At 53.6% G+C, this 70,662-nt stretch overlaps 3 protein-coding genes across 3 annotated transcripts; 1 reads left to right on the top strand and 2 right to left on the bottom strand.

Annotated features, from left to right (window-relative positions):
• Window positions 1-12,347: 12,347 nt before the first annotated feature.
• LOC119091345 (uncharacterized) lies at window positions 12,348-14,849 on the bottom strand. The gene is made up of 2 exons (XM_037214089.1): window positions 13,078-14,849; window positions 12,348-12,518 (listed from the first exon to the last, which is right to left on the bottom strand). The coding sequence occupies exon 1, from the start codon at window positions 14,845-14,847 to the stop codon at window positions 13,093-13,095; it is 1,755 nt and encodes a 584-aa protein (XP_037069984.1). The 5' UTR covers window positions 14,848-14,849; the 3' UTR covers window positions 12,348-12,518; window positions 13,078-13,092.
• Window positions 14,850-48,276: 33,427 nt separating this feature from the next.
• LOC119094882 (solute carrier family 17 member 9) lies at window positions 48,277-54,658 on the top strand. The gene is made up of 7 exons (XM_037217793.1): window positions 48,277-48,429; window positions 49,201-49,375; window positions 49,743-49,872; window positions 50,395-50,491; window positions 51,648-51,813; window positions 52,494-52,652; window positions 53,400-54,658. The coding sequence occupies exons 1-7, from the start codon at window positions 48,289-48,291 to the stop codon at window positions 53,540-53,542; spliced, it is 1,011 nt and encodes a 336-aa protein (XP_037073688.1). The 5' UTR covers window positions 48,277-48,288; the 3' UTR covers window positions 53,543-54,658.
• A 144-nt stretch (window positions 54,659-54,802) lies between these two features.
• Window positions 54,803-68,458, bottom strand: LOC119094893 (uncharacterized). The gene is made up of 7 exons (XM_037217804.1): window positions 68,377-68,458; window positions 63,521-63,667; window positions 62,883-62,943; window positions 61,959-62,030; window positions 57,266-57,399; window positions 56,231-56,345; window positions 54,803-55,291 (listed from the first exon to the last, which is right to left on the bottom strand). The coding sequence occupies exons 2-7, from the start codon at window positions 63,588-63,590 to the stop codon at window positions 55,219-55,221; spliced, it is 525 nt and encodes a 174-aa protein (XP_037073699.1). The 5' UTR covers window positions 63,591-63,667; window positions 68,377-68,458; the 3' UTR covers window positions 54,803-55,218.
• Between the last annotated feature and the right edge of the window lie 2,204 nt (window positions 68,459-70,662).

The raw sequence follows: 70,662 nt of genomic DNA, 5'->3' as shown, positions 1-70,662 counted from the left end.
TTTTGCATTTGACTAAGTGTCGTGGATCACGGTAGGTGATGCTCCTAGGACAAATGTTAGCCTGGGTCATATTAGGTCAATGGCCTGCTCTGACCTAAAAGAAGTCCGTGGAGGACGTCCAGTGTGGTTACCGATTCAAAAGAAAATAACTTCCAGTTGAGCACCAGAAACCAGCCCATACAACAGCCCGACCTTTACACTTGACGCTAGGTCAATAGATTTATGGTAATTCTTAAGTTGCTCTATTACCTGAGAAACTTTCTCAGATATGCATGGCTGCCCTCAACACTCCGTTGTCACATCAGATTGAACGATTCCCTGGACAATACCCTCGCGGACAACCACAGCCTAACTTTGACCTGCCACAGGTCAGCGACCTTACATGGCAAATCTAATTTTGTTAGCCAAAACATCCATTATTCAGTTCGTTACATCTATGCAAAAATGGCGCGGTCACAACGCGCCGTTCCAAAATTGCTTGCAAAATCTTCCGGGAGGTCAAATCTACCCGGGCGCGCGTTCGCTTAGACGAAGGATGCACCCTTATATAGTTCGCACGCTTTTCATAAAACCATAATGGCGGCGTAGACTCTGGCCGTCCAGAGGGGCCGTGCCCGTGCTAAAGCTGATCAAAATGAACGCCAGCTGATGTTAAGATAGCATAATTAGTAATATATATATATATATATATATATATATATATATATATATATATATATATATGTGTGTGTGTGTGTGTGTGTGTGTGTGTGTGTGTGTGTGTGTGTGTGTGTGTGTGTGTGTGTGTGTGTTGTGGTGTGTGTGTGTCCATGATAATAATGTGTGCGTGGTTTGTTCATTTAGCGGTTTTCTTGGCTGGTAAATACAGCTGTCCTTTTTTCAATATGGAACAAATTTTCCATCATGAGATGCCATTTGCCCTTCGCCCTATGTTTTATTTTTTTTATTCTCGCGGGCGATGTTCCGATTTAAGTCTGGTGACCGATTCATGGCTCCTTGTGACGTGTTCTCTGTTCCTGTTTGTCGTCTTTTGAAATGAAACCAAGTAGGCAATAATCGTCAAATGGTCCTCTGACGTAGCGGCCTCCCTCATATAGGTTCCAGTCCAGCACACATCAGCAAGTGTGATGCCAGCTGTTAATGTTCTTTGCATCACACTTACCAGCTTAACAATCGACGATGTGCGTTGTGCTTGGAGAAAAGGGAAACGACGACTCGCTGTTATATTCTGCGACCCGGAAGCACTAGCAATGTTTGAGGAGTCATCTGCCCTGTGCTAAATGTTTTACTTAGCAGTTGCAATACTGAGTGCTCCAGTGCTCCCCAAATTTAGGAATGCTATGCTCTTCACCGCCAAACTGCAGCGCATTGACGGCAGGGAACTGCTTTGCGCTTTTCCAGTGTCTACAAGCTGTGAAAGCGCACTACCAGATTCGCGAGGGGAGTTGCCAGATGGTGTGCTCACCAACATGACTGGGCTGGATCTGGCAACCATCAATGTCACCTGCTGGGACGGCACTCAGAGAACGGTGAGGTACATTTCTGTCATTCTGTCATTCATTCATGTCATTTCTGTCATTCTGTCAGCTGACATGCCGCGATGCGTCTACGTGTCCATTCGTATGCCCATATATACGATTGTCGTGAACCCTGAGCTGTTGTCTTCGGTTGACCGGGAAACGCTGTTGTTTGTTGCTTTGAGTACTATTTGCTTAATTATCTGAGGTCCTGGTCTCGTGTTTCTTGCCCTGGGTAGTTGTTCGCTTAATCATCTGAGTTCCCGGCCAGGGATCAATTCTCAGTGACCGCTACAGGTTTCCAATCGTCTCCTAGATCGAGAGAGACCAAATATCTGACGTTGGCGTTTGACGTCACTTTTCAGCCACGTCTCCGAGAGTGGGTTAACAAACCAGGAATGGGATATAAAACTGGAATCTGGGGGAACCTCACCTGAAAATTGATTTTGGGTGAAACAAACATGAAAAACGAGCATTTTGCGAGCAAAATTGGAGAGAACATCTCCACCAGCCCTAACCCACAGCCTTCCTCATCAATGACGACATACATGGCCTCAATGCCATAGATTCAGTGTAACCGTACGGCGGGACCGTTGTGCTGGCTTCAGATCGAGTGCCTGCGAGGGACGTGGAGTCTGCCGGAGGGACGGTGTCCGCCGTCGAACAACACCGCCGAAGGTACGGCGCCCTCGCCCGCGCCTCGCCACCCGCTCGGCGCCAGTCGTCTCAAGTGGGAAGCTGAGAGACGTAGCTCTGATAGCTCTCAGACATTGCTAGAACTAATGCTGATGCGCAGAGCGATACCTAAAGCTAACGAAAAGTTTCTGAGACCACTGCGTCATGTTAACCTTGCAGGTTCTATTCCGAATGCACTGATCGCTGCTCGCTGTGTTTCGTTCCAAGCCCGCCCACGTGCCCAGTCCGAGCCCCGATCGTACCCCTTCACTTCCTTCCTGAGTGTCAGGCTACCGTTGAATGCAAGGCATGATTGATTGATTCGGTATGATTGAATGCATGGTATGATTCGGCGTGCCGAGCGAGAATCCTGTTGTGGCTGATCGGGAGGCGCGTGACGAAGAGCGGTGGGAGGAGCGAGGAGCGGTGGGACAATGCGTGAGTGGAACTTAACGGACAGACATGGACGGCCGGAACGAGACGACAAACCAGTGGACTAGTCCCTGGGGCTGGCGGCGGGGGAGCCGGTGGACTAGTCCCTGGGGCTGACGGCGGGGGAGCCGGCGGACTGGACCCTGGGGCTGACGGCGGGGGAGCCGGCGGACTGGTCCCTGGGGCTGACGGCGGGGGAGCCGGCGGACTGGTCCCTGGGGCTGACGGTGGGGGAGCCGGCGGACTGGTCCTAGAGGTGACGGCGGGGGAGCCGGCGGACTGGTCCTAGAGCTGACGGCGGGGGAGCCGGCGGACTGGTCCCTGGGGCTGACGGCGGGGGAGCCGGCAGACTGGTCCCTGGGGTTAACGGCGGGGGAGCCGGCGGCGGTCTGACCGGGCCGGGAGGGGCGCCAGGCAGACATGTGTGGCCACAGCACTCAGGCGCGGAGACGCGACCACGATCATAGCCGCAACGGACACAATGGACACAGGGGCACAAGGACACAGCGGGCACAGTGAACACATGGGCATGAAAGACACACAGGCACAGCAGGCACACAGGGATGGAAGAAAGAAGACCTATCAGCACAGTGAACGCTGAGCAGTGTGGCCATGGAACTGAGGCCCTGTAAGTCCAGCTGTGTTTATAGCTGCAATCGTGGCAGGGACGCGAAGGCAAGAGCAGACCCCCACCGGCACACGGCACAGCCACAGACGCAGTGTTGACGCAGGGACAATCATGCACACCGTGAGGACCTGAGGATGGGCACAGAATGCCACAGAGCAGTAAAAACTGCAGCGTGGACCAAAAAATAGCCACAGGAACAGCAGGGTTACGGGGTCAGCCACAGAAACAGCAGGGTTATCAGGAGATCCACAGAAACAGCAGAGGCATGAGGACGGCCACATACACAGCAGAAGAACAGACACAGACATAGAAGTGACATGAGGATAACCACAGACACAGCAGGGACATGAGGACAGCTACAGGAACATCAGGAGTATGAAAGCAACCACAGACACGGCAGGGAAATCAGGACAGTTTCAGGCACAGCAGGGGTATGAGGGCAGCCACAGACACAGCAGGGGTATGATGACAGCCACAAGCACAGCAAGAATTAGGATAGTCACAGACACAGCACGGGCATAAGGACAGTCGCAGACACAGCAGGGGCATGAGGACAGTCGCAAACACAGCAGGGGCATGAGGAAAGTCACAAACACAGCAGGGACATGAGGACAGTCACAAACACAGCAGGGACATGAGGACAGTCACAAACACAGGAGGGGCATGAAGACAGTCGGAGACACAGCAGGGCCACGAGAACAGTCACAAAAACAGCAGGGGCATGAAGACAGTCACAAACACAGCAGGGGTATGAAGACAGCCCCACAGCAGGGGCATGTGGACGATCACAAACACAGCAGGGGCATGAGGACAGTCACAGACACAGCAGAGATACATCTGGCCGGCAATGAGCGCGGGCCTGTTCAAAACGAAGTCAGCTGAGAAGGACCCGGCTCAGAGCATCAATCCCGATATCAAGCGTGGTGGTGGCGCCGCCGCCGCTGCCGCCGCTGTGAGGACTCCACAAACGGGGCCTCCAACAGCAGATCAGCCCCTGCGATGATCTGCAAACACAGGAGAGCAGGGCAACAGGTCCAAGCGCTGAGAATGACGCTGCCTCCTCCCTGGAAGCTGCTTCAGGTACGGCATGGTTTTGTGACTTTAGTGGCTGTACTCTAGAGCACTCATTGCATTTCAGTGTCGCCAGCAGTTCACAGACAGGGGGATGGTGTGGTCAGAAGCAGTCGAAGGAGCCTCGGCGGTGATAACCAGGCTTCTTCGATTACTTCTCCTCACTATTCATCTATCTGCTAAGTGTTGGCGATTTTGTGGTCGATATCATTAGCAGACAAACATGATTGTTTTGTTAAGTTTATCTTAGACGACCTCAAGCTGGTCACTCGGCATCAGTTCTGCACATCAGTTGCGTGGGGTCAGCTCTGATGGCATAAGGTCAGCGTAAGGTCAGCGTGGGGCATGAGGTCGGGATGAGGTCAACACAAGGTCAGCTGCGTCTTGTGAGCTCAGATAGGATCGGCACACCCAGCTCTCGCCAGTTACTTTATGACCTCTGCATCCCAACGCGTACATTCAGCATCAGCCGCACCATGCACGTCCTGCTCTAACACGAAGTCGGACCCAGGTACGTCACGAGCGATCGAACCCTTAGGTCCAGTCATAGGAGGGGTTATGACGCACACCGGGTGTGGCTCGCTCTCTCACTGAGCTCTGCTGGCTCGCCACCTGGCCTGTTGCAGGTGGAGAGCCAGCTGACTGAGCCAGCTGACTGAAGCCGCCGTAACCTGAGCATAGCTTGCACGACAGTAGCGCTGCGGTGCGGTGAAAATCGGTACTGAATCTTGACGTCGGTGCACGATTTCGCCCGGACACGCGGCGTGCTCTGTGGCTGACTCTGAGTCAGACGCCCTGGGTCAGGGCCTCCGTGTGTGGAGACAAGCCTCTCGCCTGTGTTCACCACAGCGCAGCGTCACTGTCGCGCTGGCTTTGGTTGGCTGCTACGCCAGACATCATTAGCCAGCGCATTTCCAAAGTTCATTCTAAGTTATCTTGTGTTTGTGCTTAGTATATATCTAGTTTGCTCTTATGCTGTGAGTGATGCTTGGCGGCGAACAGGTAACATCTTCCTAGTTCGCTCTAATGCTGTGAGCGATGTTTGACGGTGAACAGATAGCATCTTCCTAGTTCGCTCTAATGCTGTGGGCGATGTTGAACGACGGTGACGGTGAACAGATAGCATCTTCCTAGTTCGTTCTAATGCTGTGAGCGTTGTTTGACGGCGAACAGACGCCCCAACTATGTCACGCTCCATGCTGCTCGGCCAGCGACGAACTTCAGTGCTCTGATCTGACCTTCACTTGACCTGCCATGAACGGCACGTTCACTCAGGCGCCGCCACCAGACAGGGCCCTAAGCTGCTATTGGTTTGCCAGTCGGGCAATATTCCTATTGGTTCTGACTCCTCTGCTGGACTCTTGAACTTCTAGACTTCCGGCTTCATATAGTGCCGGATCTCAGTGCCAGTATGAGTACCAAAATGGCACCTTTTGAAATTAACTTATTCATGGACGCGGCACGAATCTTAGCAGAATGCGTTGAAAACCGACCTTTTGGCTGTACTGACTCGCCAGTTCCCGCGTTCTTTCACGACGCATTCCGTTAAATCCGATAAAATTTACACCCGAAGTTCCTGCCGGTCTTTTTTAGTATAAACCAAAGTCCAAAAGTGTGTACGTAGATGCGGTTAGTGGTGGTCATTTTTCGTATTGTTACAGATACCAAGCGGACCCGGCCCGAGCAGGAGTCATCTCTGAGTCATCTCATCTGAGTCAATCATCTGAGTCAATCATCTGAGTCATCTCAACAGCCGCCTGCCGGAGGCTGAGAAGAGGCCGGACGTCCACGGCTCTCACCACCTGCGTGGCCACCTGTGGCCGCGTTACAGCGCTGCCAACTATGTGTCTGCGCACCAGGTTAACAAGCGCTGTTGGTCCCAGCAACTAAGCCTGAAGCGAACTGTCTCTGGCATATGACCTCCGGCCTGCGTCTGCGGGGGACCGTCGGCTGCCTCCTGGACCTCCGGCCTGCGTCTGCGGGGGACCGTCGGCTGCCTCCTGGACCTCCGGTCTGCGTCTGCGGTGGACCGTCGGCTGCCTCCTGAACCTCTGGCCTGCGTCTGCGGCGGACCGTCGGCTGCCTCCTGAACCTCTGGCCTGCGTCTGCGTCTGCGTCTGCGGCGGACCGTCGGCTGCCTCCTGGACCTCCGGCCTGCGTCTGCGGCGGACCGTCGGCTGCCTCCTGGACCTCTGACCTGCGTCTGCGGCGGACCGTCGGCTGCCTCCTGGACCTCCGGCCTGTGTCTGCGTCTACGTCTGCAGCGGACCGTCGGCTGCCTCCTGGACCTCTGACCTGCGTCTGCCTCCCGCGGCTGCGCTCATTGCCTCGTGCACCTTCGGCTCTGTGTCTGGCGTCTGTGACCCCGACCCGACTCGGCGTTTGTCTCCTGTGACGGCCACCTGGTCTCTGGTCCCATGGTCCGTCGGACCTGACCGGTCCGGCCGCCTGGACCACACCACCGCGGCGCTGCGGTGTGAAACATGATGGGCTCGGCCCATCACACCCTATCATTCCACCCTCACCCCCCCCCCCCCTCCCGAACTGCCCGCCTCCACCTCTTCCATCCCTCTATCCCTCTGACCCCAGCAGCTCTCCCGGCTTATCCTCCCCCGTGCCGCTAGTGACGCCGTCTGGCGCTCGGCACGCTGGTGGCGCCATCTCGGTAAACTCCACGGTGGAGGCTGACGCCGCCTGGCGGCGATTTTTGGCGTTACGCCCTGCCGGGGCATCTGCGCAGCGTCCGTCGCTACGGCGCTGGTAGCGGGTAAAATATTTTGCTTCAGTTGCGCGGCATTATATGACGGACGTCTTTCGTGAAATCCATAATCGTGTTAGTACGCACTTATCTTCACTTTCGCCGCGCATCCGCGTTTTCCCAAGTGGTTTCTGCCTCAGGGGAGATCGATGGCTGTGGGTCCCTCCTACTCCACCCCCTCCCCCCCCCCCCCCCACCATCGTTGCCGAAGCCGGTGATGACCTCGGGATGAGACTCAGCACCAAAACCTAACACGCTGTGTCATTCTGAAATAAGTCTCGGTCGGTTTTAACTGTCAGGGTATTGGTAAGGATTGTGGTCCTCTCTGTAGTTTTTCGCAATCATGTAATGACTCTGCCAGTTGAGCATAACCACATGCTGGTCTATAAATTACGTTATCGTAAAATCACGTGTTCTCCACACTTCCGTTTCACATAATCAATGTACGCTCTTTTGTAAAGCGTCAGATATGTTGCGTTGATCTGTTCTCTATCGAACGCGTTGCTGGACATAGCAGCAATGCGCACGCGGTGTGTGGATGCCTTGTGGGACATACCTGCGGAAAGCGTCGAAATAGCCGGTACTCTAAAGCATGAATAAAGTAAACTAATGGTCAAATCGCTTCTTGCGACATGGGCTCACGTAAGCGTGACAACGACAGTGTCGAGCCGCGCAAGATAGATGATTGAACCAACGCTTCAGTCGTCTTGGAGAAAGACGTAGCAAATGTGAGCCGAAAAAAGTTGAAATCAGACACAACACCATACAGGACTTTGTTATCGCATTTTTTTAGAATAAAGATCGCATATAGATAGTTGGTCTTCTCAACTATGGTTTTCAAGAAATTCGTCGGCGTTCACTGCAAATCTAAACAATGCGTACCATCTCGTATCTCGACCAACGCCGCACACTGCTTTGACTTTTTCTTCTCAGTACAGTGAGGTGGCCGATGATTGTAAAGGCGCGAGGCTTGCTGCCCTACCACGTGCGAAGGAGTAAGGACATATAAAAAGGACATTCCAGAAAGTTGTAGGGACCATTCAAAAAGTAAGGATATAGGAGACAGCCAAAACAGTAGTTTTCGCGTGCCGGCAGTTGATTCCCCACAGCTGCGCTTGTCTGCATACGTCTTTACCCAGCTCGCTCCATGGCAACTCAAGATATAACGCGCAAAGATGGCAAAAATTGATGCCCAAAACAGCGACCCCGCCGGACCACGCTCCAAAACAACAGCGCAGCTGACAGGCCGCCTGCACAAACGTCCCGCTCACCCCCTCTGGCGTCAGCTTGTGGGTCTAAGATGGGACGGTGCTCCACGGCATGGCGTTCAGGGGTCTCCTGGCGAGGTCATAGTGGCGTTCCAGCCCTCCTGATGAAGTCCTGGTGGCGATTGGGGCTCTCCTGACAAGGTGCTGGCGGCGTTCCGGACTATCCAGGTGAGGCGCAAGTAGCGTAAATAACGTTTGAACGGAAAAGAGTCCCGACTTTTTTCAGCAGGAAATCTAGAAGCAGCATGTCAAAAAGCAGGGATCTAGTTATAAATTTGAAGTAATCCACAAGGAACGCAGGACTTCTCGGAGCCATTTGTCCACGGCTATGGAAACGAGTTAGGCGACTAAGAATACAATGTGTAGTTGAGTTTTAGCTAGTTTTTCTGGGTTCTTGAGAGTTTCAGTTAGCACTTTCTGACGGCTGCTATTCGGTTCAAAATTACGTAAGCCGTCCAGCGCATTAGCGAAGACTTTTGCTATTGTTTCGATAAAGGCATGTTGCCAAAATATCAGCGCATCTATATCTCCATTCTCCTGGTTTTTCTCCGAGGGATAAGGCTATTACTAATGTCTTGTCTATGAGTTAGACGACCCTCAATCTCTTTTATGTCGGGCTCAGATGCACATTAAAACCAGCAGGACGAATGCACACAATAATGCCCGACATTGGGAAGAGAAACTTGCGTAAGTTTGCAAAGCACTTCGCTTGCAGCACACGGCACCGATTGCACTCTGATTATATGCTCTAAGATGAAACACAGGTCCAAAACTGCACCAATTGGAACACGTGAGATCGCGAGTCTGTAAAAAACATTTTAAATTTATCATAGTTCACTTCGGCAGCGAAAAACATTAAGGTGTAGTTGCAGTGTATCAAGAACGTTTTATTCTACATGGTTTGGTAGAGCCTTTGCCGGACTTGGTCGCAGTGCAACAAGTTTTCCGTTAGCATTTTTGTAATTGCCGTGACGATGACTGCACATGCAAAGACAATCAGTTTTCCTTTGTGCGTCCTACACGCTAACAATGAATCACGTAAATTTGCCTGTCCGTAGCATATAAAACACTTTTTTATCACTCGTGATCCGTCCCGGCCACTCTGAGTTACTTGTGTATAATCGAATCTGTTACGTCATTTCTGTTTCACCTCGACCGAATCGCGGAAAAGACGTTCTGCGCGTCTGGTAAAGTTTCTGCGTGACGTCACGTAAAATCGTTGTCCTACGTATCGCTGCAGTCACCAAAAAGCCAAGAATCCATCGAGTATGACGTCATAAGTGACTTCAGCAGCAAATATTATTTGTCGGTCACCCTGCTGCGAATGCAGCTTAGGTGCTCCTCAGCTGGCGCACGGCTCAGATAATCGGTGGAAATTAAGCATTACAGCAGGAAGTGCTGCACAAAACAGGGAGAAGCTGCTATTAAACAGATTTTGCGATGCGGTAGCAAAGCTCGAGCACCGCAGAGATCCCGGCGAGATACCGGCCTCCTGACGAGATCTTGGTGTCGTTCCGGCCCTGCTGACGAGGTCCTGGTGTCGTTTGAGGTTCTCCTGACCAGGCAGATTTGCTGTGTCATGATTTAAGGCTGCTTGTGTCGTTTTCTCCCGCTTCAGCTGATAATGACGTATTTTTTACTCCTACGAGGTTACCTGAGGTGGTCATCTCTCCGCTCGCCACAAGAATTGGAGACCGAGAACCTATCCGTCGTCTCCGGGAGGAGTTTGGCCTTTGTTCTCGTTCGCCACTTGTTTGTCGAGAACAGGCGTGCCGAAGGTTTCTGTAGTATATTTTTTGTTAAAACGTAGCAATAATAAATAGCTCAGCAGTCCCACCTTACGACATAGTTTACAGTTGGCACTCGATACACTCCCTGCGCGCACGCTAACAACGCACACGCGATACACCATCCACAGCATTCGTGGTGGGCAAAGGCGACGCATGCGCCAGAATTACATACTCCCACTGTATATCGCGGATAACGGTCTACTTGACGGGCACCCAGCACACTATGATACGCCGGGTGTGCGAAAATGCACCAGGCGCTCTGCGTGTTCGTTCCGAGAACACGCGCGGAGTGCATGTCCGAAATTTGCGTCGGAAGCACCAGCACGCCGGCGAGGTACACCCACGCATTCGCCTCCGATAAACGCCCGAGAATGCGCGCGAAGTACACGGTCGCGTAGACACGGCCCGGCCACGTGCGCGGACGGGAAGCCCCGAGTACGCGCCAAGTACACGCCGAGTACACGCCGAGCGCACGTCGACATAATACGCCCGGTGAACGGTGGTGACATGCCCCCTCCCCCTCCCCCTCGGACACGTTGCTCCGCGGACCACACACCACGCGCACCCGCCGCGAGCAAGCCCGCGAGAGAAACGCCGGGGGCGACGCGCAGGCGACAGATGACGCGCGGCGGCGGCAGAAGCGGCGCATCCACTCTCTCCGCGCAGCTGCAAGCCCGGCTGGGGCGGCGGGGCGGGGCGGGGAGGTGAAAACATCCTGATGACGGCCGGGTGTCGGGGCCGGCGGCCGGACGTGCTGACGGACGCGGGCGTGGCTAATTCGGAGGGTGGCAAGGTACGGGAGCAGCCCTGGAATTTAGCCCCTCGCGCAAACAGATTTCACAAAGGGAAAGATAATCGGTGCCATGTGTGACCATGAACTGAATATGGAGGCCAGCTGTTATATACTGATCGCGAGATCAGTGATTCGGACGTGGATTTGATCAATCCTGAGGAGGCCAGGAGTCAGCCAGATCTGCACCATGGCTGTCCGCGAACACAGCGGACTGGATCCAGCGCACACCAAACCCCATTTCCATCCGTTTCGCACCCCCGTCACGAACCTCGCCATCAGACGCCTGGAGACCGCCGGCGAGCGCGACGCGTGACCGCTGCCGCCGGTCCGATGCCCCCTCCCCCCCCCTCCCGGTGATTTAGACCCGGGGCGTGCCTGTGTCGCGGTGAAAAGCGGACTCGGCGTGCCGTGGCTAACTGTCACGAACGTCGTTTCGGCCGAGGGCGCGGAGTTGTGATAGATTGCCCGCACGACTTGGCGCGTTGAGACTTCCGTTCGGTTCGGTTCGGCTCGGTTCGGTTCGGCTCGGTTCGGTTCGGTTCAGTTCGGTTCGGTTCGGTTCGGCTCGGTTCGGTTCGGTTTGGTTCGGCTCGGTTCGGCTCGGTTGGGCTCGGCTCGGCTCGGTTCGGTTTGGTTCGGTTCGGTTCGGTTCGGTTCGGTTCGGTTCGGTTCGGTTCGGTTCGGTTCAGTTTCGTGCGGGGTGATGCTGGGTCCGGTCTCCGCAGCCACCCTTAACACCACTCGGCGGTCTATATTGGCCTGAATGGACTTCGACCACCATTAGGTGTTATTTGACCCCAGGGCGGCAGCAAGGATTGGACACAGACCTAAAGGAGCAGTCAAAATAGCCCGGAGACGCTGCAGCCAAAGAACACGGCGAGTCTTACGCCGTGGGAAACATGCGCAGACGGGTTGGTGACGGGGAAGTCAAGCCTTCACTCTGGCTCGAGGGCATCTCCGAGTCACCTGGCATGAAATAGTTCGGGGGTGTGCGTCCTTTCCGGCCAATCAGCGGCGCGCTAGCCCATCCGTCGCGCATTGCACAGTCTCCCTTGACGAATTGATCCACAGTTGATGGCAATGACCGCTCGCTACAATGGCGATCTTCTACACACACCACGCTTTATAACTAACAACGGATACTGAACTACATTGCCACCTCCCCCCCCCCCTCACCGCCCGTAACATCTTCGTCCAGATAAATCCCGGAAAAGGCGAGGGCGCAGCAGGAAGATTTCGCTGAGCGGTCGTCACCGTTACATGCACTGCGCCGGGAATTATTAGCACGTGGTAACGACAAAGAACAATAACAATAACAATAACAACAATGCTGGTCCTCGTAACAATAGCGGCGTTATCGCAATCGGAATGGTTTTCGTGCGCATTAGTTCCGTTGTAACCATTCAGTAGATGCAATCTCTCAGTCTCTCTCGATCTCTCACGGTCACCGACGATACTGAATCAGCTGTGCTGTCAGTCAGCTGTGCTGTCATTCAGCTGTGCTGTCTCTTGTGACGTCACGATTGTCAGTGCCGATCCTCCGGGTCTGCACAGACTACGGCCCGTCGCCAGAAGCTGTGCTGAGGCTGTAACAAGGACGCTTGGTCACGAAATGCTATCGCTGGCCATGCAGCCCGGGGACATTTTATCGTTCGCATGCGAACACGTTGATGACTGACAACAAGGTGGATGCGTAGAGGAATGCTGATCTCACATGGTAAAACCAAATCATTTGATTGTGTACGGTAGGAAATGACTAACAGGCTGACCTTCAGGCAAAAGTGAGCTATACATTAGCAGACAACGGCAGCGACTGAATGAGCGCCCTCAACAACCTTCCTGTTTATTAAGATATTTAGTTCATCCTGTTCTCAGTAAGAATTTCTGAATTGCTGTTGATCTAGGCTCCTTGCAGATACGAGCCGCTGAATGCGTCTCTCGTCTAGAGCTATTTGTATGATATTCCTTTCCTGGAACAAGGTTACGGCTGGGCCTCAGGCTACTTTCTCGATAGCTATTTAAGCTGAGCTTTAAACGCCTCACAATTACCCGGCTGGCACCTCTGGTTTTCTCGCGACAGGATACACGGCCTCGATGTCAGCACTGTGGCCGATGACAGACCGTTGGTCCTCGACCACCACTGACCTGTCAGGATGTTCCTCACGAGGACTGCTCGTCAGGCATGGCCGAGTGGGCGACGTCCTCGCCGTCCTCGTCATCGGCGGTGCCCTGCCGGGTCATCGGATCAGCCAGACTCTGGCCGTCCGAGGCACCGTCATCATCACCGCCATCAACATCATCGTCGCGGTGCGCTTCATCTGCGGCGACGCCGCTGTCCACGAAGCGGTCGACCACGTCGGCCTCCCCGGACAAGGCGAACGAGTGTTCCTCATCGACCGGGAATATTTCGGGCGATGGTTGAGGCTGGTCTTGGCGGAAGAGGGCGTCATCGTCCCCACGGAACCGTTGACCAAACTCCTCGCCGAGCATCATCTCGGGCACCACGTGCTCCGGGCTGGAGGACTCAGTGCTTCCAGCCGCCATCATCTCCTCTGACATCATCTCTGCCCGATCGTCCACGTGGCCAAGGCCCTGCTCTCCTTCAGCGGTCTCTCCCTCAGCTCGGATCGGCACGCTGGGACGGACGTCAAACATACCGTCGCCAGCATCGCTCGCCGACTCATCGGCGGCAGGAACGGGACGAGGCCGGGCGCTGAAAGCGTCGCTACCCGGCGCAGTCTGGCCAGCCGCTTCGTCTTCCAAAGCGTTCTCGACAGCGTCGTCGTCGTGGAAGTCATCATCGGGAGCGGTCAGTCGTGCCGAGGCGTCTTCGTCGTCCGCTGTTGCACCACCCTCCGGTCTGACGTCATCCAGTTCGCGCCGACCTGTTTCACCGCCGTCATCCACGAACCGCGCCTCCGGCTGTGCGCCGTGGGGCTCCGTCGAGTCGCCGCGTCGGCCGTCCTGCTCTCCGTCGACGGTGTCCTCGAAAGCTTCGTCGCTCTCGATCACGGAAGCCGTCTTCGGGGGTCCGAACCCCTCCGGAACGCCCTCCGAGGCCGCCATGGGCGTGGCATCTGACGAGGGGGGAGGAGCCTGCGCCACGCCACCCAACGGCATACCGGCATCCGGCATCGGCATACCCGCCATCATGTGTGGCGGCATGGTGCCCATCATCTCCGGCGCGTTTTCGTCTTCTCGTGTTGGCATGCCAGCCAGCGTCATATGCGGTGCCATCGCATTTAACATCTCGGATTTTCTCTCGCCGTCCTGCATTGGCATACCGGGCATATCCTGCATGGGCGTAGCAGACGTCATCATGTGCAGTGGCATGACGCCCATCATCTCTGATCCCTGGTCTTCGCCTTGTGGCATTGGCATGCCAGGAGCCGTGTGTGGGGGCGTACCACTCATCATTTTTGACTCCTCAGCATCTTGCATAGGCATGTCAGGCATCTCCTGCATCGGCATACCGGGCATCATCATGTGTGGCGGAAGGCTGAGCTCCTCTTGCTCTTCTTCATCATGGAACACTGGCATGCCAGACATCATCTGTGGCGAAATATCACTCGTCACTTTTGATTCTTCCGCATCTTGCATTGGCATGCCGGACATCATCATGTGGGGCGGCATGGCATCCCTCAGGTCTGGCTCGGGACCACTGCTTTGCATCGGCATACCTGGCGTCATCATATGAGACGTCATATCACCCATCATTTCGGGTTCGTCGCGAGCTTGAATCGGCATTTCTGATGCCACATCATGTGGCGCCAATACACCCATCATCCCTGATTCCTCACTCTCGCCATCTGGCATGGATGCATCGGACATGTGTGGTGGCTCGTTGTCCATGACCGGCGAGTCCTCGTCTCCGTCACGTGGCATCGGCATCGGCATCGGCATCATTTCAGGCATCATCATATGCGGCGGCATGACATTGCCGTTCACCATAACGGCCCCTTCGTTTCCGACTGACATGGGCATGCCGGGCATGTTGGGCTGTGGTGGCATGTCTTCCGTCATCATCGGTTCCTGGCCTTCCATTGCCGGCATTCGTCCGCCAGGCATGCTCGTCTGAGGAGGCATACGTTCAGTCAAGCTGGGATCCTGGGTCAGCACAGACTGTCCAAACTCCTCGGCGCCTTCATTTTGTGCGGCTGCACCTTCTACAGGTCCAAGAGACAGCTTTCCGACGACATCGTCTCCCTCGGCGACATCGTTGGTGCCCAGGAGCACCCCTCCCGGTGCGGTGCGGTCCTCCAGCTCAGCCCTGAGAACCGCCGTGACGTCGATGTCGTCTCCCACGCCGTCCTCCGGGAGTCCGACAGAGCTGGACACGCCGTTCTCTTCCGTGGGGAAGTCCATCGGTCCCGCCTCGTCGTCCGACGCCGCCGCCGGCTCGACGCCGGCAGCCCCCTCGTCCAGGGCGTTATCCACGAACACGACGCCGCCCTCCGCGCCCACCGACGCGACCTCGCTCCTCTCCGTCGTCGCCCCCTCCATCTGGTCGTTTATCAGAGGTGCCTCGGGGATGGCGCCGAAGGCCTCCTCGCTGCCCGCTCCCGTCGCCGTCCCGCTGCTGACCTCGGGGAACAGCGGCGACTGTTCGGCTTCGGCTCGGACCTCTGGCATCGCCGGAGGTCCTCCCGTCGCCTGCTCGGGCACCATCGCGCCCGGCGCTCCGTCCATCATCTGCGGCCGCTCGTCGAAGTCCATGGCAGGTGTTACCTCCGGCGAGGGAGCCATCCCAGCCTCCACAGCACCTTCCGCCATTGGCGGGTCCCGTGAGCCCTCCATGAATTCTTGCTGCTGTTCTGGGGACATTTGGGACTCTTCCGGCGATATCTGTTGTTCTTCTGGGGCTTCCCGTGCTTCCTCTATCTGCTCCTGTTGCATTTCTGGAGGTCCCTCCGCCCCTTCCAAAACCTCTGGCTGCTGCAAGTTTGCTCCCACCTCCAGCATCATCCCCGCCTGCTCCCTCGCGACACTCGTCTCTGAAATCTCCTGCAGGCCACCACTACCCTCCGGCTGTTCATCTGCCGGGCCCACTTCTTCTTGGAGCGCCTCCTCCACGTCCTCCGCCTGCTCGTCGGCCGTCACCTCATCGCCAAAAGCGTCCTCGACGACGACGTTCCCGAGGGGAATGGTCAGCGCCGCTGGCGCGTCCTCACGCAGCTCCCCGACTGCGATCGTCGGCTGGGGTCTCTCCTCCGCCAGGTAGCTGGGCTCGGTGCTGGGCCGGACGCTGGGCTGGGCGGTGGTCCTGCGCCTCCCCGCGAGCCTCCCGGCGGGCCTCCCGGAGGGCCTCCGCCTGGCGCCCGGCCGCCGGCGGCCGCTGTCGCCGCCCGTCGGCCGCTTGGCGGTGATCCGCGTGCCGAACTCGACAGCGCCCAGCTGGGCGGCCGTGCTCTCGTCGACGCGGTACGCCTGCGTCGGCCGACGGCGGAACGGCGGGAAGGAGAACGGCCGCCGCGAGGGGCGCGGTGAGGGCACCACAGGGTCCGGCACCGGCTCCGGGGACGTGGTCGAGGGCGCCGCGTCCGGAGACGAGGCCGGCGGGGTTGTCGGCGGGGGCGTGGGAGGAGCAGCCTCTGACTCCTGTGACGGGACGAAGGCGGCCGTGTCAGGCTCAGTGTAGCTGTACGGCCCGTCGGTGACATCACCGCTCGCCACCAGCGGGGTTGGCTGCGGCTGGGGCACCTCTGACATCATGGGCTCGTCTGACGTCACAGCCTCCTTTGACATCACGTCTTCATCTGACATCACGTCTTCATCTGACGTCACAGTGTGTTCTGACGTCACTCCGTACACTCCGAACACCTCCTCGGCGCTTGCATCCGGTTCTTCCGACGGCCTGGGCATCTCTGTTCCGTAGCCTCCGAACGCCTCCTCAGGACTCGGCTGCGGTTCTTCCGACGGTCCGGCTTCCTCTGATGTCATTCTGTAGCCTCCGAACGCCTCCTCAGGACTCGGCTGCGGTTCTTCCAACGGTCCTGCTTCCTCTGACGTCATTCCGTAGCCTCCGAATGCCTCCTCAGGAATCGGCTGCGGCTCTTCTGACGGCCTGGCCGCCTCTGTTCCGTAGCCTCCGAACGCCTCCTCAGGACTCGACTGCGGTTCTTCCGACGGTCCGGCTTCTTCTGACATCATCTCGTAGCCTCCGAACGCCTCGTCCGGGTTAGCCTGCGGCTCGTCAGACGCCACGGCCTCTTCCGACACCACGCCGTACCCTTCGACCGCCGCCTCTGGGCCCGAATGCGTCTGCCATGGCCTCGTCGGTCTCCGGATGTACCCCGGGATGCTGCCGCCGGCGTGCGGGAAGAAGGCCTGGCCGCTGGGCGGCGGCGTGGCCGGCTCGCCGACCGGCGCCGCCGCCGGACGCGTCGTCCCCGGCCCCTTGTTGACGAAGATGGCCGGGCGGAAGGTGGTCGTCGGGTGGCCGAACGGCGCCGGTTGCCGCGGCCGGTACGGGTACGGACGCGGCGGGCCGCGCGGGCGCTGCGGCCGACGCGTCGGTCGCGGCGCCGCCGCCGTCGTCGTCGTCGGCCGCGGCGTGGAAAGCCGCGCGAAGTCGTTGGTGAAGAAGGTGTTGGTGAACTCGCCGTCAGTCTTGGTGAAGTGGTTGTAGGTGGCCGGGCGGCGGTCGGTGTACTGCGCCGGGGTGCGGTACCGCACCGCACGCCGGTCGTTCATCTTCTCGTCGTCGTCAAAGACGGCGGTGTGGTCGGCGTGGTCGCGTTCCAGCGCCGCCAGTTCGCCAAAGCCTTGGAACGCACCGCCGTCGGCCTGCAGCAGCGGTCCGAGCTCGGGGAACCGCGGCGAGCGGTCGGCGTCGTCCGCCTGGAACGACAGATCGGGCGCCGTCGGCGGCTGGAAGGTGGGGTTGCTCTCCAGCCGGCCGTAGAACTCGTCGCCGGACGTCGGCGTCAGGTCCGCGGTGGGGAAGATGGACGGCGGGACGAACTGGCCGCCGGCGGCGCTCGTGCCGGGCTCGTCCGGCGGCGGGGCTCGCTCCGTGGTGCTCGGCGCCGGGCCGGGCGAGGCGCTCTCCTCACCGGCGGCCGGCTTCCCCTCCTGGCTCGTCAGGGCGCCGGAAGAGCCCGTCGGAATGTCGGGGAACGGCGGGAAGCTGCCGACGCTGACGCCGGCGGGGTAGCGACCATCCTCCGGGAAGTTGGCGAACCCGCCGCTGGCCCCGACGAACGGGGCCTCGCCGCTCTCTGGGCGGGGCTCTTCCGTCAGCGGAAGTCCCCCCGTGTGGGAGGGCGGGCCGCTCGCTGGCTTGCTCGTGTCGCCCTTCATCATCATCATCCCGTCGCCCTTCATCATCATCCCGTCGCCACCTGATGGCATCGAAAAGACAGAATCCGACTTCATCGCTTGCCAGAAGTCGTCGCTGGTCGTGTGCTGCCCGAGGCCCTCCGTGGTCGGGTCAGCGGCCGCTTCCATCGACTGCTCAGTGGCGGCGAACGCGGACGTTTCTCCCATCTCCGGGAAGAAGCCAGCGACATCGTGCTCGAAATCCGTGAATGGCGTCGGAGCCACGGGGTCGCTGGTCTCCGGCTCCGTGTATCGGCCAGCGTCTCCCTCGCCCGGGGACCCGGGGAAGCGCGTGGGTTGCGGATCGTTCTCCGCGCCGAACGCCGGGAGCTCGTCTCCTCCGTCGCCGGCCGGGAAAGTAAACTTGGGGAAGTTGGGGAAGTTGCTCGTGTCAAACATCAGTTGCTGGTCGGACTGCTGCGGGCCGTCCTCGCCGGCGTCGCCGCCGGCGGTCGGCGACATCTTCAGACTGTCGAACGGAAACTCGGGGAAGCCCGGCGGCGTCTCGGTCCCCGGCTCCGGCCGCGCCGCCGGAGTCTTGACAGCCCCAGCGCCGGTGCGCACGTCCTGCGCGAACGGCACGCGCTCCGTACCGGGGAACGACGACTGGCCACTGGCGATGTCGTGTGGTCGCGCCGCGCCCGCGGTCTCGCGGCCGGCGCCGGCCGAGCTCGGGCCGGCCTCGTCGCCGAACGCCTCGAACGTCGCGCCGTGCAGGCCCACGTCGCCGGCCGGCTGACTCGTCTCGGGGCGCCGCGGCGGCAACGGCTCGAGGCGGTTCGGCCTCGCCTCGATCTCCGGCGGCGCCGCCGCGGCGCCGGCGGGCCTGCTCGCGCCCGCGCCCGCGCTCGCGGCGCCGGTCGCCTCCAAGCGGTTTGCCTTCTGGCCGAAGTCGCCGGCGACGCCGGGCGCCAGCGCCGCGTCCAGCAGCGCCGCCTGGTGGCTCTGCACCATCGGCGGGCCGGCCATCGCGAGCACGGCGAACCGCGGGATGCGGTCCTCGCGCCCGGCGCGCGCGTGCAGCGGCGCGCTCCAGAGCACGTCGTGGGCGCGCGCCGCCATCTTCTCCGGCAGGATCGCCGACATCAAGCTGCGCGACTCCTGCACGAGCATATCCCAAGCACGGCCCTCCAGCCGCTCCGCATCCAGGCCACGGTGCTCGACTGGCAGCTGCGCACTGGCGCTGGCCGGGTGCTGGTGCTGGGCGCTGGCTGCCGGCGCTGGTCCGGCCGAGGCGAGCGAGGAGGCGGTCAGCAGTAGCCCTGCCAGGCCGTACTGGAACGGAGACCAGGCCGGCGGTTAGAGAGCGAGAAAAACTGGACGGGAGGCGGTGACAGATGGTGACGCAGGAGAAATCGGAAGCATGTGCTTCAATTAGTGTGATGATATTCCGGGGGAGTAAAAACCGTCAATGTCTAATTTGTGTTGACAAAAAGGTAGAGAGGAACATTTTAAGCACTGGACGTGTAGATAGGTGCTTAGAAGGCCCAACACACATAAAGAACAACCCAACAACATGCTGAAGGAAACAAGCAGATGGAGTACCCCTCGACGCATCTCAGTGCATGGAGGTGAGAAAGACAGGCGTACTGTTTGACTTCTTCCATGGGCGCAATGGTCGCTGGGCTTCATAACCCAGCAACTTTTTAGTGGATAACTAATGGGTTATTTATGCCCTGGTTTTGCTCGGCTGAATTAGCATAAGGCGAGTCAAACTGCAGTTTGCTTGGTTTCTAGGCCCATAATAATTCATAAGAAGTTGCGCTTCTGGGTATATCAGGTATCTATCGTTGGATTTAAACGTGCATACGTTTACAGATGCAGACAGCCTCCATAGTGGAAGTGGTAGGCATTCTGGATCGCAAATCCCTAGAGAAATGTGAGGGATGTCGACTACCTAAAATCGGAGCATGTCCCTTGAAATCGATTGACATACCACACCAAATCGTTAACTTCCTTTCTTGTTTAAATACGATCACAGGGGTGTTCGTTGGGAGGCAATGGATCGCTGGATCGATGGATTGCGATGGATCGCTGGTCCAAAGCGAGACTACCGACTACAGCTCTTTCATCGTACCAGACCGATGTGTGATCAGATATAGCTACAAATCCAACAGTTGACGAGGCCCATTCCCTTAGTCCTTTTGCGGCCTTGTGTAGCGGCCTTGCTCGGCGATGATGCGACAGTTAGCTATCGCAACAAAATGTGTGCCAAAGTGGTGCTTCGTATAAGACATGGTGCTGCGATGCATAAATATCTCCGCCGCCACCAGGGGGCCGTTGAGCAGCTGTCTCACCTATGCTATAAGCACACGTAGGTGGCGGAGAATCGTTTCTTATGACTCTACGAGAGTCTGTATACGATATCTTTTGAGGTGTTAAGTGATCAATTAATCATAATCTGGCTTTAAAAACCTGTGGTCACACTTGCGTGCGACCCATATGTTTTGGCATCGGCCATTTTTATAAAAAATATTAAAATGTACGTATCGTAATAGCCTACATAAATGCTTCAAGGCGCCTTTATGTATATGTGACGTCTACATTTAGGAGCGTGCCAATGTGCCAAAGAGTATACTTTTGTTGCACGTGCCAACCCGACGAGTGATGCTGCTGACATTATATCGGTGTTTTTGAATGTCGATTGAGACTCAGACTCCGATGTCTGGTTTCAAACTACGAATAACAATATGTTCCTATTAGTTCTTAACATCTCAGCGGAGATACGTAAGCTATTGAGTGCATTTGCGAGGAGCCATATGTACACACTACACTGATGTACGAATAGCAGCCTCATTCCTCGTAGAAAAGCCAGGATCGTATCTATACATCATCAAAAATTCGCATTGCGTCTACCTAATCAGGCCGAATGAAGTCTTGTAACTAGAGCTTTGGCGCGATAACACAGGCAAACTTCCCAAAAAGTTGCCGGCTTGCCGTCAACGGATATCATTATTATACTCGCGTTGGGAATTTGGCGCAAGTCCCCATGACCACGTTTATGGAGCACTAAGGATTAGCTTCACATCCCTGTATCACAAAGGGACCGTGGCGCAACTGGGCTCGAGCCTGATCTTTCGCGTGAGGTTCCAAAGCCCTGGTCACCAGATTATCGCATCCTGATCAATTCGTATTGGTGGGTGGTTCGATGTCCCCACGTGAAAATAAAATGCAAGCCGCGTTCGAAATGTCCCTCATTAAAAAAGAGCGGCTCGTCACCTTTCTAAATCAGCACCTACCGTCCTTTGAACGAAACCGACTGAGTTTGGTGAGGCGAAACTTCAGCTCATACATTTTTACATCGCTCTTTGCAGGCAAATGGCCCGGAAGCAGGCGAGTTTTCCCCGTGTTTTGATTGTTAAGTCCTTGATGAATAGGGAGGCGTGGTGAAAGTGAGATCTTGCCAACCTAAGCGAGCATCTCCGCAAGTTGTAGAAAGGGCGTGAGTTGTAGTTTAGCTTTGTGCAGCCTGTCGCTGAAAGCGAGGTTCGGCGTCCAGCCTCCAGCACCAGTCTCGCCTCTCCCTCCTCTCCCACTCCATTCTCCACTCCACTTCACTCTCCGTGGTGCTGACACGAGAAAAGCGGGCGAAACATTAGCACCCTCCGACGCGCCCGCTCCGCTCCACCGGCGCCGGGCACGGCCCGTGGGTCACGTGACCAGCTGTGCCCCGGCGGCCGCGGGGGCCGTGGTTTCTCCGAGCCAGGAAGCTGCCGATGACGTAAGAGTCAACGAGGGGTGGCGCGGCGCGCGTTAGTTCGGGTTGTCCACCCAACAGTGGCGACCGACGCCGAAAGGAAACGTGCCCCGGGGCGGTGACGGGAGCACGCTGCGAGCTCGACCTTTGACCGGTGGCGGGAGCACGCTGCGAGCTCGACCTTTGACCGGTGGCGGGAGCACGCTGCGAGCTCGACCTTTGACCGGTGGCGGGAGCGGGGAGACGGGATGGGTCCTTTGGACGCTGCACCGTACCCAAGGGAATGCTGCCGGCTGGGTGGGGCAGCGACGACGGTGAGCATCATTCGCTGGAAACGAAAAGAGATGAAAATGAAAGCGAAAGTGAGGGACCTGTTGACGAGAGGCAAATAAAATGACAAAGACCTTTTGGTCATATACAGAATGGGGCTGTTCAATTGCAAAAGTATATTCCCATAACCGGAGGGTTTAAACAGCACAACAAGCTCACACCCACGGAGAATTGCAACCATCTGTGGCAGTTCATTTCGACAGCGAAAAGGCAGTAAAGGCTGTCACTGTTGCCACCTTTTTTGCCAAACATGGTTCTTCATGGATTTAGGCCAGCTCATCGCTTACCCTGCTAGTCCAGCCCTACGAATTTAGCCCTTACGTATCTAGTCCAGCTCAATCTACCAAACCAATGCAATATGACCCAACAGAATGTACTGTCTTGTTTCACCAGCTCAATTGCTACATTCTGTCTGCAAGCCTTCTGCACAAGAGTCGTATCCTGTCTCATATTGTCTTTCGTCTCCAAAGAGCGCCGCGACCTTTCTTGATATTTCTTGACGGCGGCAAAATATGGACCGACGCGCGGCACTATGTGCTCGTGTGTCATTGGAGCTTTACCACACACTCAGCTGCTGAGGCTATATGGCATCGCCTGCCTCTCACGCGGGCAGAAAGGGCGGGCACCGCGGAGAATCGAACCCGGTACCCCTGGTTTCCCACACGTGTAGCTCAACCGCTACACCACCGCCTGCCGGTACCCGAGTGTTCTGTGCGTGGCCCATGGCAGTTGCCAGTTTACGAGTGGGACGCGCCGGCACATTCGAGGCTCGTGAAAGTCACATTGACCATGCCAGTCAGCTCCAATCAATTTGTGCTCATTCATTCCGGCCTGATCTGAGCCAGTTGGGCGTTCCCGGCCCAGTGCATGCTGTCGGTGGATCAACAGCAAATGCTTGGATTCTTGCAATGCGCGAAGAACTTAACGGCCCCATTGTTAACGTGCGTTAGGAAAAGTGAAATAGCAATACCGATGACATTTTGTGCATTTAAGGGCACATTTAACAGCACGTGTCGCTCCGTTTCGTGTAACTGTGTCGAGACAGGGGACAAGCCTGTAGGGGAAAGGGACAAGCCTAAATGGTTCACGGTGCTGAAGACTGCCCTAGACTGTGGACTCGTGCCCTAGAACGTGAACGAACTGCAGAAACTATCACAGGCTTACTTTGTCTGTGATAGCGAAGCGGCAACTAGCTTGCAACACTTGCAACGTTAGTTTGCAATTGGCAACGCTTGCACTCGTTGCATAGACGGTAATTCTGAGCGTTATTCTCTTCTTAGCGCAAGTGAGATACGCGAATGATGATGGTAATGGCCTGTGGCGGTCATCACGTAAATACGCGGCTCTGCACACTACCTATTCCCAATCTGCGCACGGCATCTCCCGGCACGCCGTACATGGAGACACGGAGCACGTGCCTGGGCAAGCATGCGCGCACTGCTGACCGCTACGCCGCCGTATATGCGCTTCTGTTCACTAACGCTGCTGTATGTAAAACCTTGTGCACTGATGTCACATATTCGTGCCTGCTGTCACCAAAGCGAGGTTTCAGTTTCTGCATTTCTTCCCCGACATTCTGCCAACATGGGTCTCATCTATGCCTCTATGAACTAATTGCCATTGATTCTTTGCTCCGGCGCAAGGAGTATCGTTTTGTGTATGTCTACGCGCACCGAAAGCCGCTGCGAATGCCTCTCTATGCACCAATACCCGACATGAGTGTGCCTTCACGCCCACTTTATCGCTGAATTTGTCCCCAGCGCACAAACCACCGCTGCGCTGCTGCCTCCGTGGCGTCACATCTGCCGCGCCTGTCACCTCCCGCTCCCGCGCCTCTATCACACCCTGTTCACCCAGCGTCGCAGCGCGGTCAGCCTTCCGCGGCCGCGCGGGCGTCGGCGACGCGCGGCGCGTGTAATTACCCGGCGATTAGGAGTGCCGACAGGTGGCAGCGAGATCGTTCCATAGCACACGGCCGTCGCACGCGCTGCCGGCCGGAGAAACCGGGCCTCTCGCCGCGGACGCGTCAGCTGGCGTCGCGGAGCCAAACTGACGCGCCGGAGACGAGGAGCGACGCGGCAACAGCGGCGAGGATGAGGGGAAATCGACGCAGCGGGAGGGAGGTTGTTGGACGAATTGTGCGCAGATTACAACGTCACGTGACAGACGGTTACCGTGTGGCTTCTGCGCAGAAGAACGCGCCTGGACATGGCAGAAGACAGGAGGACATAAGTCCATGATATGTACAAGATATGTACTTCGTACTGCTCTCGGCTTCATGAGTTTGGAGTTCTTATGAAGAAAATATTCGACCTTCAGTATATCGGGAGGTGCCCATTAAGTGACGTTATTGCGAAATCATTACCTGCATTGAGAAAGCAGGCATTTCCACGCTGTGACCATATTCACGGATGAAGGAGTTTAGTTAAGCAAAAGATTAACGTTCAAAACGTCGCTTAGCATCTTGATGACGTCGTTAAACTGAAACCTCCCGTTGATAAAACAGTATTCATGGCCTTATTCCTTGGAGAAAACCAGAAAAACGGAGATATACATGAGCCGATATTTCAGTAGCATGCCTTTATCGGAACAGTAGCAGACCTAAACAAAACAAAAGCAACAGCAAAGGGATGTTGCCGAAATATCAACCTATCCACATCTCCATTCTTCTGGTTTTTCCCCGAGGAATAAGGCTATAGCTACTTTCTTATCTATGTGAATAATACTCCTCGGAAATGCACTGAACAATTTACGAAACCTATTCTGAGATGACTTTGATATTTGTAATATACAAACTACCATCTCTTAAAGAGAAACATTAATGCCTTAATCCAGGAAGGGAACGAAAAAGAGGCAGACACGTATGGGCAGCATGCCTGACTCTGCATACGACACGCGGCTCTCAAGCAAACGACACGTGGCTCCCAAACGTATGATAGGTGGTTCCCAAACATACAACAGGTGGCTCCCAAACATACGACAGCTGGCTCCCAAGCATACGACAGGTGGCTCCCAAACATACGACAGGTGGTTCCCAAACAGCAGAGGCCATGTCAGTACGCTGGTTGGTTTCCCAGGGCTGCAAGCTGGGCTTCTCAAAGAAAGAAGTGAAAGCTATTGTTCGGAACACAACACATATCACAAAATAATATCACGTAATTGAAACAGGTGTGCATTGTATACGCGTGCGACAATGTGTGGGAAACGCTGTTTCGCATGTACGCTGGTGTAAAAACCTGTGAGGCAACACTTGCCATGCTTAAGGCACGTACTGTATAAACGACATTTATGGTCACTTTTTTAGGCAGACGTAGCACGGGCGATATCTGTACTTTTACTTTTATATACATATACATATTATATGTGTGCATGCATATATATATATATATATATATATATATATATACGGCAAAAAAACGCGTGCTGCTCTCTCATAGTTAACCTCATGGGCTGTCTTGCAATCGCATGCAGGAACAAACGCCAACGGAGACGGGCCACTACCAGTACCTTAGCCACTCTGCCATGTCCTCGACTGCACGGTGCAGGCCTACTGTCTGCTGATATATTGCGTGTGTTCGGTGTACACAATGCTGCAACAAGAGATAGCGTTGGGCAAATGTCTTCGTTTACTATGAGAAGAGAGCACTCTTCTGATGGTGTCATGAAAATGATCGCTTGTGGCATGATAATGAGCACCCATGACGTGAAAATGAGTACCTTTGACTTGAAAATGGGGACTTTCGAGTCACTTCCCAAGATCCACTTCCATGTTGCGACCCCTTCCAAAGGAAAACAAATGATTCGAAACATAAAAGCAAAAACTGTGTTCAGTGCTGAGGCTGCAGTTCTGAACAGCCGCGAACACCAAACGATGCCTAAGACAGTGCGCTGCTTTCGAAAGTCGCAGTCAGCCAGTGGCCATTTTCACTATCGCACTCTTCTTAGACCGGAAGCCCTGCCCGGAAGCGCTCTTGGACCGGAAGTACTGTGACCCACCGTCCGGTGGCAGGCAGTGCGGGGTAACGGACTGCCTGCCCGACACGACCCGGCGAAAGTGCACCGTAATCGCCATCAGCGGCGATATCGGCACGGGCCATGCGGCGCGTCTCTTTGTGCACGTCGGCAAGCACGGCCTGGGGCGGTGGAGACGAAGATCCTCGCCTTTGTGCGGTGCTGCTGTTGTGAATGGCGGTAGGTCAGCTGGGTGTTAATTTACGCCTTGTGCAATGAATGGTGCGCCCCGGGGTTCTTCGCGTTGCCGCGGCTCCAATGACGCCTCAGGCACCTCAAGTCTGATCATCGATTGGAGTTATAGTAGGTGGAGCGCGGTGATCAACCACCAGTGGATCATTATACTTTACTGATTTTCACTGGTATCTATATTATACTAATTTAATTAAATAAATAAACTAGGCTCGGTTCGCCCCAGCCACTCTTAGAGCCAGACGCCAACGCGGGTTAGGCAGGCCCAGGGGTGCCCAGACAAAATGTATAATGACAGGTGTGGGCTAGGCATTTTGAAAGGTATAGTCAACACTGCACATGCCGGGGGTTGAGATATTCGTAGTATATATGCGCTTGGTGAAATGCCGTGAAATGTTAGCATTTGTCAATGTCCAGTGTGAAAAGGGAACACCACATGGTAATTCCAGTTATCAAAGGTAATGCATTAGTATGCGAAGTAAGGTATGGAGCTCACTGAAAGGTGAACAAAAATAATGATCGCGGCTACAAAACGCGATAAAGAAACCTACCTCCTCCTCAATCAATAAAGAAACCTACCTCCTCCTCAACAAAGGCTGCACCAACTCTGGAAGCGACAGCTTCAGACATGCTCACGGGGCCGGTATCACCAGTCAGGACCAGGAGGAGATGGGGGATGACTTTGAACTCGCAGTGACACGAATAAATGTACCCATGAGGGTGGCTCCCCAGAAGTCCTCGCTGCAGAGCGAGGAGCAGCGCTCCACGAACCTGTCAGCGGCAGGGTCTGATGCCGCCGACCAGTCGGGCAATGACTGGTGTTCTAAGCGTAGTCGTCGACGCCTCCGGAAGCACCGAAGCGTGACAAACCACAGCTTGAGCGACAGCTGTAGAGGGTACCCCGCTCGGTGGGAAAACCCTCGGCAGCCTCAATGCTCCAGTGCCTTACATTTGGTGACTGCAGCCGAGAGTTGGCCACTAACACCACGCAGACTGCGCGCCTAAGGTTTTGGCGCTGGTGATGTAGACTGTGGCTTTTGGGTCGGCTTGCGCACTGGTGATGTAGACTGTGGCTTTTGGGTCGGCTTGCGCGCTGGTGATGTAGACTATGGCTTTTGGGCCGGCTTGGGCGCTGGTGATGTAGACTGTGGCTTTTGGGTCGGCTTGCGTGCTGGTGATGTAGACTGTGGCTTTTGGGTCGGCTTGCGCGCTGGTGATGTAGACTGTGGCTTTTGGGTCGGTTTGGGCGCTGATAATGTAGACTGTGACTTTTGGGTCAGTTTGTGCGCTGGTAATGTGGGCTGTGGCTTTTGGGTCGGCTTGGGCGCTGGTGTCTAACTGGAGACGTGCTTGCTGGATCGGCCACGTTTAGTGAGTCTAGAAGCAGCATCTGTGAGTCCACACACCACGCTGGCGTACCGGAAACACGCGACTCTGAAGATATTCGCGCATGGACTCTGACATAAAGCATGGCGGGAGACACCTTTCCAAGTTTTGTCACCAAAATCAAAACTTTCCAAGTTTTCTGAAAGGTCATAAGCGTGTTGCGTTGCACGGAATCAAACTCCTTGAACATCTTCTGTGCCTACCTAGCAGCCACGGCACTTCTGATTTGTCACGAGGGCGATATATTTGAATGCACACATCCGAATGATGCGGTAGTCCTGAAACAGGTCGTGGGTTTTGATCCATCAATATTGGGTCCCTGTGGTGCGCTGCTTGTAACCCAGTCTGTAGGTAGAGGTCTGAGCTGTGCCTGATGTACATGCGTCCGTATTGTTTATGATAACTTATCTGCGCCTATGAAACCGACTTCGTCAGAATCATCACGCAAAGCAATCATGCAAGTAACTAGGAATGCACGCATGGATTACGATCCGTGAATAATGTGTGATGTTTTTATCAAGCACGCAAGATTTAAATAGCTTGTGCCAATATCCAGGAGAGTGAATAAGTCCTCGCCTTGTGACATGGCTGATTGCATTGTTTTCACCACAGATCAAAGTGGGGGGAGGGTAACTGCGAAGCATTTATTGGGCCATCTTTTCATGCAGCACCACAGGGTTAATGTCGAGTTCCGGAAAGGTTGGGAATGCATATCTGCCTGTTCTTAATCTTTTCTTTGGTGGAGCCCATGACTGGCGGGTGGTATTGCTACTGGTCTTGATACCTAGAATTATGCATAGGAACTATGCATGTTTCTGAATGAGTGCATTGCTGAATTGTCCAGCCACATGCATCAGGTTTCCAAATGGCACCACCAGTGATGAATCTAGCACCTGCCTTTAGGCATAAGCGCTCTGACAAGCTCTGTGTAATTATAGATCACATTTACAGGAGTAAATGTGATTGATAGTTACGTGGAGTAAATGCGATTGATAGTTACGAGGAGGAAATGTGCTCTATTGTAAGTTTACCAAAAGCTGTAATCACGTGTGCGATATGGCGAAAAAATGTTTTGCTTCGCATTATCGGGCACATCCAAAACATGTCCAGCCAGCTTGCTGCCAGCTGCATATAACAACTGAAGTCGGGTTTTCCCCACCAGACCGTGAGCAGCCGTACTGACCACCTCTGCGGAGACTCACCGCGACTCGTCGCGCCGTTCGCGACATCCTGCGTCGGTCGCGCCGCGCCGGCTTCGCCGCTCTTGTTTCACGTGCGCCGCTCTTGTCTGGCGCGCGCCGCTCTCGTGTCACGTGCGCCGCTCTCGTGTCACGTGCGCGGCTCGAGGCGCTCGGTCGGACCGCTCGCACTGGACTGCCCCAGTGTGGAAGCCGGCGCCGCTCGTCGACTGCGGCGCTGGCAGCGCGGCGGCGACACCTGTGGCGCGGAGAAACCGGCGCAGCTGGCGCGACGGTTTTCCGCTCCGAGCGACGCCGGCTGAGGCTCCGCAGCGCTTCCTCGGCAGCTCTGTCAGAGACCACCAACTGCTCCTGAAACAACCGGCTCTTTCGGAAGGTTGCCTCTTTCTGAGAAGGCCAGGTTCTTTCCTGACAACTTACTCCTCCTTTAGTTCTATTCTCAGCTCATCCTTGTGCAGCCAATCCATTCAGCCGTTTACTTTCTTCCCGGACGAGTAACTGGTTACCCTCCCCTGGTAACCAGTCTCTCCTCACATCCAGCTCGCCGACTGACGGCCGCCAACTCCATAAAGGAATTGCTTCTTCCACGCCCTCTAGCTCCTTCTCAGACCACCAGGGTCTTCTCAGATGAGACTCGCCTCCATCTCCGATGGCTAATCCACTGCATCGATCCGAATCGATCAGAGCGCGGGTCCACGGCATCGGTCCGCGTCGGTCAGAGCGCAGGTCCACGGCATCGGTCCGCGTCGGTCAGAGCGCAGGTCCACGACATCGGTTCGCGTCGGTCAGAGCGCAGGTCTTCTGCGTCGGTCCGCGTCGGTCAGAGCGCAGGTCCGCGGCATCGGTCCGCGTCGGTCAGAGCGCAGGTCCGCGGCATCGGTCCGCGTCGGTCAGAGCGCAGGTCCGCGGCATCGGTCCGCGTCGTTCAGAGCGCAGGTCCGCGGCATCGGTCCGCCTCGGTCAGAGCGCAGGTTCACGGCATCGGTCCGCGTCGGTCAGAGCGCAGGTCCACTGCATCGGTCCGCGTCGGTCAGAGCGCAGGTTCACGGCATCGGTCAGCGTCGGTCAGAGCGCAGGTCCACTGCATCGGTCCGCGTCGGTCAGAGCGCAGGTCCGCGACATCGGTCCGCTCACGCTGTGGGCGTTGGGCAGCGGGGAGTGAAATGACCCGAGAACATTGCGGTCCAAATGGCGTGGTGTGGTGGGATATTTGGACGTCTGTTGACTGTTCTTTGGTCGTCTGCTGATCTTTGGTGCGATCTCTGGTCGTCTGATGATCTTTAGTGGGATCTTTGATCGTCTGCTGACAGCTCTGCCAGCGACGTTACTCAGTCAGACCGGTGGTGCCTCCAGCTGCGCCGGTAAGTGTGGCGTCGCTGTCATCGAATTTTTAAGGTAGCTGGCTCCCTACCTGTTGCGATTGTCCTTGCGTGCCAGGGTCAGCATTACCTCGCTGTCTTGGAGTAAGCGCTCCGAGAAAAGTAGCTCAGAGTTACTGACCCAAATATTCTTCGCTCAGGTGTCACCGTATTCCGGAATCAGTTTTACCATTTAGCCCATCTCGCGGTGCTGGAGGCGGGGCTGATTTATCCTTGTCTTGCCCTCAGAACTTGCGGAGCATTTTCGCCATTACTATACGCAGCCAATGGTCTTGAATTGTACGGTTCAGGGAACATACTTTAAGCAATCTTGGGGTCACATATGTGGTCACTAGTTTGGTAACCCTCAATGACAATAACAACATTGCAATAATTTGTTGTTTGTGAATCAAAGACCATTCCGAATCCAAGAAGCTATAAATATAAATATCTGATATCTGGCTGGGCTGCGTAAGTCAACTTCGCCCGAAAAACCCATGTCACGGTACGAGAGTTGTTTGCTGGTGAGAAGTCATACCGCTCTATGAGACAATGCGCGGTGTTTCGTGTGTTGGTGGTTGCAATCATACCATGATTGAAAACACCAGCAACCTTTCCAACCACCCAACAAACGTCATTGGTTGAGTCAGATCCAACATGTGATTTTAAATCGACGTAAAACTGCCTGGAGAAATAAAAATATACGTATCTGGAAACCTGAAAGCACCAAATTACATGCACGGATGATAGAAAACCAACCGGAACTCAAGATGCGTACTCATTTTCTTTAAGCAGTCGCCTCTGATGGCGTGACCGGTCACGACTCACGTGACGTCATGACGGCGTGCAGTTGACAAAGCCACGTAACCATGATTATCCCCGAGGAGGGGGTAGGGGGGGGGGCGGGTCTTCAGATCCTTCCCGAACTGCTACTATTTCTGCGAAATCACACAGCATCTAGTACAAGCTTCACCACTTAACGCGTCATATCCCTCGTAATCCTTCCTGGCTGCATCTGTAAGTGAACATTTGTAAGTTCCTTCTCCATGGATCATGGGAGGTGACAATAAAGCTGCTATTTCTTGCCTTTGTTGGCCGCCAGGCACACGTGGGTGGAGATTACCTCTCTTCCTACCCTCGCCCCCTCCCCCCTCCCCCCCCCCCCCAACCTCCGCGGCACATCTGGGTTGTTCTGCCGAATCGCCCGCTGAATCCTGAGCTTCAACTGAACGTGTGGCTTGGATTCTTGTCTACACTTACATACCCATTGCGTATGTAAAAGTTTCATCAGAATCAGACTTTCATTCATATCAGAAGATTTCGATAATGCAAAGCTAGGGAGTCCATGGTGGATTTATTTCATGTTCCAGAACAGGCACCCGCGCCACCCTCAAATGCTGCAGTATGCATGTCATAATGAATGCATGAGTCGTCGTTCCAAAATGATAACATTGGTAACACAGTGTAGACTTTGTGAAATTAAGGCATTCCGCAATGGGTTTGCGCTAATTGCAGTCTTTCGCCGACAGATGAAACTAGAAGAAAAATAAATTACGACGGATCCCGATCAAGGTACTGCTCGACGAACAGAATATAACATACAGTACAGAATAATATATGATATACAATACAATACAGAATTAAATATACAATACAGAATATAATATACAATACAGAATATAATATACAATACAGAATATAATATACAATACAGAATATAATATACAATACAGAATAAGAACGTTACGCAAACAACTCTTCAGGTAAATCTTTCAGCTCATTTGTTTTTTTTTCTTGCTAGGGACAACAGTAAAGTCAAAACGAGCCAAGTCAAAAGTTTTCGCATTGACCTGGATTCGAACCGAAACCAAAGGCCTATGAGTCAATGAGTCAACGCCAATGACTTGAGAAATCGTGTTTGATTTATTCGTTTTTGACGTGAGAGCCTTCATCAGCCGAGCCATACCATCTGGCAATGGAAGGCATCTGGCTCCAGCCTTATGCAAACTGGGATAATTCATCCATCAATACTTGGGTGTTGATGTTGACTTTGAGTGGACGGTGGTAATGACGGTGAAGCTGTTATTTTTACCATTTTCTGGATCGCAATTCGGGCGCCTTCACCTTTTTAACATTTCCTACCAGCCTCTTGTGGAATGAACTGGGCAGATGACCAGGGGATTCCAAATTGTTTGGCCACAAGCCTTCGGGAGACCCCCAGTTTGTCATGTGCAACAAGTATAATTTGCTTTCAGCGATTCGCAGGCATTTTCCTCGAAGATGAAGTGTATGCGGTCTGGCGACAATTTCTGCACACGGAGATCTAGATATCTCAAGATGCATGAAATGTCGTGCCACCGCGACATTACTAAACCTGTTATTTTGTCAACAACAAATATGTGATCGAGTCACGGAAGGCTTGCATACTCGGGGTGATATGCTGACCTCATCATCACGGATAATTCGCAGACCCATGATCATACATTATAAGCGGACCTTTGCAATTCCACCTACTTGTAGATAATGCGTGTGGGCGTTCACGTTAATCGCGTGGTCACAAATAGCTTGTCGTAAAACTCTGCAATTTCACCTACTTATAAAAGAATATGCGTGGGCCTTCATTGCGATCACATGATGAAAAAATCGTGAAGTTTTGTAATTTCACCGACTTATGGTAACTACGCGTCAACTTTCGCGTTGATCAGATGATTACAAGGATTTTGCAAGGCTTTGTAATTGCACACACTTATGAAAAAATGTAGGTGAATTTTCATGCTGATTCACTAATCACCGAAAGCTCATTAAGCCTTGCAGTTTTGCCTACTTATGAACAACGCATGTTGACTTTCACGCGCCAGAAATCTTTGGACTCGATAACTTTGTTTCTCCTTCACAATGTCGCAGACAGTTTCTCCATTCATGCACTTCACCAGTTGCTAGGACGCACTGGTTGACTTGTATGCAGCATTGTATCCGTACGTTGAATAAAAACGTAAACAAAGATTTCAAATAATCTATTTTCCAATTCCATGCCCGTTCTTCCCGCTAGAATGAGAGGTAGGCGACGACATATAGCCCCATGACTGCGTGCATCGCAACGCCCGAATAACAACAACTCGCTTATAACCTTCCGTTTCCCGAATCACCCCACGACCAAAACCTGCAACGCCCTTCAAAATGGCGTGCTAACACCACCAGTCACAAACCTGCGCAAGAGCATCATTCAAACGGGCGAAGCTGCGCGCTGATTGGCTGGGCGTTCTGTCCGAGGCTGGCTGTTGTAACGGCTCTGTGCCCGGCTTCTTCGGCTCTGGGAGGCATTCGCGTGGAAGAGTACCTTTTCCAAAACACCCTCTGCCCTACTGAGCTGGAACCCCTTCCCGTCCCTTGCCTGCTCTAAATCAGTTGTACCCATCCGTTAACCTGCCTACTTTTGCTAAGCACTATAGCTCTAAACGAGAGGTTTTGGCCTGCTTCACAGCGCGAAGCAGGCCAGGCGCTGTAAGCGTCGGTATTCCGCCACCAACGTCGTAATCGTGACTTGTGTCTGGGCAATATCAGGTAGGTGGATCCCAGTTAGCAGGACACGGAGCCATAATTTTCCTCGAGGAAGACGGGAGCACCATTGCCAGATTTCATCCGTACTCATGGCTTAGGGGGCCATCCTCTCCACCCCCTACCCCCCCCCCCCCCAGGCTACGTCCCGGAGTGAACATTTGTAAGCTGTTTATTCGTGAACCACACTGACACACTACTTCTGACTACTACTGCTGACACACTGCTACTGACAGAGTGCAACGCTACTTCGTGCACTCGGGACATTGAATAACTAGTATTTGGTTACGGCTCCGGCTTACGTACAGCGGCTTACGGCTTACGGGTTATGTACAGCGTGTCTTAAATTTATTTTCTAACCCTGCGTTGCCTGCGGCAGTTGTCGGTCGCCCGCGTGTGTCATTGTCACAGCCATCGCGGCTGGAGCCTCTCGGGGTGTTTTCGATGGTCTGGTCTGTGCGCACAGCGTCTTCCCAACGATGGCCTGGTCTGTGCGCACCTCGTTTTCCCAACGATGGCCTGGTCTGTGCGCACCTCGTCTTCCCAACGATGGCCTGGTTTGTGCGCACCTCGTCTTCCCAACGCACACCAAAAGTGTCTGCCTACGAAGCGCCGAAATCCGTCTGCCTCTCGCATGCACGCCACCAGCATCGGACGGGCGTGAATCTGTGTCACGACTCGTCACGAAGTTTGACATGGGCGTATGTGCAAGTGTCACGGCAATCTGCACAGAACTGAACTCTGACACAGAAAGAAACTTTTTGGACTCGTGTAATCAGAGTTATTTGGAAGCGACTGTGAATTTGGGAGTGAGTTTCAGCTTGAAGTTGGCTGCTGAGCATGGCTGCGTCATTGATCATGCTGCTCTTCGCGACCCGTCGCGAAGTCTGAATCACTCGCACGTGCAAGAGTCACGCCCATCTGCGCAGTCGTCCGAGCTTTGCGTCCGGCTAAAAATGCGGACGTACATGTAGGCGGAGAACCAGGTGTGCGCCCGGAGAAAAGTGAAGATGATGAAAAGTTTCGGGAAGTTTGGTCCGGCCTGACTGCTGTGCGGAGGTGATTGCAAAAATAGTGTAAATGCATCATGCGAATTGTGACAAAAGGAAGCGTAGGCAGTAATATGATGTAGTATTTCTTGAAGTAGCCACCCGAGAGTTCATAAACGTCTCACACACAGCGCACCCACACCTGCACTGCTCTACAAATCCGTATCAAACCCAGCCCTTTCCGATCCATCAGTCAACCCGGCCACCGGCCGCTACCGTGACGTCACCGCGCCACTCCACCGGCGCTGCCGCGTCACTTTCGCCGCCGATCCATCTCCGGCCCGTTTGGCGTCGTCTTCCGGCGATCAGACGACGTCGCGTCCGCCGCCGCCGTCGGGGGTCTTGTTATCCCCGCGTGGGACGACGGACCACGAGCGACGAGCGACGAGCGACGAGCGACGGCGGCCGCCCTGGGGCACGTGGCTGCGCGCGGGGAGGTTTCTCCGGACGTCAGACGCGGCGCGGGCGATGGATTGCCCGGGCGCTGATCCGCGCCAGGTCCTTTTGCCGCGGACGGGGAGGCAGTGACGGTGACCGTAGGCGGCGGTGGTGGGCTAAGTCTGCCCGAGGACACCACGAGCTCCTGGCCTCCCCCGCTCCGTGTCTGTGTTTGGGTTAAAAGATGGTCTTTGCTTTGGGTTAAAAGATGGTCGGTGCTTTGGGTTAAAAGATGGTCGGTGCTTTGGGTTAAAAGCTGGTCTGTGCTTTGGGTTAAAAGCTGGTCTATGCTTTGGGTTAAAAGCTGGTCCGTGCTTCGGATTAAAAGCGTCTAGCGATTGCTATAGGAGGGGACGGCGATTACAGGGCAGCATTGCTCGGACGTTTGACGTCATCGCTCGGACGTCTGATGCGTTCGCGCGATGATTCGAAACGCAAAGATGTGTGTCCGGCATTGGTATTTCGTTTTACGTTGTACGATATGTGGCGATAACAGCACAATAACTGTGGTCATCAACGGATATGCTTCCACGAACGGGCCGCAAGCGAAACAACGGCTTAGCTCCAGCCCTTCAGATCTGGATTGATGGAAGCTCCTTCTTACGAGCACATTTACTTACGAGCGTCTGTCCTCTTTCCTTCTTTTTTTTCTGTGGGATCCGATGTTTTTCTAAGCCGCCTTGAGATCCTCGCAAATGGCTGAGAAGCTATTCATCAATACCTCAGCTACTCTGCCGCTGGTGACCCCGCAAAAAATCGGCCGATGTTCGCCGGCGGCGTCACAGATGGAGCCACCGTCGCCGGGGAGGCAGCAGAGCATGAGGCGACAAACGCCTGATGGTGCGGCTCTGGCGGCCACATGCTCTGGCTTTGGCCGTGTCTTTCATATGCAGATTCGCCGTGACGTCTCCATCATGTGCCCGGCGAGGGACCGGCACGATCTGTGTCACGTGTGGAGTTTTGTCACCTGTGTCACCCGGCGAGGTACCGGCACGATCCGTCACTCACTGAGCTGTGTCACCTGTGTCACGCGGCGAGGGACCCGCACGAGCTGTGTCACCTGTGTCACCCGGCGACTGTGTCGGCAGCGCCTGCCACCGGCACAGAGCGAGCGTCGGCGGTTCTGGAATGGCATGTTCGCTGACATTCCAAAACCCGCCGTGCAATGTTTCGCTAGTTAGCTATTGAGTTTTACCTACTACGACGACAGCTACTAACTTCCTGCCGACAGCTTGCTGGCACACACACGCCCGAGCTGGTGCCGGTGCTAGAACCGGTCCCAGGTTTTCAGAGAGGCGCCGCCCCTCGAGCCGCCTCTCTCCTGCTGGTATTCCACTCGGAGGGATGTCCGCCATATGTCGATCTCGCGGTGTACTAGTGGCGGCCTGACTTGCGACATGGCCGACCTGATGTCGTCGAGGACTTGATAACCCCCTTAACTCGACGCGAGCCATATGACTGGACGCAGGGGATTTCTCTAGCAGATTGGGAACAGTTAGCAATGGGCCCGTTTAGCATGGTGTTCGGCGGAGCCCGCAGCCGCGTGAAGTGGGTGATGACACTGATGATGGAAACTGACTGACTCCAGTGACTGACGGTCACCGACTGACTCCAGCCACTGACGCACACTGATTGGTTTCAGTCACAGACAAACACCGACTGACTTCAGTCACTGACGGTCACTGACCGACACTAGTCACTGAAATCAATGCCACTGGAGATGAGTTCCTGTTCACTGCCGGACCTCCTTCACTGCAGTGTCCCGTTCACCGCCGGGACCCGGTCACCGCCGAACCCGGTCACTTGGACCCCGGTCAACGCCGGACCCCGGTCACTGACACCTCACAACTCAGCAGATCTGTCCGTCAGCTGCTGGTCATCAGCCGTCTGCTGCATTCATTATCATGACGGCCGTCAGCTGGCGTCAAAGGGTGGGGTGAAATCGACGCTGGCGCGGTGTCCACGGCGCCGCTTGGCACGGATTGCGGGCGATGACCGCGCCTGTCTGTCATGGTCACGGATCCCCAGCGGCAGCTCTCGGGGGGGGGGGGGGGGGAGGGAGGCGGGGCGGGGGGGAGAGTGCTGCTGCACCCCGGCGGCCCCAGGGACGCGTCGGCAGCGGCAGCGAGGTTACACGACGCTGGTGTGGTTCGAAGATGGCGTGCTTTGGCGTTCGTGGAAGGTTCTTGATGCTGTCATGCCGTGACTTGCACGCTTCAAAGGTAAGAATTGACGGACCGCCATCGGCGCTCGTAACCGCTAAGACCATTGTCGTCGTCACACGGCGGAGCGTCAGACACTTTGCACTTGGAAGGTGCCTCAGTAAGGTGGATTTGCACTTGGAAGGTGCCGCACCCAGTGTCGGCTGCAGACGGCCGACAACAGCTCGCGTGAAGAGCGAACAATTAACCGTTTTCTCGCAATTCTCTCCACTCTTTTGTCACATCATCCCACTACTGACAGATGGTTATCATACCGCTCGCCTCGCCCGCGCCGTCCACTGAACCAGAGAGCTTGCCCCGCTGCCTCCAGGAAGCGGTGGCCCGCGTTGGCCAGTTGGTGACCGTCTGGGTAGTCGCCTTGAATGGTTTGGTTGGAAAGCAGCGACGCACGTGGAGCATATGTGGTGCTTTCGGTGCGCGGACATGATAATCGCGCCGGCCGTGAGAGTGGTATTTGTGGCTCAGGCTATTACCGACGCTCCCACTTACCTCTATCGGTTGCGGCGAATATCGTCTACAAAGGCTGCAAAAATGTTTAGCACAAAAGAGGTGCACTGGCTGCTAACAACTGACCAGAAGCTGCACTGCTCTTATCTTGCGTTGTCTTGAACTGCTCGATTAACACCTTATTCAATTCATCTGAAGAAGGGACTACCGTTTCCTCGATGTGCGTTGTCCACGTTGTATTTGTACTCTTGCAAATCAAAGCAAGTGCAGCGCTGGTCTTTGGTAATGGAATTTGGGCGAGAGCTCTCTCAGCCTCTTCACAATTCGCGTTTTCGAGTTGTATCTAGCCGTTCGCGAGTGACCTGGCTTAGACAAGTTGGTGGCAAAATGGAGCTAGCAAAAGCGAAGCTGACCACGTCTTTAAAACCAATATTTATCACCAACGTAATTACATTCTTCCTTTCCCAACTTGTTGTGCAAACACCAATCACGTCTACTTCGGCCCTCGCCATGTGCTGTTTGAGATCGCCCACGGCTGCCGTAAATTAGTCTCTTCTCACGGCTCATGAGTTTATTACACAATGCAAGTTTCCACAAATTACAGCTCGCTTGATGTCATCAACCAGCTGTTAATGGGATATTCTTTTCGCCGCTGGTAGCTGTTTCTCCCTCCGCAATTTACCAACGCATGTGTTTAAGTTTGCAGTCGATGAATACAAACGATTGGCACAAAATGGCACAAAACAGGGCAAAATCCTTGCCCTCTTCGCTAAAATGTGTCGGCAAATATGTGAACGATGATCTTTATCAGCACGATTCACTAGTAATTCACCTTTAAAATTAATCTGATGCGACAACCTGTGATGCCAATGATGTTCCCTTTTTTCCCGGCCATTGCAATTTTCTTTTGTTTGTTTTGTTTGACAATGAACGCGCAGGCCCAAGCTAGCCTGACGAACATAAACAAGAGCATAGACGAGGTAGCTGCCCAGCTCGTCTGCTGCTCGGACATCAGCCCGCTTAAGTGTCACGCGGAACAGTGGGAACGGCGGATGGCAAGCGCCCGAGGCATAGCACCGAGTGAGTTTGAGTCACGACCGAGTGAGTTTGAGTCACGACCGAGTGAGTTTGAGTCACGACCGAGTGAGTTAGAGTCACGTTCGCGCATGAACCCCCCCCCCCCCCCCCCGTCACGGACGGCTTCAAGGCGGGTCGGAGCGACTTCTCAGAAACGCGTGAACTCTGACACAGAAAGAGACCTATTGGATTCGTGAAATCAGAGTTATTTAGAAGCGACTGTGAATTCGGGAGTGAGTTTCAGCTTGAAGTTGGCTGCCGGGCATGGCAGCGTCATTGGTCATGCTGTCAAATCCCAAAAAGGATGGTGTTGGACACTTGAAAGCTGTCCATTAATCGTCTGAATGTCATGCACCCTTTATATCACATCCAAGCCTGTAATTTTTCAGTTCAGCCCAGTTTAGCCCAATTTTGGTTGAATAATGGCCTCGTCATGCGCAAACATGTTAACGAAGTGTCAGTCCTTGCGGCACTTCTCCAATGTGAATCACCGGCGCTACTGACGTGTCAAGCTTTGCCACCGTTCTCAGATGCAAGTCCTTCGAATCCTTCGAGCCTTCCGACTGTCGTTTAGGTCGTTTTTTAGACGCGAATCCCAGTGTTTCTCAAATGGCAAAAATGTGTGAAACCTCGTGACATGCTCAAACGCTTGTCCTCAAGCATTCCGACTGCGATTACCCGTGGCAACTCACATACGCAAGTGCTCTCAAACCAAACAGCCCATGGATTCCCAGCTGCGAACTCTCACGCGAGGAGCGGATTTCAAATTCCGCAGCAAATTTGACAAGCGAGTCCTGGTGCCGTTTACCGAATGCCAATCCTGCCCGCGCCAGCAGCTGACTGCAGCAGGCGTCACTTTCATCAGGCAGATGCCGGAATCCGTGACCGACGACAGATCGCCGCTCCGGAGAAACTGTCGCCGACCGACCTTGAAAATCAGCTCTCACTGTGCGACAATTTTTGACCGGAAGGCCGACAGACTCCTTGCTCTGCGGAGGCGTAGGAGCAAGGAGCTCATACAGTTCGTGGGAAAGGAACAATTTGGGATGCAATTCGCACAGCAACATGATGTGGCATGTCAGTCGGGTTACGGATTGGTAAGTTGATTGATTGATTAATTTGAGGGTGAGCTTGGTTTTTCAACGGGTTCGTCCATCAACACAAATCCTCACAAGGCGCAGTATAGACAACTTTTCCTCCCACTCGCAATCTGTTCTTTTTTATCTCTTGGCATTTTTTTTGCTGCTGGTCAAATGCTAAGGAGGCCGAGACAAGGGGTATAGTGCCGTTACTGGAGTTGTGGGATTGGGTAGGAGGGAGGGCTGAACCGCAGAAATGGACTCATCTAGACCAAAAAGCTAACGGACGGCTTTTTACCGGATTTGGCTCATTCTGTTAACAAATTTGGGGGTGTGGATCCCGAAGTGGGGACAAGGTTGTTAGCCCTCTCCCCCAACTGAATAAGAAACTACACCCCTGGCCGAGCCAAACATCTGGAAGGATGGAAGGGGGATAAGCCCCTTAATAAGAGATCAAGCTCCGTCCATAGAATATATTGTAATTATATTCCAAGGGACGTATTCAGCGCCGACCCTGACCATGTTCTGACCATCGCCGAACCTGGTCAGGCAGAGACGGCGCAATGTGATCGGCCTACTGAACCACTTCGGAAACTGGAATGAGCTTCTCTTCAGGAGGAAAAAACATTTCACGCCAATTTCTAACAGTTGGACGACGGATCATTCGAGCGTTAAACCCTTTCATGGATACACTTACATCTGGCACCACTTGGATGGCAGGTGATGGCCAATTAAAATCTAGGCTAATGATTCTTAGGAGTACCGATCTGACGTGTTCTAACTGACACTGTTCGGCTGCTATTTAATTTCTGGGCATAGGCACTGCACACGCGGCAGTGAGAAGCCAGCAGCAAGTTACAATTCAGTAAGAATGAAACCCGGCTGAAGCAAACAAGGACTGAGCAATGCTGAAATGAATGTCATGTGCAACCCGATGAGAGGCCAGAAGAGCACTGATACAAAATGCTTAATTAAACTGAAGAAGCTCCGAATTTAGAGGCGCAGCTGTTTTCCATGATCCAGTACCCCCATTGCAGCTGCCCAGCCACAAATCTTGCAGCGAAGGTGCTGCAATTTCGCAGTTGCACCGCCCGTCGTCACACCTAGAACAGCAGGGACCTCACCCCAAGAAACGCTAAGAGGCCTCCATGCTGCCTTCAAAGGTGCGGTACCATTAAGGCTCCGCCTGTGGTCCAAGGTGGCGGCCCCATCCAGGTCTCAAAGAAGTGGCGGCTATGGACCGAGTGTTAACTGCACAAGATTTTGGTTTTTGTCCCCCGTAATCATAACCAACGGCATAACGCCAAATAAAGCTCATTCTCTAATGGTGAACAGTCGATGTTTGGCTTTGTGACTCGCCGAACATAAGCATCATCTGATTTTGCATCATCATTTCACATAAGCATCGTCCGATTCTGCTTATGTGAAACATCACAATCAGTCATAGTTCCGGGTATATAACTTCTGTATTGTAGTGGATTGGGTGTCGCAATTTTTTACGCTAAATGCAAAAAAGCTGAGGTATATTCTTCGGATTTATTTGGTATATTTCTGCGGCCAGGATTTTCCCTTTTACGCCGACATGCTTGCTTACTGTAGTCCTGAGCATTTATCAGTAGAAGACAAGCACCACAGGTGGTATTTTCATCTTGGAAGCGAGTTACTCTTAAGCGCTACGGGCGAAAACAGCGCAAAAGTAACAGCACTTCGTGTTTTTGTGTTAACCAAGCATCAATCAGCTGCTCTTTGGGCAATGAATTACCTGCTCGTTTGAGGAAAAATGAAGTAAGATATCCTCTCTTGGTGCGTCGAATACTCTATAACGGCGTTCAACCACCACAAAACCACGTTATCGGGGGCGAGGGCGGACCAGCAGTGCCTGCAGCAACAGACGCCGGCGAGCGCTGGGCGTTCCATCGTCTCGCCCGTCGGAGCCACTGCCGTCATCCAGCAACCAGCTGTGGTCCGTCCGTAATCGATGCGCACACACGCGACATTCCATAAATCATGGCGGCTTTTCGCCGCAGACGCCACCAGCCAAGCGAAAGTCCTTCCGTGCTGTCCGTCTCCAGACCAATTCTCTGGCCCCACCCACCTCACTGTCGTCCTGTCCGACCCAGCCGGTCCAGCGTCTGGCGCCGGGAAATGCGCGCATCAATTTAACGTCGAGCGTCTCCGGAACGGAGGAGCCTTCAGCAGACGGCACGTGCTAGCGCGTGCTCAAATCATTTCCCGGGGATCATCGTTTGCGCAGATGCTTGTGACAGTATTGTACTTGTGGTGGGCGAGCCGTGGGGTGAATGGCGCTGTTTGCTGCGCTGCGGATTTTCCGCAGGGTTTGTTTTTCATGTCACCGGAGAGCTAACGAGCTTTCGGATCGATGAGCATGGCCATCCTAGATCATGTGGACGACAGACGTGAGGTGAAATTTAAAGACAGTAGCACTCAGATTCGAGCGTAAGATAGTCGCAGGCCACGAGCAGGATAGGCAAACCCCACTTCAATAAAATTCAATCAAACAATAAATCCTTTCTTATTGACAGCAGTGCATTCCGACACAAATCCTCTTGTGAAAGGCAAACTGTAGTCCTGTGAGCAATAGCTTTTTAGTCGTGTTCTCAACGCTACGAACTCATCTGATGAGTACATCCAAATCATATCCAGAATACCCCGACGCGACGTCTGGTGGCTGTAAGACTTCAAGGCTCCATGCGTGCAATGACCCTTTGGCTCATTTTTATACACTTTCATGGGTCAGGTCTGGAGCGCTTTGTACGGTTGCCCTGTACACCACACTTCCATTTTCTCCACGTCCTCATCTAGTTACGCACATGTCTGCATTCATACCTGCCTCTTTGTTCTTGCCACTGACGTGCATGTAAATGGACTAACTGATGTATTTGTCTGAATGAGCTTATGGTGATAGTCCGAGCGCTACTGTAGCAACCAGCTCCTGTTCTGGACCTTCGTCCGTGTTTGTTTTTGAATTTACCCCACACAGCAAGCTCTAAAATAAAAAAGCTTTGTTTTTGCCTTGATCTCACCCTATACCTGACACTAGGGGAATATAATTCAGTGATTTAATCGTTGTGCTACCTTATAAACTATCTCAGAAATGCATGGCTACGTCTGACACTCTGTCTGGCACTTGTTTTCTGGCACTTGTCTGGCACTTGTTTTATTAGGTTGCACGATTCCCTAGAAATGGTTTTCGTCAACTGCATGGTCTTTGACCTCCCGTAGGTACGTATCCTTACAAGGAACATCTAAGTTGTTGATACCGAACGATCTCCTATAAAATTGTCGACAGCATACAAAATTTGGCGTGGCTGCACCGCGCCGTTCGGTTCTTATTCCGAACATCTTTGTGGGTCAAATTGACCACACACCCGAGCGCGTGTTAATCCTCACGCTACAATATCCTCACAAAGTTTCTACCAGTCGGCTAGCGCAGTGGAAGGGCCCAGCGTCCAGTGTGGGCCAGTGGAAGCAGGGCGTAACAGTGTGAGCGTCGTGCACAAACAGTAGCCTCCGGAACACATGGCTCCTCCGTCCCAAATTTTTGGCATGCATTGATATGTACGGGAATAAAAGGGAGTGTTTCACATCTGCGTGGCTTTTGAGCTGAAATAGTCATTTTGAAGCTAGTTCGGTGTAGTTAACCGCCCTGACAATGTTAAACGGGGTGTTCCAGATTTGTAGGGGGGTTTGAGTTGAAATAGTCATTAGAAGTCAATAAGAGTCATTAGGAGTCAATCAAATAGTCATTAGGAGTCGATAGTCATTTGAAGATCACTCGGCGCAGTTCAAACCCTGCTCTTCCGAAGACTGAAAGCCCCTCTATCTTCTGAGCTGTGCGCCCACGACGCTGTACAAACGTTTTCGTGCAGACCATTTTTGTGTCATTCAGGCATGAATGATGTCACAGCAATGCTATTGAAATTCTGCCAAACCATAAAACAAGCGGCGATCAAAACCAAAAAAAAAGAAGAAAAAGTTATCGTTGGGCCGTTCAGATCTTGCTTTCGTGAGCATCATTTGCTAACACAGTGAACAATAATTGGCTCTCAATCAATGTTAAGCAAGCTGTGCAAGTTTCATTAACAAATCTCGTTTTGCGCCACGTAATATAAGAATTTAAAAATAGTTGCTCGTTATTGCCGAAAGATGACCTGTAATCTATGTAATCAGGTAAAAATGCAATCAGCTAAATGCAAATGCAGTCGATTAGCAACTGTTCTGTACAAGTGATTTGAGACTAAACATAAATGAACGGAAACGGTGAGTGAAAAGTTAATGGGCATGGGACTGGCAGAGATATTTGAACAAGACATAAAATGCACATTCCAAAGCAACCCAAATTTGAATTTACACGGGCAGGCTTAGTACATTAGCATTATCCACAACTGCACTTATTTGGGGACGGGTTTACCAAAACTGACCCGGAAGGGGCGTTTGCACATGGGCCTAGGGGCATGTCCCCCCTCCCCTCCAAACCAAAGAACGATCGGGTACGCCCGAGTAGGTGACCAGATGGGGCCCCGACAAGAGTATGGGGCCCTTCATTCAAATAAGAAATACCCACGTCACGATGTAGAGGGCCCCCGAACGAATGAGTGCGCCAGAGCAGGTTAACAGACAGGGTCCCGGATAAAAGCGTAAGGACCTCCATTGGCATATGATGGGAAGTACCCTAAGCCCAGGATGGAGGGCTCCCGAAAGATCGAGTGTACCCGAGCATGCCTATCAGATGACCCCCAACAGAAGCACAGGGACCTACATTCAAATAACAAAACAGGGACCCGCGCAGGGCCTCCGAAAGATCGGGTGTGCCCGAGCAGGTTACCAGATGGAGCCCCCAGGAAGTGCATAGGGCCCTCCATCTAAATAGCAAGTACCCAAGACCCAATGCGGAGGGCTCCAAAAGGCCGAGTGTGCTCAATCTGGTTGAAAGATGGTCTCTGGACAAGGGGGTAGGGCCCTAAGCAAGTGCCAGATAATTAGAAGGGCCCTATACCAATACACAGGGCCCATGAGCTTACCATGGGTACGCCGGTAGGTTAACCGAGACCAACGTGAAGGACCCCAAAGCAACAAAGCAACGAGAATACCCTGGTAGCTTAACACGCGCTCGGGTGGGGGTCAATTTGCCCCCTCCTCAAAGGTTTTTCCTGAATGATTTCCAAACGGCACGGTGTAGCTGCATCAAATTTTGTTTATCTGTAGACAATTAAGTAGTGGGTCGTTTCGTATTAAAAATTTAGATGCAGCTTGTAAGGCTGCTTACACACCCTGGAAACAGCGTAGGGGGTCTGGACAGCGTAATGAGCTCTAAAACCTCTCAATTGCCGCCCTCTCAATTAGTGAAGAATAATTTGTGTCTACTCGTGGGCCCTTCGCTTTTGCTAGTGACGGTTCTTGGTCGCCTGGAACCGAAAAGACGTCCAATTTTGTTGCGTTTTGTCCAAAAAACTTCGTTTGTTTGGCCGACTACGGACCTATGCGGAGCCTATAGGTACTTTCTGGGCCCTAAGGAGGGGGGAGGGTATAGCCCGTGCTCCCCACCCTCTGCACCTTCCCGTGATTGGATCATGATGCTGTCGGCAAATTTGTTTTTTGTTTTGTTTTGGGCGTTTTTTGGTGGCATTTGACCGAACCCAAGGGCACCATATTATAGACAACATTAGCTAGCTACCATGGCGCATGGATTAGTGGAGGCTCCTTGCTGGTTAGTTCCATAAGCTGAGAGCACGGGTTGGCTGTAAGCTGATATCTGACGGTTTCGGGCGTTTTGGTGACCTTTAGCCTGGTCCAAGCTCACTTTTTTCCGAGGAGAACAAATTATTGACCAAGTGACACCGAGCAGTGCAGGTTTAGTTTCAATCAGCCTTACAGGCTTCACGCATTGGATTGCTAATAGTTCTTACCGGTCGTTTAGCCTCTTTCCATTTTAGTACTCAGCTGTGTGCTGTGTTGCTTCATTTCAAATACGGCGCACAAAAGACAGGACTGACGGTAAACATACCATTCCAAGGCTATCCAACGCAACGTACCATTCGCAGATATTGGAATTGTAACTGAAGAGTGACGGGAATACGTGTGTTTGATCAAGACAGATAACAGGTCGTTTTAGCCTAGAAGAATCCGGATTTTCTGGGCTGTATATGTGGCTTGTCCACATTTAAATCACGATGGTAGATGAGCCTTTGCTTCCAGTGACTGAAGAGAATGCATATGAGTCGGGATCTCAACGTAAAGGGTAATTATGTTTTCAAGCGTATGTTTTAGCGTCCCCACAGCTTAGTTTTTCTCACCTTCAGCTTAGGCGCATGCTCATTTCCCATTGTTCCATGCAAGCGAAACATGTGAAAATAGTAAATGTGCTCACTTAACCCATAGTTGTGAGTCACATGCAAGTAAAAGGGCAGGATTTGGTGTACAGGACTGCCCTGATCTGCCCGGGCCTACTACTTCATTGACCTAGGATGCAAGGACCATTGGTTTGTTTTGCAAAACAAGTCTATGGACAGTTTTGTCTTTTACCATCATTGCAATACATTGGTGCGAAATGAAAGTTACCTAACAAGACTTGATAAAAGCAAGAATGACATTGATTTACTGGCTTTTCAGCATTATGAGTTTAGAATTGGTGCAGCATGTGTCATCCTCATTACAAATTTGCAGATTAACCACCCTTGTTTTGTGCAGCCAAATGCATAGGACTGTATCTGGGGCTGTCTGGATGTGTAATCTTGTATCTGGTATCTGGTATCTGTATGAGTAAGCTTGGATGGGTCATGATTTACCATCTTTTATAGACATTGTGTGCACAGATTTCCAATCATTGCATTTTATAGACTCACATGTCCTTGCTCTAAATGTATTTTCCATTATCATTGTTCACTTATCACAAGCACAGCTTGAAGTGCTGAGCATTATTATAGCAAATGGTTGCATGGTCATGTTAAACCAGTAGCTTCCAGTATATTGAAGCATGATAACTATCAGCATAAGAGTCCCAGACCCATAAGTAAGCAAAAGACAGCTATTTAAAGTCAAGCAGTAACATAATTTAATGTAGAACGGAACGTCCTGTGTGGAGACGTATGAGAGCAGAATCAGAGTCTATGCTTATTTGTTGTGTATTGGACTATGCACAGTGGTGTGGAAGGTATATGGCAGTACTTTATATTCTTTCTTAATGTTAAAAGTAATGCTACCACATTTTTTACATTCCAGTTCTAGTTCCAGTTGACTTCCACACTAGCAGTGCTCCTAAGCATGGTATGCTCATTGTTTCCCTAATATACTTATGGTGTATATTTTAAATCTTGTGAATGCTAACATGTGATTTTTGCACAGAACCTCTACAGAACTAGCTCTGAAGATATGCATGGTTTATGCCTGTGGTACAGTCTATGCTGCCAGGACCGTAATACCTCTGGTAGTTCCGGAGGTTGCCAAGGAATTAGAATGGAGCAGCATTCTTGTTGGTTATGTCCTCTCTTTTTTCTTCTGGGGATATGCACTCACTCAGGTAAGATTTTACTTTTTTGTGTTAACAACCTGTCTTAAGACTGGGACATGCTGCTTGCTGTTAGAACATCTTTAGTGTCTGGCAAGAGGCATTATTAGCTGGGCAGAGCCTGAATATGTATGCTCTTTTGGGGGCCATGTTATAGAATGTGTTTTTGCCCTTGAGCTGCCCTAGTTCCTCCATAAAATGTCTCGCAGCCACCTTTCTTTATCAGAAAATTTTTAGTACTTTTAAGTACTTTTAAGTACATATAAGACTTGAGGCACAACAGAGCCCATCACCATTCAAAGAAAGTCATGTTGTATTTCTATAGTGATGTTCAGAAATAAAGCAGTTTTTGCACGAGTTTGAGGTGCAGGGATACACACGTCAGTTGTGGTGCTCTGTCACGCTCCTTCTAAACCCTACATGACCTTGTGACACTGCTTGCTGCTGCTCCTCCAGGTGCTGGGAGGCCTGATGGCTGACCGGGTGGGTGGTGCTCGCATCATGGTGGCCATGTCGACAGTAGGTGCTGTCAGCCTGCTGCTCTTCCCACCGCTGGTCTCCATCTGGCCACAGGCTGCCATCCTGCTCCGCTGCCTGCTTGGCCTGGTCCAGGTCAGTGTCTTGTCCAGGTCAAGAACCTGTCCAGGTCAGTGCCTCATTCAGGTTAGTGTCCTGTCCAGGCCAATGTCTCATCCAAGTCAGTGTCTTCTCCAGGTCAGTGTCTCATGCAGGTTAATGTCTCATCCAGGTCAGGGCACATCCAGGACCTCGTGCAGGACGCAGGACTGTCGGTCTGGGACGTCGTCCAGGCCTGCACACCAGTGCCCTTTTCTAGTTTGCATGCCAATTTATTTGGTATTGCTCAATAAATCTTGGGTACACAATGGCCTATTTCGCCTTGGAAACGAATGCATTTTCTCCAGTATGCTCAGCGGCTGTTGTATCCCTGTTATGTGTGCAGTTCTCGCACTACCCTGGCTGTGTTGTGCGCGGCGCCCTGTCTGTCCGTGTTCATCCCTGTGGGTGCACCACTGCCCCTGCTGCACATCCATGTATTCACGTAGTCGGGGCACTCGTTAAACGACACAAACCTCGCTACTGATTGCTGTTGTGTCTGCAGGGTCCCCACTGCTCCTGTGATGTCTGCAAAACCCTTACTTCTCCTGTAGTTATGATGGCAGTACCGTCACCACCCCCGTTACATCCGCAGCGCCGTGCCCGCCCCTGTCATGTCCGCGGGGCTGTGCTCGCCCCTCTCGTGTTCGTGGGGTCGTCCCCTCCCCTGTCACGTCCGCGGGGCTGTGCTCGCCCCTCTCGTGTTCGTGGGGTCGTCCCCGCCCCTGTTATGTCCGCAGCGCCGTCACCACCCCCCGCCTCCGGCAGGGCCCTCACTACCCGAGCCTGGGCAGCCTGAGCAGTCAGCTGGTGCCGGCGCCGCGTCGTCCGCTGTTCTTCAGCACGGCCCTGCTGGGCTCGCCGCTCGGCACCATCCTGGTCGGTCTGGTGGGCTCCGTTCTGCTGGAGGGGCTCGGCTGGCGGGCCGTCGTCACGCTCACTGGTGAGAGAGTTCTCACCAGCGACAGGGCGCATACTGGTGAGAGAGCTTCTCACCAGCGAGAGGGCTCTCCACCGGCTGCTTTCTTTGTTTGTGCGCCCATTACACCGATGTCTGCCTGAAGTTGGGTATGGCCGTACTCCGTTTAACGGCGTCACGGAGATGTGCCTGTACTCCGTGTAACGGCATCACAGGGGTGTGCCTGTACTTCGTGTAACGGCATCACAGGGGCATGCCTGTAACGGCGTCGCAGGGGTGTGCTTGTACTCCGTTAAACGGCATCACAGGGGTGTGCCTGTACTTCGTCTAACGGCATCGCAGGGGCGTGCCTGTACTCCCTGTAACGGCGTCGCTGGGGTGTCGCCGCCAGGCCTGCTGTACGCCAGTTCGGCGCTCTGGCTGTACGTGCTGACGCGGGGCCAGGGCGTCCCGGCCAGAGCGGCCGCCGGCGCGTCCGCGGCTGTGCCCTGGCGTGGCCTGCTCTCCAGCGGGCGGGTCTGGTGAGCCGACCTCCCCTTGCCCCCCCCCCCCCCCCCCCCGCGTGGTCCACTGTGTCCGTCCCACTGCACTCAACCGCGCTCCCGTCGTGAAAAGCAGTGGGGTGGGGGTTGACCACGACTGGTGGTCAGGAGCTCCTGGTTTGGTTCGGTGTAGCCTGCGTTGAGTCTGTCGTAGCTGTGGCGGCCGCTTCGCTACAGATGGCCGCGTGTTGTCGTAGTGGCTGTATACTGTCGTCACCCCTGCATGCTCCTCTCCCGCGTCGTCTGGCGCTCAATCCACCCATGTTTCATCACGTGCGCGGACCACACGCCCGCGTCCCCGCACGTTGGCCGGTGCTTGTCCCCGTAGCGCGCGCGGCACTCCGCCGGGTGCGGCGCGTGCCCTCCCCAGCCGGAAGGGCCGACGGCCGCGGCCCCCGCCGCCCAGCGACTGAGTGCCGTCCGCCGCCGCCAGGGCGTGTATTCTGGCGCACATGTCGCACACCACCGCCTGGTCCCTGCTCATCTCCTGGCTGCCGTCAGGGCGTGTATCCTGGCGCACATGTCGCACACCACCGCCTGGTTCCTGCTCATCTCCTGGCTGCCGTCGTACTTCCAACGCGTCCACCCGCAGGCGGAGGTAATCAGTGGTTGCGTCCACCGGTGGCGTGGGTAGTCGGGGTAGTGTGCACGCGCTGTCTCCGAGGCGATCGGGGGCCGCGGTGGCAGGAGTAGTTGGGCGCGCAATCTGCAGTGGTTGCGTGCGCCTCTGACCAGGGTAATTGGGGTAGCGTGCATGTGCTTGCAGAGGTAATGGAAGTTGTTCCCTCGTTTGTGGATGTGTGGGTGCTGCTGCTGCCGTGTTGCCTTCTGGTTCGTTTTAGGTCAGGTCAGGTCAGGTCATATCTGATTCAGCCGCGAAAAAAATGCTGTGACGCGCGGAGATTGCAGATGAACTTGATGGTCGCATGCATCGATGAACTGTAGCCTGTTTTCGCCGTCCGTTGTGTGTTCACTGTCACCCTGTTGTCATGCATGCTCAGCTCGTCGTGGCATTTTGTCGAGGAGGTCCAGTGCCTCGCAATCTTAAGTTGTGGAGTGCATTTGCGAGGTTCATTCTGCATATAGATGAGACAGCATTAATAACATTATCCCTCGTAGAATTAACAGGAGAATAGAGAGACATGTGTGATATTTCGCTTACATGCCTTTATCGAAACGAATGTTCGTTTTTGTAAAGGCATGTAGCCAAAATATGACATTTATCTCTCCATTCTCCGGTTTATTCGGCAAGGAATAAGGCTACTAATACTGTCGCCTCATGGTCCCATCAAACAAGCCTTCACTTTCTCCTCGGGTAAAGTTTTAATATTTCTTTTGATTTGATGTGACGCCCTGCACAATGTTTTCTCATTTCATGTGTGGGCTTTATCGAAATCCTCGGCTGTTGAAGCGCGTTGCCTGTCCGAGTTTGGCTGCCTTTGACCCAGGGAGACCTGACGCCCTGCCTGGCAGCCTTCCGAGCGCGGCTGGGTGTCCTGACACCCTAGCTTGGCCCGAATAACTGGTCGGGTGTCACTTAACACTCTTTCCCGGTATCACGTGCCCCTCTCCGGTGTCACCCGACTCCCCATCCCGGTGTCACCTGACTCCCCATCCCGGTGTCACCTGACTCCCTTCCCGCGCATTACCTAACCAGGCCGGGTGCCACACGACCTACCCAGCTGCCACCTGACACCACTTTTGGGAGTCACATTACACCCACCGGCGTCGCCTGACGCCCCGTGCCGGTGCAGGGCTGGCTGGTGAACACGCTGCCGTTCGTGTTGAACGGCGCCGGCACGATGACGTCCGTGCCGCTGGCCGCCTGGCTGCTGCGACACCAGTTCAGCGTCACCGCCACCCGCAAGCTCATCGAGGTCGGGTCGCAGCTGATTTCCGCCGCCGCGATGCTCGCGCTGCGTGAGTGCTGCGTGAGTGCTGCGTGAGTGCTGCGTGAGCGCTGCGTGAGTGCTGCGTGAGTGCTGCGTGAGTGCTGCGTGAGTGCTGCGTGAGTGCTGCGTGAGTGCTGCGCCGCGGCCGCCGCGAGGGGCGCGATGGAGAAGGAGCTCGCCGTGGCGCAGGCACCCGTCCCCAGAACAGGGGTCTGCCTGTGTTGGGGTCGTAGTACTGGCCCAGCGATAGGGATCTGCGTGTGTCGGGGTCGTAGCACTAGCTTAGGGATAGGGATCTGCCTGTGTTGGGGTCGTAGTACTGGCCCAGGGATAGGGATCTGCGTGTGTCGGGGCCGTAGCACTGGTCTAGGGATAGGGATCTGCCTGTGTTGGGGCCGCGGGACTGGCCGAAATAGCAGCTCCAGAACAGAAACCGTGGCGGGTGGTTGGGTTCGAGGCTCTTCAGCGTCCGCTGTTTTCCGCTGACGGGGGTGGCTTGTGGCTGGTGGCAGCAGCCGCTGACAGCTTCATGACCCGTCGCTCTCTGTGCCCCGCCCCCTCCCCCTTCCTCCTCCCCCTCTCCCTCCCGTTCCGTGCCGACTCAGGCTTCGACTGTAGCGGCTCGGTGCTGACGTGACCTGTCATGTGACGTCACGCGGCCTGGTGACCTTAAGTCTGACCTGACCTGTGCCCGGCCGCCGCCGCCAGCGCGCGTCAGCTCCAGCGCCGCCGCTGTGCTGTTGACGTCGCTGTCGGCCGGCGCCGTGTCGCTGCACGCCAACGGAGGCCTGGCGCTGCCGCAGGACCTCTGTCCGCAGCACGTGGGCGCCCTGTTCGGCCTCATGAACACCGGTGGAGCCCTGGCAGGTAGTGGCTAGTTCCTCACCGACGAGGGCGTATGCCGGACGGCACGGTGGGGAATGCGAGGGGCGGGGGGGGGAGGAGGTACAACTGAAGGGTTTTCACCGAAACCCGAGTGTAGCGCGCCGCAGGCTGCTGAAGTTTCTGGTGTGTTCTTAAGTAGTGTCGCATGTTCGCGATCTTCTTATTTGAACCCGTGACGACCCGTGACGCCCTGATTAGAAAAAGAATCATGTTTTCCATGTATGTCAACGTTGTCTTTCGTATATATTAATGTGCGTCATAATTTCTGTAGAGAAGGGGGGGGGGGGTTGTCGTGCCCTTTGGAAGCTACTGTGTGCATAAGACCCTGTTAACCAACATAATTATCCCATCGACCTGAGACTATGCGGTCTCTAGCGGACGCAAAATGACCACGTAGTCGCCGCATTAGCACTAACGTCATCACCTTCACCCACTATCATCACCATCACCGCCGGGAGGCTGTGCTGGCCGTTTGATGTCGCGCTGCGCCCCCGCGCCGTTACACTGTGGTGGCTTCACGCGGCGTTAGTGTGAGCCGGCGCCGGCAGCGGCCCGGTCGTAACCCGGCGCCGGCGGCCCGGGCACCACCGGTCGTGACCCGGCACCCGCCGGCGGCCCGGACACCACCGGTCGTGACCCGGCACCCGCCGGCGGCCCGGACACCACCGGTCGTGACCCGGCGCCGGCGGCCCGGACACCACCGGCCGTGACCCGGCGCGTCCGCCGCAGGCTTTCTCTCCAACCTGGCGGCCGGCTACCTGCTGGAGCTGCACGGCGACTTCGAGGCGGTGTTCCACATGGTGGGCGGCCTGGCACTGGCCGGGGCTCTGGTGTTCGCCGTCTTCGGCTCGGCCGAGCGGCTCAAGCTCTGATCAGTCTGCAGCCGTGATCAGTCTGCAGCCGTGATCAGTCTGCTGCCGTGATCAGTCTGCAGCCGTGATCAGTTTGCAGCCGTGGCCAGTCTGCAGCCGTGATCAGTCTGCAGCCGTGATCAGCTTGCAGCCGTGGCCAGTCTGCAGCCGTGATCAGTCTGCAGCCGTGATCAGTTTGCAGCCGTGGCCAGTCTGCAGCCGTGGTCAGTCCGCAGCCGTGATCAGTCTGCAGGTGTGATCAGTCTACAGCTGTGCTCAGTCTGCAGACGCGGCACTCCACCAGCGATCCCCTCCCGTCGTGCACCGCTGTCATTCCCCGCGTGGTCTCACGCTGCCGCGATCCCGGCGGACGGGGCATATGACTACCTCAAAGCCTCGCGCGCGGGATCCAATGTAGGCTCCTTGCCGTGGAGAGTTTTCCGTCCGACAGAAGTGCTTCTGAGACGTGCCTCAGTGGTCTGTATCTAGCTATTGTTACACAACGGGTGTGTTCGACCTGGGCGGTTATGTGCGTGGGTGTGGTAGGGGTGGGACGCTCTGTGGTGATGTGAGTGGCATGGGTTTGGGACGTTCTGTGATGCTGTGAGTGGCATGGGTTTGGGACGTTCTGTGATGCTGTGAGTGACATGGGCTTGGGACCTTTCACGATGTGCGAGATTCGTGTTCAGAGCGCGTGATTTCGCAGCCTTGTTTCGAGCGTGACGCATTGGGATGTGACGCTTGCGGCGTTCGACTGCGGCTTTGGCCGGGTTCCCCCGGGGACCAGGACCAGGAGTTCTGCCGAGGACCAGGAGTCGCGCCCGAAGCTCTCCGCGGACCCCTGTCTCCTGGGCTCCGCGGGTCTCCGATCACCGTTGCTGACGTCACGGACACCAGCTGGTGCGAAGCCGTGTCATCCTGAAATGTTCTAGTCAGCCCCGGGTCAGACTGCGCACAGGCCATTGGCCAAAAGGCGCCACGCTCGGCTGCGTCAGTGGTGGTGGATCCGTCGCGTTCAAGACGCGCCCATAGATGTGAACAGTGTGTGTCTTGCCGCAATTGTGCGACGCTTCGGGTGCTTTTTCTATTGGAACGAACAAGGTTAGGGTAGAATACAAGCATCTTATTGTGTCGATGTTTCTGGTTGTTTGTCTCTGTATTTGCGCGTACCGTAGATAGGCTACACCAACATGGTTGTACATCCGCTGGGCGTTGTGGCCGTTCGATTCGCTCGGCTTTTCGCGAGGCTGCACGGTATTGTATCTCGTACCCTCGCATTGGTCTGAAACCCGTTCCTGCCTTCGTTTCATTAACTTTCCGATGTCGCGGCGCGCTCGTGCTAAACGCGGCATGAACGACGTCCAGACAGGATAAAGCTGAGCCGTGATGTTCGCAACATGCCTCAAAGCACACGTCCGGAGACAGCAGGACGCCAGCTGTCCCGCTCGCTGCAGACTCAGCTGCTCTTACGCATCCACCCAGCGTTATCCAGCGCCCGCCACCCGCACCAAAAATAGAGCTGAAGGACACGTCGCGCTTCCTCCTCATACACCTTAACAACGCTGCAGCGCTCGCGCCTCTGACGTTCTCCGAAGCATGGTCATCGCGCCTGCTCGCCGCGCCGCGGGGCGTCGCCGGCTGACCCCGCAGCGCACATTACTGTGACCTACGCGTGCTGAGAGTCGCCGTCGACGCGTCTAGATCTGCTCCGGCTCGCGCTGGAGCACTATGCTGCTGGCCGGCGAGTCGCGGTCCGGCGACTCGTCCTCCCTGCGGCGAAGCAGCGGGGCGTCAGTGGCGCGGGGCGGCGTTAGTGGCGCGGAGCGACGTTCGTTAGCGACGCGGAGCGACGTCAGTGGCGCGGAGCGGCGTTGGCGACGCGGAGCGGCGTCAGTGGCGCGGAGCGGCGTTGGTGACGCGGAGCGGCGTCAGTGGCGCGGAACGGTGTTGGTGACGCGGAGCGGCGTTAGTGGCGCGGAGTTGCATCAGCGGCGCGAAGCGGCGTCAGTGGCGTCGGTGGCGAGGGGCGGCGTTAGTGGCGCACAACAGCGTCATTGTCGGGAGCGCGTCAGTGGCGCAAGGCGGCGTCAGTGGCGCGGAGCGGTATCAGTGGCGCGGAACGGTGTTAGCGGCGCGAAGCGGTATCAGTGGCGCACAGCGGTGTCATTGGCGCGGGATGGTGTCAGAGGCGCGGAGCGGTGTCAGCGACGCGGAGCGGTGTCAGTGGCGCGGAGCGACGTTAATGGCGCGGAGCGCGTCAGTGACGCGCTCGCCGGCGGACTCCATGAACGATCGGCCGTAGTAGCGGTTACTCCCATGGACTGCCTCCCCCACCCTGATTTGTAGCGTAAATTCAGCGACGCAACTTTACCCATGCGGCCGGGTTTGTCCATCTCCGCTACACTCCGCCAAGGGTGCACTGAGTGTCCACGGCGAGCGCAAACTGAGCCGTCTCGTCAAACTGAGTCACCGTCTCGCAATACGACGACGCAGAGATCGGCAAATGACTCGCAGTGTCGTCAAGGGCGGGACAAGATTTGAGAACGCCCATTTGGGCATTGTTTGTCATAAACGTGTCTTTTATTTGGAGTTGCTGTGTGGGCGCGATAATTACCGCCCCAACGCTTAACTTGACAACCAAGCGCTGCCCTTGTGGTTGGCGGAAAGAAATTGGCAACCAAAATGACTGCCTGCCGCGAGATGACCTACTGTGAACCGAAGTCAGCCGCCCCCAGCAGGTGAACTCGGCTCTGCTCCCTCCTCTGTTTCCAGCGCACGTACGCCAGCAGCAGCTGCAGCCCGCAGCAGACAAACAGCAGCACGCCTGTGGACGCGTGACACGTCAGTGGTCCGCGAACAGCAGCTGCTGCTGTTCACAGCGCACAAACGGTCTCAGTGCCCGCAGTGCGTGCCGTTAGAACGCGACGACGGCACTCAAGTCCTCCGTCAAGTTACACGAGATATTTGACGGGCCCACACTCGTGGGTTGACTTCGTATCTCTTGGAGAGCGCCAGGCTCTCTCAAGTTTTGAGCTCCACCCGCCCCAACAACAAACAAACCACGACGCTGAAAGTTTTAGCGAGTGCTGCAAGGAGAAATCCTGCGGTACGCCGATGCTCCTTGCGAAGTTCCAATCTTGTTTCAGTACTCATCCGTTTACGCAGTCAATCAGAAGCACAACGCGGCTGTAGTCACGTGCCCAGTGGCACAAATAAATAAGCAAGGCTCAAGCGTTCATCTGACCGCCTTTATGCGATACATTTGGCGCCACGTCTCCCATAATAACAGAATGCTTTGCTCGCTAACGCCTGGCGTCACAGCCATGCTGTGACGTCATGTTTTTGCACGCATTGAGCATGAAAAAGCGTGGATGGAGTGACGTCATATCCACTAGTGGTGTGGCGGGATCGGGAGCGATGTGACGTCACCCTGTAGTGGTGTTTAGCGCGGTGGCGTGGTGACGTCACGCCAGAAGGCCCGATAACGTCACTTAATGTGAAGTCGCACAGATAGACCCGATGACGTCACTTCAAATGACGTTACGCCAGAAGATCCGCTGTCTCGTCCACCGGTAAAGCGGAGCTTGGTGTCACATCTCGTCCACTGCTGCGGCGCGGGCGGTCACATGATCACATCATCACATGATCACATGACACACCGCCGCTGAGGTGAAACACAACGCCGCCGTGACGTCATACCTGTCGCCCGCGTGACGTCATACCTACCCCACTGTGACGTCATACCTGCCGCCGCCGTGACCGTCATGCGGTGGTGTGGCGTGAGCAGGACGAGCAGTGCCAGCAGGGCGTGCACCAGAGCCCGCCGGATCGGGCCCAGACTCTGCACCGCCGGCCACTGAGGGGCAGCCGGGCTCGACCTGATGACGCACAGCTCGTTAGAGCACACTCAAAAGTATGCGACAAGGCTAATAACTGGATCTCGCCAGAAGGTATATACTTGTACTGGATGTCGTTTTTGTTTGTTTTTGTTTTGCTATTTGCGTTAAGGAGTAAGGCGGGCTAATTAAATTTGGGGACCAAGAACTTCTAATGAAAACTAAACCTCCGAGCATGGCGATTGCGCGTACGCCGTTTAGCGGGAGAATGTGTCATTGTGACCAGATTATCCGTTCCTTTAATAGATACTTGGTTTCAAAAGACATGCAACTAAACACGAACTGGAGAGAGCCGAAATCTGCCCCACTCTCTTCCTCTCTTGCTTTCTTAAATAGCATCGACACCAGGCGATATCTGGAAACGGGTTCTTCTAACAAGGGAGCGAGACGTCAAGTTAATAAAACAAAACAAAATCGCTGCGTCTGTTTAGCTGCAGCCTGTCAAAGTCGAGTGCTCGTTCGCCGCGATCTCCGCTCGGCTGCATCGAGAGCTCCAGCGAACAGCAGCTGCCGTCGAACCACGGCACGTGCTATCTATCTAACCGTAGAGGTATCGCGACGGCCTGATTTAGACGCTCTACTTTGCTTTCAGATGCCTTGCTTTGGTAATTTAAATGCAACATTTAACGAGCCATTAGCTCAATTGACCGTTGCAACTCACCACGCCGCTCAATTACCCGTCGCAAGCCGGCTTTCCCGATTACTTGAAAACGCAAGAAAACGGTGACAAGGGGAAATATTGAACGCTTCTGCCTTAAGGCGTGTGCGTGGGTTACCAAAAAATTTCACTCGTTTTCAAAGTGAATCTTGTCAGAGTCATCAACCCAACCCATTTTATCCATGTGATGTCATTAATGAGGGTTGCAACTCGACATTGATTAACCCAAATGTTTGTTAGTTACATCACGCCTGTTTTTCTGTAAGACACCATTCCCTGTTAGAGATTGTCTCGCTGGTTGTTTGTCGGTTGTTCGCGTGAATGTCCCAGATATTTTTGACCAGTAAGCTCGCTTGATCCGACCCATGCATGATTCGATTAGGGACTTTGCTTGATCCAACCATCGCAGGATTCTTTTAGCGACCTTATTTTACCCTGATCCACAGCCGTCCGCACTCAGTATTCAAGACATCGACATCCAGGTTGCATTGAAAATTGTGTGGCTTTCCTGCTCTCGGGTTCAGAGGTAGCGAGGGCGGGTTTCCCCTCCCCTTCAGAGGCTGTCGCTCTGGCAGAATGGAAGGCGTGTTAGCTATCTGATGGCATGAATTGGCCACATGACTGATGATAATTGAAAGAAGGCAATCGACGCCTCGCCGAAGTTAAACACCAAGGTCAATAAGACGCGCGCACTATCTTATCAAGGTCACACCAGTGTCAATAAGACGCCCGCACTATCTTATCAAGGTCACACCAAGGTCAATAAGACGCCCGCACTATCTTATCAAGGTCATACCAAAGTCAATAAGACGCCCGCACCATCTTATGAAGGTTACACCAAGGTCAATAAGACGCCCGCACTATCTTATCAAGGTCACACCAAAGTCAATAAGACGCCCGCACTATCTTATCAAGGTCACACCAAGGTCAATAAGACGCCCGCACTATCTTATCAAGGTCACACCAAAGTCAATAAGACGCCCGCACCATCTTATGAAGGTTACACCAAGGTCAATAAGACGCCCGCAGTATATTATCCACGCACGGCGGGGTAATCCATTCGGTCAGCATCAACCAGCCTTAAACTCAAGCAAACCTTTGAGGACATCGCCACCAAACCCAGTCTCCGGGACCGATTGTATCACATGATATCAACCAGGTGTGCTATCACATGGTGTGTTATATTCGATTGATGTAGTTTCACCCTCTCTCTCCGCCAAGCGCTCAGGACGACCGGCACTCACAGGCAGGGTTTACTTGTTCGAAGCGCGGTATCCGTTTCGCATAATTACATTGAAACAAGCAGAATCAAATATCGAGCCTTTGCGCTAATGACGGTGTTACTGTGTACCTTTTTTGAAGCGAAGCTCAATCTCTTTAAAGGTGGTGTTCCACATTTGAGAACATTGAAGCAAATTTGAGATATAATGAAATAATCTTTATTTTTTTCTAGTGGCATGCTTTAAAGTGGAAAAGACGGTTCTAGACAACACCGTTTTTCTGTTAAGTAAATATGGATTCCCAATGCGTCATTGTTTGATCACGTCATCGTACCATGAACAACATTGATTGAGATGAGAACCAATTGACCGCCGTTATGTCTGGAAGTCGTCCTCACAAATGTTTGATATGAGCGACTCAACACTTACTTTTGTCCTGACCTCGATCGCAGCGTGCCTAATGGAATAACAGAATTTGAATGACGTGATATTACTATGACGCCATGGAGCCCGGGTGACCTTGCAATGGTCTCCTCGAAACAGTCTACGCATATTCGCGGGCATTTAGTTCAGAAACTAGAAGTGTTTAGGCCTTAAGAAGGGCAGGGCTGTGAACCGCACCGAATGGTCTACAAAATGCTTGTTTCAATTTAAACCACATACGAATGTGCAGCGCTGCCTTGAACTCTAAAAGTTTTGGGACAGGGGCCTTGCTAGGCATCAAAAGTTGAGGATATCCAGGCTTTAGAAAGTGTTTTGTTTCACGCAGCGTCTTTGGCGTAGTGTTACAGTTGATCCAAATTGCAGCACTGGCCCCCTTCGTCTCTCTCCACTGAAGTGCGGGCCATGCTTCGCAGAGAGGAGCCTCATTACCTTAGAAAGAAAACGTCCCGTCTACTGATCAATGCCGGGCTTGCCTGGCAGACTAATCCGCCCAACACTGCGGTATTGCGGCACAGTCTACGTAGGATACCGCCCCGACAGTCGCGGTCGGAGCCGGGGCATGCGGGTGACCCCCGTCCTCGGCCAGCCATGCAGGTGCTCATCTTCCCAGCCCCTATTCAACAATGAGGCAAGGAAGGTTGATGTGAGAGTCAGCGAAGTTTTCCAATGGCTCCATCGCAAATACGGTTTTTGTCTGTGTTTTTGGTATGTGCAGGACATCTGGTAGGACTGTAGACATTTTGATATGTATGTGCATGATCAACTGCGTACCACTGATTTTATTATAAGCGCCAAAATAAGCTCGTGTACAAAGAGCTTTCGGAATCAAGTCGTCTACAGATTGTCAACGCCAAATATGCTTTTCGAGGATGTCGGATATCTGGCTGCATGCCAAACTTTGCTGTAAATATTTACTTATTTTCATGTTTGAAGTAACATTATTTGCATGTAGTTGGTCAAACGTGTCCTTAAGGCAGTGGTTTGCTGTGAGCGGTTTCTGAGCGGTAGCAGTGTTTGAGGGCCATTCAGCTCAAAGGAATCAGAAAAACATGCACTGGGCTCGACGGAAGCGACGCAGATAACTTATAGTATTTTTGTTATTATTTGGAGTATTTTTTTATAATATTAATGTTGTTATTAATATATTATTATTGTTAGTTATATATCTTATCATAAGTCATTAGTAATATTAGTGGTAATTATTAATAATAGTAATATTATTATGATCTAGAGTAATTTTGTGCCCAAGTGGGCCTCAACATTGAAACGTAAAACTTGACAACGCTTCAAGGTTAAAACTGCCTGTTCAAAGCTTAGATTCCCGCCGCATATTGCATGCGTCACAGAAATAAAACCAGGATATATTTTGCAGCCATTTGAAACTAAAGATGCTTCCGGAAGTCAACCAGCCACGATACGCCATTTTGATCAGTTCTCTGCCATTTCCCGAAGCGTGGGGTGCGTACGTTCAAAGTCTCATTTTCCTGAGCTGGCGCATAAACTAATTACAGAAAGAGAGAATAGACACGACTGTGAAGAGCCAGGTCAGCTCTATGCGCGCGTCTAGTTCTCTATTCCGACCGTGGAAGTTGTCAACACCGCTTCTGGCCATCTGTAAGCTCAGGTCACCGCTCAATGCAATGATTCGAAGCACACATGGCGAAAGAAGCATGTATTTTGTGCGTTCCAGCCTTCTGAGCAGAGCTTCCGAGCTGTTCTGTGTCTGAGTTTACTCACCATGATCGGACTTGCTTTGTGCAGCACGGTGTCTACGTGAGCATTTCGGCCACCATTTCTGCACGTGCGTGCGTGCGTGCGTGTGTGTGTGTGTGTGTGTGTGTGTGTGTGTGTGTGTGTGTGTGTGTGTGTGTGTGTGTGTGTGTGTGTGTGTGTGTGTGTGTGTGTGTGTGTGTGTGTGTGTGTGTATGTGTGTGTGTGTGTGTGTGTGTGTGTGTGTGTGTGTGTGTGTGTGTGTGTGTGTGTGTGTGTGTGTGTGTGTGTGTGTGTGTGTGTGTGTGTGTGTGTGTGTGTGTGTGTGTGTGTGTGTGTGTGTGTGTGTGTGTGTTGTCTAGACACATTCACAAGACGTTCGGTTGCTCCCGTCATACGAATAAAGCCAATAAAAATGAGCCTGTAAAACGAATGTTGCAAGGCGCTAGTGATTCCAAATTGGTCTTGTGGTGCGGGTAACAGCTGCTCTAACCCACACCACTTATTACCTGAGGTGAAGTTGGAAGCAGGCCTCGGGCACGGACATGCCTTCCAGGACCAGAACCACCAAGAAAGAGCCTCTGAAAGTCGTCACAGATTCGGACGTTACGGACAGCGCGAGACACACATATACGTACGCGCTTATGTACGGGCGCACGCACGCACGCACGAATGCACCGACGCATGCACGCGCACACTCACATCTTGACGGCTCGAATTACGCACTTTTTACCTTTTTACTATTAAGGAACGTTAAGTGTTTTTTAGTAAAAGCTAGTTCGCTAGTGCGGTGACACCCGAGCGAGAAGTGCACCTGGAGCCGTGGCTTACCGAAGAACCTTAACAGCAAACTGCAGACGCTGGCCCGCATCCAGCCACTCTCGGCAGGCTCCGAGGACGAGGACGAGGACGCCCGAGGACGAGGACGAACGCCCGTTACCGCCCGAGGACGAGGACGAACATCCCATGGCTGTGAGCTTAAACTGCCCGACGATCCTTCCGTGAAATTTAACCAACTGCCCCCTCCCCCTCCCCCTCCCCCTAGTGTAATGCTGGTTGGCGACTCGTGAGCATCATTCCCAATGGCAGTGGTCCAACAGTAAGCCATTCCTTCCCACAACACGTGAGGCATGCCATTGGCGAGTCGCAATACGACTCGATAACCCTGTTCCAGGAGTAAAATAACCCTGTTCCCGGAGTAAAATAACCCTGTTCCCGGAGTAAAATGATCACCCCTCTCTTTTCCACTCAGACACACAATCTGCAAAGACTAACTCCCCACAGCCTTCAAACCAGAAATGCCAATGGAACACATGTAGCAGCGATGGGTACACAGTCGTGAAGGGCTTCCTTCACCCACACGCGCAACCGGCACTGAGGTGTGCATGCTGCACGAGCGCTGCACCGCTTGGGCCACGCGATGTTTCACTCACAGCGTTACGACGGCAGTCCAGTGGGCGTGGTACGCCATGTCCACCCCGACCCCCAGCAGCACTGAAAACAGCGGGCACATGACCTACGACGCGAGCGCGGCTTAGGCTCGTCGTGCGTTCTCCCTGGCCCTGAGCGTGGGAATGGGCGGTCGATGTACCGGATGACGTACCGAAGTACCGCTAGCGATGCACTCGGGAGGGGAAATGACCTTGACTGGCGCGGGAATTCCAGGCAGCTTGTCTCGAAATGACGTGCACGCAAGCTAAGTTAAGTTCAGTGCCCAAAGGGAACCTCGGATATAATACTAATAAATTGGACCATACACTTTACTTCCACTGGTGGAGCCGCATATCATTCTCTTCCACTGGTGGGGCTTTTTAATGCTTTCTAGGGTCGCCACTGGCCAGCAAGGGCTCAATTTGCATGGAAAAATATGTGGTTGGATGATTGGGGCAGAACATGAGAAGAGATGAAAGGGGTCTGGGATAATGAGACACAAAAGGGCCACAGCGGAAGAAAGAAAGGGAGAACCGAAAGAGGATGCAGACATTTGCGCAGACCAGTACACAGACAGAGAGAGATGAGGTAGCAAGAGACCGAGGCACGTAAGTGAGAGCTGGAGCGAATCACAGCTTACCAACAGCGGTAACAAGACCGACAGCTGTGCTGACCGGTTGCAGGTAGTCCCAGACAGCTGGCAGAGCCATCTGTGGTGAAAGCCGAGAACCAGCGTTGCAGTGTGCGCGGTGCAGTCCTCCGGCGCTGCAAATCGCGTCGACCAATCCTGCCAATCAACGGGAATCCTCTCCAACCAATCCTGCCAATCAACGGGAATCCTCTCCAACCAATCCTGCCAATCAACTGGAATCGTCGCCGACCAATCCTGCCAATTACCGGGAATCCTCACCGACCAATCCCGCCAATCACCGGGAATCCTCGACGATCAATCAAGCCAATCACCGAGCAACGCGCCGCTCAAGCACGCTCGCTCAGACGATGGAACTGACGCATCACGCGCAGCCATCTCAGCGCGGTATGCCGCCGGTGTAATACACGGGAATATGAGCATCTTCGTCCAGAAATATGTATTCTGTTGATTTGCAAGGATATTTACCAGTGAAAGATAATTATCAGGCTCCGTAGTTTCAGTGAAAGCTGTCATGTCAAAAAGCTTTAAGCAAAATGTCCTGAACATGTTACCAGCAACAACGCCCTAGACAAGGTACGCAACGTGGCGACCAGCTGAATATGTTCACACTACAGTGGACAGCTGATTATGACGTAGCACCCAGCTGCCCCTAGACAGCGTCCCTACACCGTCATCCTTAAGGGACGCAGTGACAGTTTTCGGGTGGGTCTTCATTTGCTGCTCTGATGAAACAGCTGAGAGCTCGACTGAAATATTCGACTGCGCGTTGGCAACGCTGCACAGCAGATTTTCGGTTTGATAAATTACATTAAAGATGACGCAGTTGTTATTGACTTTGACTTACCAAATTACGTGTCACAGGTTTACAACCACAATTATGTATAAGTCGTTCAAAAGCAATCATATGTATTTTGCTGACCAAAGTTTCATCAGCTTGCCAGCATGACTTCAGTTCTGCATTCTTTTATCGTGTTTCAGCGGCAAAACTTCGCAAAATAAGTTGGGAAAATGCTAGGGTGCGGGAACTACGTTCCAGTTGAGAGTCCAACTTCAAAATGTCAACATATGGAGTCTAAGATTGTATACTGTATCCGCTACAAGCCAGAGTGTGCCTCATACCAATATCTTGGGAGCGGAACTGTACCCAATCCGTGACAATTTCAGGCGTAGCCAGCATAGCCAAGCACGAGACGCCCGCCCGCAACATAACACGCCATTCTCACTTGATAACTTGTGTACACCACCCGTACTTGGCTTGGGTTTAAAACTTTCTCTTGAAGGAGGCAGCGACCGGGGCCCACTAAGATATCCTAGCTGTGTCCCTTGTCATAAACGTCATGTAATGTGCTTTTCTTCGCAGCTGCCGCTTAACACCGACCCCTCAATTATAGTTTCAAAGGTAATATTGTAACCACCGCACGCAGCGCGAGGTTCATGCTCACGGAAAATACTTGCGAAAGAGCGAGAAAAGTTATTGCAGTGAAGAGTTCGAACCTATCTTACAGCACGATGACAAAAAATAACACAGATTTAGAGCTCATTCTCATCAACATCACATCCATCTAAGCTAATATAGCGACATCTAATCAATTGTGGGAGCTAAAAAAATCACCGCAGCCGGAAACCGCTCCAGACCGCACTTTTTCGCCGGTAATTTTGAGTCCCACATTTTACAGGAAACCACGTTTTTAAGACAATTATGCAGAGTCCACCGGAGCTTCGATTCTACGGTAGAACTGAAAGGAGAAGGTCGGTGCAACCTCCCCAAAGGTTTTTTTTTGAGGATACCTCTTCAGCGTGTCATGCGATCGCTCCTAAGTTTTCGGTAGTCTATGAGCATCCATCGTGTGCGTTTTGGGATGGGAAATGTGTCCCTGCGTGTCTGGCTCCGGAGCAGCGGCGATTTTTAGGAACACTGCACGGCGATCTGCGACCCGCGCGGGAGGCAGGCGGCAACCGACGACGCCGGCTGAGCGCGAGGGGCGGGCCGACTTGTTACGTCGACGGCGCTAAACATCTGAAATATGTCGTCACAACACATCGAGCAAGGAACACTTGGGTTTCAGTTTAGCGTCGCTAAGAGGCATGGCCTCGTACATATGAGCATACAAATCTGAGAAGTTAGATTTTCAGAAAATTCGGACTTTGATCTAGTATAATGGGTCAATTCATGTACCTAAAGGTAGAACCAGGCACCAAAGGCTTAACATACGTTGAAAAACGCAATGGTGTTTCCGCTAAGTTCGACATAACTTGATTTGGCAACACCAGAGGGTTGCATCAACTCCCCCCTCTCCCCTATCAGTCCGCGTTACAAAAATGGTGAACCAGGTCGAGGGCTAATTTTAAATTCGTTAAATTATATGAAAATAAAGCGCACCTCGCCTTCACGCATGGCCTTCGAAACCACTCAGGGAAATCGCCTGTGTTAGAGGCTACCGTGGCGGGGCGAAGCTATTCTCTGACGTCAGCGGTAAGACCCATCCTGTCTGACCTTTAACCTGGCAATGCATGATCCTTGGCCGGTCGGGTCCTTTCCACCGTCGCTGAGAAAGCGCGACTTAGAGCGGCTGCCAAGATGGCTTACGCTGCTTGTGCATGCCCGAACGACACCGGGGGCGCCTCCGTGTGGCGATTGCTGACGGCATATGCCATTGGGAAAGACTGCCGTGATGAATCCGCTGGAACCGGCAAACACCAATTACTGATAAGGGGCATCGACTTCGGTAATATAATGAAAGAGGTTTGTTAAAAATGAGACAGTAGTAATAGCCTCATTCCTCGTATAATAATCAGGAGAGTGGAGAGATAGACGCATTATCGCCTTAGTCGGGAAGAGTGGGATAGAATGGATGCTCCTGATTACTCTGCGATGAACGAGTCTATTAGTACCGTCCTATTTACATGCCTAGCGCTGCTCACAAATGCACTTATTAATGTAAGTTTCGTTACATGTAGGATATGCGGGGGTGCCGGTAGTGTAGTGGTTAACGCGTCTGCGTTAACCGCTGCGCGTCTGGGAAACCAGAGGTACGGGGTTCGATTCCCCGCGATGCCAGCCGTTCCTGCCAGGGTGAGAGGCAGGCGACGCCATATAGCCTCAGCAGCTGAGTGCGTCGTAAAGCCCCAATGACACACACACATGTAGGATATGCATGCATAAGTAGCGCTTCGACAGCTCGTCTTATCTAAACGTATATTTCGAATTCAATTTCAGTGACCGTAACAATCCATCTTTTGTAGTAATCCAATGGTGCGTTAATTCACGTGTGCGATTTTTAGATTGATGATAGAAACGGGTTAGTATTTACAGCATCGTAAATAGGTGTTGGAGTATAACGACGGTGGAAATGAAGAGCAAAGATAGAATCTCTATTTCTGTGCTGCTTTAACTGTTAGTCTGCTCAGAGGACGGCCCCATTTTTTACAGGTGAAATATTCGCCCAATGCTAGCCTTTGAACGATACGAAATGGTCTCGAAAGACTTTCGGAAGCATTAGCTCACGACAGCTGTTCTCGCTCGCCCGCCGCTCGCCGCCTGGTGTTCTCTGAAGCGCCCCGCGCTCGCCGCCTGGTGTTCTCTGAAGCGTTCCATGCCGCTCGTTTAGCCTTCGATCTGGTCAAAATGGACTCTTACAGGCTTGCAAAACTCCTTTATGGTTCATGTCAAAAACTTATTTATGGTTATGGTCCTAATGTGCCAGAATGGGCACTTAACATTCCAGAATGGGATCTTTGCAAGCCCTTAAATTTTGGGGAGCGCATACCCCCCCCCCCCCTCCCTCCGCCGTTCTCAAACTGGTGGGTGGCAGCGGCCCCCCACTGTCCCCCGCTTCCTGCGCCCTTGACGAAATGTGGAAAGTGTTAAAGCCTACCCCAAAAGTAGCCAATAATCAAGCTTTTCTCCTGATCTCATCCAGTTTCTTCGGTGAGCTTGAGGGGAAGGGGGAGTGCGGCCCCAATTGGGGACTGAAGTCCCTTCCCCTGCCTCAACTCAATAGGAAGCTACACATCCAACGTGTTTGGCATGTCTGGGCAGAAGGCTATTTTATGCTACCGTGTATACCGCTGCACTGTGCATGATGTGCTGATAAATGTCCACCACTAAACGTGACTTGGGTTTAATGCTTATGGCTTTACACCTGTGGCACGTAACCCGAAAAGACGATGTGTTTGGTTCATAAAGGCAAGTCGCATTAGAGGTCATAACAATGCAACGAAAAGACACCCTAGGCGTCTTTCAGTGGATCGTCATTAAGCGCAGCAGTCGGTTCCCTACGCCACGATGCGAAATTATCATGAGGAGTGCACGCGAACACATTATTACGTGTACGATTTCACCGTAAAAAGACGCTGCACGTGGCAAAATTATTTTGCCGTGCGCGTGACCAAGACCGCTGCGTCGTAAGTATGCTAGAAGTTCTGCTAAGAACTGTGAAGTGCAGGCTAGAAATAGGCTGAGATCCAGTAAATGGGGTATTTTTAGCCCGCTGCCCACGTTTGAAGCTCATGATTCTGGGAGATCAAACGCTCATGTCTCTCTCTTTCACGGCTATCATCTTCAAAGAAGTCTGGCTACCTGTCCCCAGGCCTGCCATTACCGAAAGGCTTTCTCGGTACTTCGCATCTGCCAGGGTTTAGCATGTAGCATCAGAATCGGCATGCCATGCACGTCATTGATTTGACATAAATCAAAGGTAGAACCAGCTACACAATGCATTATCTGATGCATTATCTAACCCGTAGGTCTGGTAATCCAGCCTGCCGCAAATACGCCCTCTGCTACACACTCCTACCCCAAAACGAAACCCTCTCAAACCAAGAGGGACATGACGGCGTCTCACCTGCGGGGGACGCTGCTGTGACGTCACACGCCTTTTGACGACGCTGTGCCGTCGCTGGCAGCCGCGCGTCACGGCCTGCCGACCTCACAGCCGACTGCCAGCACGCGGCCACTGACGCCCCCCCCCCCTCCCCCTCCCTCCTCAGTCAGCTGACGGGCGGTGCCGCGGGCGCTAATTTTGGACCGGGCGGTGACGATGAGCCAATATTGCCGCTCGAACTGCGGCATTACAGGGGCGTGGTGATGGCGTCGGAGGACACTTGGGGACACTTGGGGACACTTGGGGACACTTGGGGACACTTGGGGGACACTTGGGGAGGCTGGCAGGCATGTTGCTAGGGGGTGTTCCTGACAGTGGAGACGTTGGGGAAAAAGGGGCGGATCCATGGTCAGCCGCGCCGGGGTTTCCAAAGAACGCTAAAGTCTGAGAAAAATAGCGCTTCTGGACTATTGAAGAAAATCCGTGCGACTTTTGCGGATGAAGATACGTTTTCAAACAGCCAGTGGGAATTGCGGCTTTTCCTTAAATCAGGACACCTTTTTGCATTTTCCTCTCTCTTCGCCGGCGTTGCTGGCGTTTTGGCGCGTTCATGCTGAGGCATCCTGGCAGACATTGCAGGGAGATGGCGCTGACAGCAGGTGGTCCAGCAGAGGCTGCTGCGCCCGGCAGGCGAACCTTCGAAGTGGTCTGGCAAGTCAGGTCAAGTCAGGTCAAGTCAGGTCAAGTCAGGTCAAGTCAGGTCAAGTCAGGTCAAGTCAGGTCAAGTCAGGTCAAGTCAGGTCAGGTCAGGTCAAGTCAGGTCAAGTCAGGTCAAGTCAGGTCAAGTCAAGTCAGGGATTCGTCAAGGTGCCACCCTCCGTCACGTCATCACTGTGCCCTCCCCGCACCTCTGAACGTCGCAGGGTGTCCGCGCCTTCTGAGCGGAGAACCTCCGCACGCATGGATAGCTATATGCAGCGCCCGTGGAGTGTTACGGGTGTAGTTCTGTTTCCGCGCCATATCATAAGGCCAAAAGACAATAATAGCCCTCCCAAATTTCCTGGGATCTGGAACTCATCCATCGCACTGGTGGTCACGCGTGTGTCTTAAAACATGAATAATGTCGGTGGCCAGACCTGCGGGATGGATAACAAGATACAGCTCAATTTGCACTTTGTACCCGGCACCCTCTCCGTGTATCTTGCTCTTTCGGTCTGCAGTACGCCACTTGCGCGTGGTGTGGATGAGCATGTATATAAGGCGGTCGACGTCAAAAAGTTAAATAACTGTGCTGTGATGTGATGTGATGTGATGACATCATCACATCACATCACATTGTGGTGTGATGTGATGACGTCATCACATCACATCACATTGTGATGTGATGTGATGATGAACGTCAAAAAGTTAAATAACTGTGATGTGACTCTATCCGTGGGAATTCTGGACTGGATTCCAGTGCCTTCCATTCCAGATTCCAGATTCCAGATTCCAGTTTGACCGGATTCCAGTGCGATCTAGTGTCCCGGAAGGCAGCACCCTGGAATCGTTGCTGTTCGCCTGCTTTCCGACTGATGTTCCTGAACAAATCGAGAGTGAGTGCCTTATGTACGCTGATGATGTGAAAATTTATCACCGAATCGACAACGTAGCAGATTGTCTCACACTTCAGGCGGATTTGGATCGCCTCTGTGAGTGGTCCAAAAACTGGGGACTGAAATTGAACCCAGCTAAGTGCAATACCATCTCATTCGCCCTCCGCATGTCACCTGTTCACTACTCATAAGCACTAGACGGTCACCGCTTGGATAACTGCCAGCATATCCACGATCTTGGTATCTTGCTGGGCATCAAACTCATCTTTGCCAATCACATAGATTCAGCTGTCTCAAAAGCAAACAGCATGCTGGTTCTTCTCATACGAAGCGCGTGCAAAGGCCGTCGTGCCCTAGTCAGGCGCGATTCAATCACAAGGCTTTGCTTTGTGCCTTTAACGCTCATGTGAGACCATTGATAGAGTACGGTAGCGTTATCTGAAGCAATGCTGCGGTTTCTCACCTCACACGGTTAGAAATACTATAATAGCACCGCTTTCTCATATGGTTGGGTTCGAGTAGCCGGTTTCGGTGTCCTACATTATGAGCATCTTCTCGCTTTCTTCAAAACATCATCCATCAATGCACGCTTCACTCGGTCTAACATTGTATTTCTATGCAATGCATTTCGTCACAGGCTTGACTGCACTCACCTGACATCACTGTTCAGCCCGGCTACACCTGTCCGGTGTTCTCGGCTTATCGGCCTTTT

The sequence above is a fragment of the Pollicipes pollicipes genome, unplaced genomic scaffold (genome assembly GCF_011947565.3).
Source record: "Pollicipes pollicipes isolate AB1234 unplaced genomic scaffold, Ppol_2.1 Scaffold_1600;HRSCAF=1878_pilon_pilon_pilon, whole genome shotgun sequence".
In the NCBI taxonomy this organism is placed as follows: Eukaryota; Metazoa; Arthropoda; class Thecostraca; order Pollicipedomorpha; family Pollicipedidae; genus Pollicipes; species Pollicipes pollicipes.
This window is presented reverse-complemented; position numbering and strand designations above follow the sequence as displayed.

Bases quoted from the DNA above. Each gene is read 5' to 3' on its own strand.
- LOC119091345 (XM_037214089.1), bottom strand. From the start codon at position 14,847: ATGCCTGAAATGATGCCGATGCCGATGCCGATGCCACGTGACGGAGAC.
- LOC119094882 (XM_037217793.1), top strand. From the start codon at position 48,289: ATGGCTGACCGGGTGGGTGGTGCTCGCATCATGGTGGCCATGTCGACA. The intron at 49,376-49,742 runs GTGAGAGAGTTC...TGTCGCCGCCAG, and splicing joins GGCCGTCGTCACGCTCACTG to GCCTGCTGTACGCCAGTTCG. The intron at 49,873-50,394 runs GTGAGCCGACCT...GGCTGCCGTCAG, and splicing joins CTCTCCAGCGGGCGGGTCTG to GGCGTGTATCCTGGCGCACA.
- LOC119094893 (XM_037217804.1), bottom strand. From the start codon at position 63,590: ATGGCTCTGCCAGCTGTCTGGGACTACCTGCAACCGGTCAGCACAGCT. The intron at 62,944-63,520 runs GTAAGCTGTGAT...CGCTGTTTTCAG, and splicing joins CGGTCTTGTTACCGCTGTTG to TGCTGCTGGGGGTCGGGGTG. The intron at 62,031-62,882 runs GTGAGTGAAACA...GACGACTTTCAG, and splicing joins TGGACTGCCGTCGTAACGCT to AGGCTCTTTCTTGGTGGTTC.